Consider the following 72,089-nt stretch of genomic DNA (forward strand, 5'->3'; position numbering starts at 1 on the left):
CATAAATGCACATCTACTACAGTGTAATCCGTAATTTATTAATCTATAGCCCAAACAATGATAGGTTGAATTACTAAATCAAATTGGCTTTCAATTTATATTGAAAACGATTGTTTCGTACGTGGTTATGGACCTTATGGCCCAATTGTTACCACAAAAAAATATTAATGCTCCTTCCACTAGATCATTATTCATTATATTTCATTTGATGGAAGTCTCGTCACTTTTACTTAGAGAATGGTTTTCTAATTTGTATAAATTGTATCCTCCTTAGTAGAGCTAACAATCTCTCACCGAAATCGGCACGACACGAAAAAACACGAATTTGACATGACACGAAATCAACCCGAACACGACCCATTTAGATAAAGTGATTTGACTGTACAATTATCTTACATTTTACATAAATTTTGATAAACTTTATGAACAACACGAAATAGACATGACACTAAACACAAACACGATATGGCATGATTTTTTGCAAGCTCTACTCCTTAGTCCTCTCAATAAACTACTTGTATATGCCACTAGTAAATTACTAATACATCAACAACATACTAGTTAGAAATTTTTTTAACTAATTGAAAAGATGACAAAATTTCGTTAAATGAATTGAAAGCCTATCGATACATGACAGTGAAGTCAATGAAAAGAGAAAGGCCAAACTAGATCGGTGCAAAAATCACATGACGTGATGATTGAATACCAATTTAGAGATTAATTTTATTATTTAAATACATCATACACCAGAAATTAATACCCCACTTTAAATCATAATGTTAATGACAATCTATAAAATTACCTCAATGAAATTGATTTTGTCATATCTCTTTCAATGATAAAGAGGTATCAATTCAGGTACATGGATCAGATTTGAATAAATAAAATCGAATCTGATGTATTTCAAAGTCAAATTATTCTAAATTATTGAGTCCATATAAGTCAAATTTTAACACCTCGATCACTATTTACATGGAGTGAAGAGTACGTTGAGGAATGTAATTATGTACTGTATACAATTGAGTAGTTATCAAGTTATGAAGAATGTCATCGCACGTATTCCCCCCACCTGCTACTGCATGCAAGTATGTTGTATGCAACAATATGCCCTTTTTATCTAAAGCCATGTGACTATGTGAGATTGTCAATTTGTGAGTTATAGTATTAGTTTAATTCCATATGAATGTTTCACCTCTTTTCTTTCTTTTAATTTTATGAGAGCAACTCACCAACGAATAATTAATCCACCTACTTTATCTCAACAAATCATCGTATAAGATACGAAGTGTATGGTTTTCTATTTTTTTTTTCCCCCAATCTATCTTTTTTATTACCCCCATTAGCCCCATACATATAATATAGTACTCGTGGGATAAAGTATCTAGCAATTAAAGATCGACTACTCATAAAATAGTACTCCGTAACAAAGATAATGAATCAGTTTTTTGTGGATGGAGGAGGTAAGCTTGGTACTACTTGTGCAGTTGTGCGTCACTAAAAACAACTAAAACATACTTCAATGTATTATAATTCTATATCAATATAGGTTAGGGTCTAGAATTGTATTTCGTGAGATAAAATTAACAAGATTCTGCATAACGTCTTATCTGTATTTTTTTAACGTATAAATTAAAAAATAAAAAGTTAATGATATGGTATGAGAGAAAATTGAATAGTATATATGGTATACAAATATCGAACTTAGAGCTGACAATCAATCTTTAACACGACACGATATAACACGACCAAAATCGGCACGACACGAACATGAAGTCGATACCACACGAAATCAACCTGAACACGACCCGTTTAGATAAAATAGTCAAATTATGCAATTATCTTGTATTTTATATAGTTTTTGATAGATTTTATGAACAACACGAAATTGACACGAGACTAAATACGAACACAACACGATACAACTTTTTGTCAGCTCTAATCGAACTAGATCAAATAAAATAAAATGGAGGAGATATTTAATGATTGGATATGATGATTTGATTGAAGGCTGCTGAATTAAATTGTACGGAATACTCTACTAGCTAATTGCACCCGTTAATTTAGAAAATGATACAGTATATCCTTTATTAAATACAGTTCGAAATTATATAAAGAGAAATTTAATTAATACAATAATAAAATTGAGTAAAGTGTTTTTAAATAGCTAGAAAGGAATAATTAAGTATTTAAGTGATCAATTACTGCGCAGCAGCTAGTTGCCGAGTAGGCGAGTACACAGCAAAAGCAGACAGATAAAGAAGAAGGAAAATGTTTTCTGTTGTTCCCTGCCAATGACTTTTAAGGCCTTGCCAATTCTCTTAAGCTAGCAAATAACCAATAATGAGAAAATGTTCAAAGTAAATCAATAGAGGAAAAATAAAGAATAAGTTACAACCCTCTATAAATTTATAATCTAAATAAATATGGAATAAATATGTAATTCAGTTTATTTAAATGGGAAGAACTGTATGCTAAAATTCGACAATATAACAAATTAAAGAAATGCAAAACCTTTTACAAAATATATACGCAATATTCCCACTAAATAAAAGTTACTCGCTAAAAATGCACAAATTTTTATAGGTAACTGGCCACACCGTGTAACTAGCCATTACGGAGGTTATTTCGTTAGTATTATAGTGGTAACTCGGTCAGTGTTACAGGGGTCACTTCATCAGTGTTGTTATAAGAGTCTTAGCCAATATTATAGGAGTTATTCGGTGAATGTTATAGGGATTACTTTGTTTTTTTACAAGCGGTCACATAGTGTGGCAAGTCGCACACATTTTGTGTTATTTCTATACAAAAAAAAAAAAAAAAAGACTTCGCGTACCCAATTAAGCGATCGGCCATTTTTGTTTGTTACCATAAGATTATTAATGCTAAAGGATTAATGGTTAGTTGATACTTGGAAGAGTTTGTGTACTGGTTGGTTCTATATAATTGACAAAAGGAATAATGTATAAAACAAAATTAATTAATTAAACCTTAATTAAATGCAAAACTTTTGTGTAGAACAGACTCATCGTGAGTCCGGACTTGAGAACAATGTTGTTGCTTCTTTATCCTTGACTTTTGGGCCGTTTCGCGCACCTTGCCCATCAAATTTACCCTCGGAACTTTCATTATCTCTCTCTTGTTTCTATTTTGGGAGAAATTCATCACAAATTTCATTGATCTGGTCCGAAAAGGAGGAGGAAATTGTTAGGGTTTTAGAATTGAGAAGATGACGGGAGAAGGAGATTGATGAAGAGATGGAGTACGAGAGTGATCTAGAAGAAGCGAAGATGTCGTGTCGTTGAAGGCGAGCGATGATGAGGAAGAAGAAGATGATTAGGAACAAGAGGATGAGGAGAGAGAAAGACAGGGTGAGAGGCGGAGGCGAGAGGCGGCGTGAATTGGAAAAAATATTATTGGGCAAGTTGCTCGATTATTAATATTATTGGAAAAAATATTAAGGTCAAATATTACATTATTATTGTTTGGTATTAGATTATTATTCTTTGATATTAGATTATTAATGTAAGGTATTAGATTATTACTAGATGAAGCCCGTGCGATGCACGATTTTTTTTATTTTTTAAAACAAATGATTCTGATTATTTTATTCGTTGTACGTAGTATATTATTTAATATTTTTATTTTAAAATAAAATTGTAAATATCTTCTCATTCGTTATATATTTAGATAAAATTCCTAATCTCAAAAGATAATATTTTATTTTAATTAATTTAAACTTTAAAATCTCATTCGCCAATTTTTCTTTTATGGCATATGAATTATTTAATTCTAAAAGAAATTATAAATCTTTTATTTAATTGGCTATAACTAAAATTTATTATCCTACATGACGCGTTAAGAAAATTTAATCCAACGTGACTCTCTAAAAACTGGTGAAAAAACTCCCCTTTGTATATATATACTAGTATGTGCCCCAGGCGTTGCCCCGGGTACCCATTTTAGAGAATAACTTATTTGTGGGCATGTTTTGTATTTATAATTATTATTAGTATTAGTATTTACATTTTTTTTTTATAAATGTTAGATACAAAAAGAGAATAAGAACACTACCTATTATTTTTTTTTCACGTTTGTTATTATATTCCTGTTAAAAAAAATAAAAAAAATTATTGAAACGCTTTTTAAGTTGATCTAAATTCACTTCAAGATTGATCTGAATTGATTTGAATTCACTTCAAATCTTGATTTGAATTCACTTTAAGATTCCCTTTTATTATTTTAAGACCTTGCTAACATTGATCTGAATTCACTTCAAGATTTCCTTTTATTGTAAAGTTTTTGTTGTGTCTTGGTTTTAGTAGTTTTTGACTTCTTTAATTTCATTATCAAAATCACGAACATACACAAAATATTACAACCGAATATGAAGAATACCCGATTCAAAAGCTTTAATGGTAAATCAATGGTAGACTAAAAACAGAATTAATGATACATGACCATATTTATAATTATAATTACGTGGTTATTCGTATAGGTTTAAAATTCTATTATTAATTGGATATTCATATTAATTATAATATGTGGTGTATTGCTATAAGTAAAATTCTATTGTCAATAAAAAGATAATTTTTTTGCAAAAGAAATTTATATTATTTTATGTATACTTTTTAATCCTAAACAAATCTATCCAATCTAATCTAACGTGACATTTAATCTAATCACAATAATATCTATTTGTGACCTACGTGGCTCGGCACTTGGCGAAAAATAATGCCCCGGGCGTTGCCCAAGATACCCATTTAAATAGTGTACTTATTTGTGGGCATGTTTTGTAATTATAATAACAACAACAAACACAATACACTACTATAAAACACCTTATTTACGACGGAAAAATTCCGTCGGTACACCCTATAATTCCGTCGAAAAAGGTTGTTTCCGACGGAATTCCGTCGGAACGTGTTGTCGGAGATCACTTCGTCGGAAAAAACGGCCATTTTCGTCGGAAATTCCGTCGGAAAAGTGTTTTCCGACGGAATTCCGACGGAATTTCTGTTACAAACAATTATAGTGCTAGTACAAATTCTAACCTTAGAATTTGAGAAAACAGAAAATATAAAGTAAATTAATACAAATTACACCAACAACCAAACACCACCAAGTTTAGAAAACACAAAAATACAGAGAATCAATCTAAACTATAAGTATGAAAGACAATACTTGCCTCACTCCAAGCCAAAAGTACAACCAAGAACACGAGAATACCATGGACCACGTGAGTCTTCGATTCTTGATACTCGTCTAAGGCGTGAGAACACTTTCCTAAAGCGTTAATTTCCCCCACAACGGTGCTTGGGTTGAACTAGAAACACGCTTTGAGATACAATAGACGAACACTACACACTAAGCACTTAGATGTGTAGAAAGATGATCAAATTCTCAAACAAAAGACTTAAAAAGATGGAGAATTAAAGAAGAGATTGCAAGTTTCTTCAATAAAGGTGTAGAGAGGGAAGAATTTCAGAGAGGAAGGTATTTTTATGTATATAGAAAACAAAGGCCCCCCCAACAATATAAAGGGAATAATCGCAAAAAACCGAAGACGAGCGAGGAGGCGCGGGCGCGCCACCATAGCAGCGCGGGCGCTCCTCCTCAAACTTCCAAAATTCCAACTTTTCCAGAAACCTGACGCGATTTTGTCGCGGTTTAGGCGCGGGTCGCGCCAAACCTTGGCGCGGGCGCGCCATCCGAAGGCGCGGGCGCGCCTCCAAAACTTGACAGATTTTCCAGAAACTCTGCGCGCTTTTGGGGCGATCCGCGCTTGTCTTTCACGAGCGCGCTAACAAGTGGAGCGATCTCTCCACTACAACACTCTAAATAATCCAACAATTTCTTCGTTGGAAGAGGTTCTTCCGGTACCCGAAAGTCCGTCGGAAATTTCTGACGGAATTTAAATCCGCCGGAAATTTCCGACGGAAATTCCGTCAGAAAATTTAATATTAAAAAAAAAAAAGCGAAACCCACCACCCCCACCCCTGACTTACCCCTCTACCCACCACCATCAGCCCCCCTACCACCAGCCCACACCACCCACTTTCCCCACCCAGATCCACCCCGCCCCAAGCCCACACCACCCACCACCCATTTTCCCACACCCAGAAACCTAACCCCACCCAGACACCCCATGAAGACAACCTACCTCACCCACTCTACACCACCCACCCCACAGACCAGGACCACCACCCATCCCCCCCCCCACTGACCCACGCAGACCACCCACCCTCACCTTAACCAACGCCACTCCCACCAGCCCCCACCACCGTTCACCCAAAAAATAAAAAAAATAAAAAAACACGAAAACACTCACTAAATTTGTAAAAAAATCGAAACAAATTACGAAATTAAGCCAAAAAAATCAAAAAATTCAACACAAACAAATCACAACCAGTAGATTTACTTATTTAATTAGAATTTTATTAAAAAAATTAAAAAAAAAAACCGACAATTATACATTAAAAATTAAAGAAAATACAATTATCTAATCAAATTTATAATCAAAATTACAATTACATAAACAACTAAGTTAATCTACAATCTAACTTAATCTTAAACTAGATCTACATTGAATTTCGCCCAAAAAAACGAGATCAAAATTACAATTACCGCCGTAGTTGTTGATGAATGCGCCGTTGTTGTTGTTGTTGATGATGAATGTGCCGAGATCGAAACCCTTATTTTATTAATTTCACCCAAACAAACGAGATCAAACACATTGAATTTTTGTGATTTTCGAACTAACATGAGAGGAGGGAGATCGAATTAAAGACAAGGTTGTTCGTTGATGGAAAGAGAAGGGGAAAGAGAAGAGGAAAGAGAGGAGAGAGAAAGAGAAATGAGGGAGGAGGAGGCACACGGAGAAATGAGGGAGGAGAGAGAAAGAGAGGCGCATTAGAAGAGAAAGAGGGAGGTATTTTTTTAGGGTTTTTTTTTTTAAAATAATTACTTTATTTTCGACGGAATATTCCGTCGGTATCTTCCGACGGGTTTTAATTCCGTCGGAAATAGTAATATTCCGACGGATTATAATTCCACCTGAAAAGTAATTTTCCAACGGAATATTCCGTCGGAAACCCCTTATATTTCAACGGATTTTAATTCCGTCGGAAAGTTCCGACGGAATAAAAATCCATCGGAACTTCTGACGTTTCCGACGGAATTAAGTGTCCGTTGGAAACAGTCCGTCGGAAATCGGCCTATTTCTAGTAGTGATAATACCTATTTGTCGCCTACGTGGCACCACACTTGGCAAAAAACTAATCTATCCAATCTAATCTAATGTGGCATCTAATCTAATCACAATAATACCTATTTGTCGCCTACGTGGCACCACACTTGGCAAAAAACTGGAATGTCAAGTGTCGTTGTCTCGTGGCCTGGTTGCGAGACCGACTTTATTTATTAGTGACTAGTTTTGTGCCTGGGCAATGCCAGATAGTTGATAAAATTTTAAGACAACATTTTTACTTGAATGTTAAATACGGTCAAATAATTTGTTCTGATAATGTAAGATATTTAGACAAACGATATTATATGGCTTTTATATATATAATAGTATACTTTTTGTAATTTTGTTTGTAAATAGATAATTTAGTTATTATTAACTTGAAATTATTTTTATTAAACTTAAATTATTTTCACTGAACTGAAAGTATTTTTACCAAACTAAAATTATTTTTACTGATTAAAACTTATTTTTACTGATTCTCTAATATTTTTTAAATAAATTAAATAACAATGCATTTTGTAGGCGGCTAGCCACACCATCTGGCCGGACAAAGTAACCCCTATAAAATTGACCAAGTAACCCATGTAATACTAACCGAGTAACCTCTAACACTGACTAAGTAACCCCTATCTATAACACTGATTGAATAACCACTATAACACCAACCAAGTAACCCCTATAGCACTAACAAAGTAACTCTTGTAATAGTTAGTGACGCAGTTTGACCATCTATGTAAAAAAGTTTGTGATTAAATATATTATAAATGAATCTTATTTTAAGGAACTTTTTAAAACAAATTTGATGATGGAAATAGAATTGAGTTATAGGATATTTATTAAAAGTTATGATTAATTTTGTATATATAAAATATTAGAATTCTATCGATAATAAAACTCTATACAATAATTTTATCTTAAAATAAAACTATCCAAAAATCGCTTACTTAGCATTACATGTGTTACAATAATATCTATTAATCTCTTACGTGGCGCGACACTTGGCGAAAAACTGGAATATCAAGTGTCGCTGTCTCGTGGCCTGGCTGCGAGACCGGCTTTATTTATTAGTGATATGATATGATATTAGATTGTTTGGTATTAGATTATTATTGTCAGATATTATAATATCATTGTCAGATATTAGAATATTATTGTCAGACATATTGGACTCACGGTGAGTCCGATCTCACGCAAAACCTTCTCTAATTAAATTAGGGGCACATAGTTGGTGATTTGGGCTTAACGTCATGATTAATGGAAAAGAAGAAATTTACGAATTTTAATTTGGGCCAGTTGGTGATTTCGTTTAATGGGTCATAAATCTTTGAAGATCTTGATTCCATAATTATAATTTTTACAATTTACATTGTAGGTTTGTAGCCTATGATTACATATTTACATACATTAATCGTTAGAGTACGTACTCGAAATTTAAGTGCCATAACTAAGACCACCATTTTTGTTCGTGGTCTATATAGTATATACAGTCTGATACCTCTTTAATACTCAGATTTGTCTTCTGACTAAAATATATGAAGTAAAATGATTCTTATAACTTATTGGGTAGAAAAATAAATAATTTTTCAACCAAAAAAGGGGATTGAAATGATGATAAAATTTGACATCTAAATGAAAATGTATGAAATATTAGATAAATAATTTCTTATTTGGATACGTACCAATAAAATTATGAAGAACAAATCGGTAAAATTTTTTAATACTTTTTGATAAATATTCCCTATCTGGCTATCTCTTGTAAATAAGTCAATCAATAAAGACAATAATAAAACTATTTAGGCCAAGGCAATAGTTTTTCATCTTTTAAAAAAATCACCTCATACTATAGTTTAGCCGTATAAAAGTTAGTTAAAAATTGTTGAATGATGTAATTGATCAATGTCATAACCGAATACTATAATATGATATATTCAATTAATATTACATTATATGAATAGTTTTAACCAAAAAAACATTATATGATAGTGTAAAAAGTTAGTTTATGTCAAATATAATGGAATAGTAGTGTTATACTTTTATGTAGGTACAATATATTTTGTTGGGGAAATTTGTTTTGCTCATCTTTTCCAAACATACGCAACTATAAACATGCACATCAGTCGTTTGAGAATTAAGACGTTTACGTTGATAAGAAACCTGTAGTGTAAGTCGTTCGAGCGAGGTAAAGTGACCTCTCAAATAGCATGTGAGTATGTGACTGTTAAGTCACTCTTTCCATGTAAATTGCCCATATGCCCCAAGGCCCGCAACCCTTACACCTTCACTCCCCTTCATTCTTGCTCCCCTTAAAGACAAAGGTCCACCCCAATCTTTTCTAAATCACTCCTTTTAGATGTTTTGGCAATTTGGGAATTGGGACCCTCGGGATAATTTACGATTTCTTAATTTTATCATACGAAATATCATACTAATACTCTCTATTCATATAAAAATTATTTTTTAATACTCATTTTCCGCATGAATTTCTATATTTCACTTACAATATGAAAATTTCACTACATTTTTATTGGACCTTCATTTGGATTTTCAACATAAGTTCTAATGACCCCTATCTAGTCAAGGTACTCAATTTCATTAACATCACTTGTTCTAAATAGGTATCATTTTTTTATTATTATTATTATTTTTTTTTTTTTTTTTTTGCATCATTCAAATAAATAGACACTTGATCTCTTGTTTGATTGATGGACATATGATGTTATGATGGATCTTAATAATCATACTTCACTCTTGATGTTAAGATAAAACTTCATTTGACTTAACCAAACTCATATTAACTAGAAGAAAAACGAGTCATTAATATAATTTCCCCGAGACTAATTAATAATATTCAATATTAACTTTTTATGTATATTCCCTATTTAAAAAACAAGATTAAGTTTAAAGAGAGGAAATAGGTTATTGAGGCAAGTCCATGTGTATTTACCATAATCAAGTGATAAACCCTCTATCTCTAGGCCTCTATGGCTCTATCCCATAACTGATGTGCCACTACAATAATTGTTTCGTACACTCGGGTATACCATGCACATGGTACACTCGGAAAAACATCACCCTATGAATAAAAGAACATTACCTATAAATAGAAGAACATTACATATAAATAAAAGAACATTGCCTATAAATAAAATAACATTACATATAAATAAAAGAACATTACTTATAAATAATAAAAATCGTAGTTATAATAATTTAAACGAACATAGAGTACATAAAAAAGAACGTTACATATAAAATACAGAACAGTACATACAATAAAAGAACATAACTTAAAAATAAAATAACATTACATATAAATATAAAAGAACATTATCTTTCTAAAAAACAACGTTACATATAAATAATGGAAAAATGCTACTACCCAAACCTATGGAAGAAAATGAAGAACAACAATGGTAGTATCAAAAATTCAAACAATCAAGTAATTACATGATAATAAAGCTTTATATGAACAACAAACATTATCACAAAACACAAAATATAAGTAAAAATAACAAGCAAAGAAAGAGTTCACTATTGAAGCACAACCTAGGGTTTCATATTCATGAAATAGAACAAAGATGAACAAAGAAAGAAAAGTCATACCTCAAATGAATAGAAAACCCTTGTAAAGTGAATTAATAGTGGAAATCAAGCAAGTTGAACACTCAATTGAAAGTTTTTTAGCCAAAATAAAACATACCCAAAATTCTCAAATCTTGAAAAATCCGAAAATTTGGTTGTGAAATTCAGATTTTGGAGTGTAAAATCTAGTATAAGTGTGTTTGTGAGTGATGAATTAAGCACATAAAAACTATAAAAATCAAGAAATAAAATGGAAGAAGAAGTTAGAGGGAGAGGAGAGAGGGTATCGAAGAGGGAGAAAATGAATGGGTGAAATGAACATTACATTACATATAAAATAAAGAACATTACATATAAATGAGCCTTCATAAAAAAAGAACATTAAATATAAATAAAAGAACATTAAATTTGTCCCAATACTCTTTTATTTATATGTAATGTACTTGCGGGTGTACCATGCACATGATACACCCCCTCTACCATACTATTTTCAGTACCCCTATTTGTTCTAATTTTTCTTATTGATCCACATAAATGTTTATGGTTAGTTGGTTACCTATTAGCATTACACATGCATATTAGAATACGAGCCTTTTTAAAACTTATTTTCAAGATTTGAAGGTAGATTTGGATAACTCAGCTATAATATATAATTCATCATATAGTGTTTGTATTACAATTTTTTAATTTTTTTTAAGTAAGTAGGACACTACACTTTAAGTCTTTAACCCTCACTTTTTCTATGGTCATCAATATCATGTTTTGAATGTCCTAAATATTATACTCGTACTTCATATTTATCTATTTTTTTGTTTGTTTGTTTACCATAACACACTAATTTTTTTACCTCATATAAAATATCTAAAGATACTTTCAAATTTTCATTATTCCCAATAAAACTATTTTACCCTAATTTAAAATTACCCCTCCTATTATTCAATTACATTATACAAATAGAAGTACCTGATCCTCTTATTCTCTTCCTCCTCAAAAACCCTAAAAAAAAAATTCTTGTGTTCCAGGGGCTACCACCAACCTTTTGGTTGATGGTAAGCCCCTAATTTCTTAGTTACTTACTAGTTTTTTACTTTATGCTCACAATAATTGTAGTCTCTCTATTTGAGAGTTTTTCTACCCTTATATCGGGTTATTTCTACCCGTATATCGGGTTAATTTTTCTCTCTTTTTGAGAGTTTTGGGGCTATGTTCTTTAATTTCGTACGAAAAATTGATTTGTTGATGAGGAGTTGTGTTGTGTTGCCATGGAGGTTAATTCTACATCTACAATCAATTGTATCGAATGGTGTTCGATTCCAAAGCTACAATAGATCGAAAGACCCCCTCGTGAAAAGCTGTATCAAACAGCGGTGTGAAAGAGGACATTTAGAAATGCCAGATCTAGATAACAACGATCGTAGTTTTGTCACATTAGAATATTATTCGATTCAGTTTGTATTGTATTTGCTAGTTTTGATTTATATTGTAAATGTCGTATGACTCTTCCATTTTTGAATTAATTTCCTTTTCAAAAAAAAAAAAAAAAAAATTACCCCTCCTATCAATACCCTTAATTCTTGTAAGAATATCAAAATGGACACTATTATTGACGGAAGAAGTAACTTTTATGGAGAAAATTACATAAACTAATACTCCATTGATTTTAATAATACAACTATACTAGTACAATACTACCTCTATTTTTTTTAGTTGACACGTTTTGACTTTAGCATTATTCACACACTTCCCTTTGACAGTGTTTTGTGATTTATACGTAATGAAAAATATAGTCATGTGGGGGCTTTGTTAGATTCGTCACAGTATATATTTCAAAATATCAACTTTTTATAATTTTTACTTTTCGATAATTAAAAATATTAACAATTGAATTTATACATTGTCAAACGTGACTAAAAAGAATTGTCAACTAAAAAGAAACGGAGAAAGTATTTCACACTTATATATTTTAAATTCACATGATACTTTTTTGTATTTTTTTTCCTTTTTCACTTTTCAAAAAAATTCAAAAACGACATCCACCAATTTTTATAACGGTCACAAAACCAAAGATTCAAACGGACCACCTAATCCTAACGCCCGTTATTTCCCTCTTTAACCCAAACTTGTTAACGACAATCCCCTTCTTAAGTAACGGCGTCAATTTCACGCCCCCTCTATTTTAACAAACTCTCTCTTTAATTTCACTTTCCTACTTTCTCTCTCTACAAATTAAATAAAAATAAATAAAAAAAAATTAAAATTAAAATCACCAACTCATCATCTTCTCTGTTTATCTAACACAGTCCCACGCAGTCACATTCTTCCTTCATTTTGAATTCTTCTCCTGCAATTTTCCTACCTTTTTCTGGATTTTTGCCGGCCATTTTTATCATTCGAGGTTTCTCTCTCTACATTTTATCTCTCTTCTTATTATCTATTTTTTTTAATTTTTTTTTTTTGAATTTTTTGATGTATTGATCGGAGTTGATTTAGTCGTTTTCGATCTAGCTGCAATGTCACTTTTATTAATCCATTTTGAATTTTTTGAAGAATTTGTTTTAATATTAGTTGTTTTTTTGGTTGTTTTCTGCTTATTATGATTGTTGTTTGTAGCTGTTAAACGCATCTGTAGTTTGAATTTTTGATTTTAGGGGAAAAAATTGAAAATGTGGATCGATTGTACTAGTTGGGGTTTTGTGTTAATTGATCAATTTCTGGTATTGTTGATTTCAGTGTGAAATTGTTGGTTTGATAATACAAGGAATTGTATTTGAGATTTTGTTAGAGTAAATTTTGGTGATGGAGAGGCAGGATAGCAGAAGGAGAGGTGGTGGAGGAGGAGGAGGAGAGATTAATACCGTGTCGCCGGCTCGTACACCAAAGTCCATGGATAAATCTACCAGAGATCTGAGACCGGATACGTCGAATTCGAGTAAGAATGATAGAGAGAAAGGTGTGAATGTTCAGGTTATTGTGAGATGCAGGTGAGATACATTTGAGTGAATTAGTTTCTAATTGTGGAATTTCAATTTAATTAACATACATTTTATTGGGAGAATTGATTTTTAGGGTTTTTGATGTGATTTTAGGCCTTTGAATGAGGATGAAAGAAGACTTCAGATACCTGTTGTGATTACTTGCAATGAGATCAGAAGAGAGGTTTCTGCTGCTCAATTGATAGCTAATAAGCAAATTGATAGGACATTTACTTTTGACAAGGTAATGCATTTATCCATTTTTCACAATTTCTGAACTGATTTTGGTTTCCCCTTTTGTTTTATTGTTTCTATTGCATTTGCATTTTCGGTTTTAGAAGTAAAGATGATAATACTGGTGCATTGGATTACAGGTTTTCGGTCCGACATCGAAACAAATTGACTTGTTTGATCATGCTGTGTCTCCCATTGTTTATGAAGTGTTGGAGGGGTATAATTGCACTATCTTTGCCTATGGTCAGACAGGTACTGGGAAGACATATACTATGGAGGGAGGAGCTAGAAAAAAGGTTACCAGCTTTGCCTTTTTACAGTTTTGTGCATTTGTTGATTCTGGAATGTAGTCTGTTTGTGATGATAGTTGTTTGTATAGCTGATTATGATATTTTTGGGTTTTCTAGAATGGGGAATTCCCAAGTGATGCAGGGGTTATTCCCCGATCAGTTCGCCGGATTTTTGACATATTGGAAGACCAACAAGCTGAGTACAGCATGAAAGTTTCATTTTTGGAGCTGTACAATGAGGACCTAACAGATCTTCTAGCCCCTGAAGAATGCTCAAAGTTCATTGATGATAAGTCCAAGAAGCCATTGGCACTTATGGAAGATGGTAAAGGAGGTGTGTTTGTCCGAGGCTTGGAAGAGGAGATAGTGACTACTGCGGACGAAATTTACAAAATCTTGGAAAAGTGTTCGGCCAAAAGGCGTACTGCAGAGACACTACTTAACAAACAAAGTAGTCGTTCACACTCTATATTTTCTATTACAATTCATATTAAAGAGTTTACCCCGGAGGGTGAGGAAATGATCAAATGTGGAAAGCTTAACCTTGTTGACCTTGCTGGTTCGGAGAATATATCTCGTTCTGGTGCTAGGGAGGTATAAATGGCTGTTTGTATACTGTAGCTATGTCATAATATTCTGCTATAAGTTAGAATTTAAAGATTTCTTGTTCAACCACTTAACACCATGCTGGACACAAAAGTTAACAATATAGGAATGTGTTGGACAGGGCCGAGCAAGGGAAGCTGGAGAGATCAACAAAAGCTTACTTACACTTGGTCGATGCATCAATGCTCTAGTTGAACACTCTGGTCATGTTCCATTTAGGTACGAATTCAAGTGGCCTGTTCATTTAATACCTAGGCAGTTTTTATCACTAAACGTCTTCTACTTAATAAGAGAATTTCCTGGTCATCAGAGATAGCAAATTAACAAGATTATTGAGAGACTCCTTGGGAGGAAAAACAAAGACATGTATAATTGCAACAATTGCACCATCAGTTCCTTGTCTGGAGGAGACCCTTAGCACTTTGGATTATGCATACCGTGCAAAGAATATCAAGAACAAGCCAGAGGTCAGTGATCTAATGACTTCTGTTTGCTGAGTTGTGCTTATTCTGTATCACATGTAATGAATATTGGAGGTAAATCTTAAAATAAATCATTCAAATACTTTTTCAGGTCAATCAAAAGATGATGAAGTCTGCATTGATGAAAGATCTGTACTATGAGATTGAACGGCTCAAGCAAGGTCTTATTCTTTTGCTTCTTCTTGTTGATTTTTTATATTATTACATATTCTTGCACCACCTCGTGTGTTTCAAAATGAGAATTTTTATCTGGAGGCAAATATTTTAACCTATGTGTGCTTATTCTTAAACCAGAGGTTTATTCGGCAAGAGAGAAGAACGGGATTTATATACCACGAGATCGTTATCTTCAAGATGAAGCAGAAAAGAAGGTATATCTTCCACTCTCGATTGATCTATCACTTGAGAGTTTGGCGCTAGCAATTTAACTTTTTATTAACCATTCTGTGATTCAACTTATCCAGGCATTGACAGAAAAAGTGGAGAAAATGGAGCTAGATATGGACTCCAAGGACAAGGTATATGCAATTGCTTAATTTAAGAAGTGTTGTGCTGTTAGTCTTTTGACCTTCAAATCACTTATGGACTCAACTGCATGGTGTTTACGCCTTTTTTTCTTTTTTTTTTGTTTAGCAACTAGCGGTACTTCAGGAGCTCTATAATTCTCAACAGCAGTTGTCTGCAGAGTTGAGTAATAAACTTGAAGTGACACAGGTATAATAATTGTAAAGCATACTGCTAGTGAATATAATGGATTAGCATTTCCTATCCTTGTTGCTTTAGTCTCTCTTTTGTTAACCCACTATATTGACATATGCCACCAGAAAAGGCTTGAGGAAACTGAGCATGCATTCTCTGATCTTGAAGAGAAGCATAGGCAAGCAAATGCAACAATCAAAGAGAAGGAATTTATAATAACTAATCTCCTGAAATCAGGTGAGAAAATTTGAGAATATTTCCTCAAGCATTGTGTCCCTAGAAGGTGGACTTGTGTTATTGTGTTTGATGGTAGTTTCTAACAATCAAGTTTGCATCTTTTTATTTCTTTTTTGCTAAATAAATTTCTAATACATAGGATTTATTGTTGAATATTGATGTAAAGTGTAATGCAATTATTTCAGAGAAAGCCCTAGTTGATCGGGCAATTGACCTTCGGACAGAATTGGAGAGTGCTGTGTCAGATATCTCTTGCCTATACGCGAAAATTGGTTGGTTATCTGAAACTAAGAATGGTTCAATCAACATGTTTGTTATGAGACATATTATAATGGCTTTTAATCCTTGGTTTGGGTTACAGAGCGGAAAGATAAAGTTGAGGATGGGAATAGGACCCTTGTTCAGAAATTCCAGTCTCAGTTGACACAGCAGCTTCAAGCCCTGCATAAAACTGTTGATGCTTCTGTTACCCAGCAAGAGCAGCAATTGAAAGATATGGAGGATAATATGCAATCTTTTGTATCATCCAAATCAGAGGTAATATCCAGTCGCCCATTACCTTGTCCCTGATAACTGAAAAATCATTTCCATTCAATGAATGCTTATTATTCACTTTGCTTGTAGGCTGCTGAAGAATTAAGGCAACGACTAGAAAAGCTGAAAACCATGTATGGCTCTGGCGTCAAAGCATTGGATGATTTAGCAGAAGAACTTGAAGGAAACTCAGTGTTGACATTTGGAGACTTGAACTCAGAAATATCTAAACATTCATCAGCCACAGAAGAGGTAAGATGTGTCTGGTAAATTTGGGAATTTTGTAGTAAATTCTTAAAAGTTAAGAACTTTCACTGATACAAGGCTTTATGACAGCTTTTCAACCAATTTGCTCATGAGGCTGATGCATTGTTGAATGGGCTTCAAAGAGGTCTGAATGATCAGGAAGAAAAGATAATAGCATATGCTCAAAAGCAGCGTGAGGTCAGTTTCACCTTAGTAGTAAATATTGGTTGTTCTTTGTCAGATCGTGTTCTTGGCAAATTGCCAATTGGCCTAACTGTTTGATCTGTGTAACTGTTGCAGGCACATTCCAGAACTGTGGAGACTGCTCGTTCAATTTCTAAAGTTACTCTGAACTTTTTCAACACCTTAGACGTACATGCATCTAAATTAACTTGTATAGTGGAAGAAGCACAAACTGTTAATGAACAAAAGTTGTCAGATTTGGAAAGAGAGTTTGAGGTAATTTTATTTGTGTTTTTGACAGTGCTTTGTATCTCCCACATATCTAGCTCTAATATACTTTTGTTGCATTTGCAGGAGTGTGCCGCAAAGGAAGAGAGGCAATTATTGGAGAAAGTGGCAGAACTTCTTGCTACTTCAAATGCAAGGAAAAAGGATCTGGTTTGTTTCTATTGCTTCTTCACTGTTAATTTGACTCACTTTTCGCGTACATTTAGAAAGTTACCTGAGCTCACCAATAGCTCTTGATGAATCCATCTCTCTCTAATCCTACTAACTTTTGATATTTATGATAATGTGCATGTTTGCTCTATCACTTAAGTCATGTTTCTGCTATTATCTTAAACATGTGCTACTTCTTGTTGTAGGTTCAAGCAGCAGTTACTGGTCTTAGAGATAGTGCGGCCTCCAGGACTACTCAACTTCAGCAAGAGATGTCAACTATGCGAGAAGATACGGCAACTGTCAAGGATACTTGGACAGTTCATGTTGAAAAATCTGAATCCCAGTATCTTGAGGATACTTCTGCTGTAGAAAATGGAAAGAAAGACCTTGAAGGAGTCCTGCATAGCTGGTATTTTGATACTTGGTTTATGAGTACTATGACTCAGTAATTTTTTGGTCCTTATTTTCTTCCAAGCTTATCATGTATTTTATGAAATCCCACAGTATGGACAAGGCAAAGATGGGAGCACAACAGTGGAAGGATGCGCAACAATCGTTGCTGAGCCTTGAAAAATGCAATATTTCTTCGATTGACAAAATTGTAAAGTGAGTGGCTCACTTTTTTTGATCAGCATTCCTGGTTTAAAGGGTACTTTTGACTATTCATGCACGTATTTACAATTTATTATTTTTTTTTTATTAGGGGAGGAATGGAAGCTAATCAAAGACTTCGGACAAAGCTTTCTTCTTCTGCGTCATCTACTTTAGAAGATGTAGATGTCACCAACAAGGGTCTTCTTGCTTCAGTTGACTGTGAGTTTTGAATATTATTAATTCATTGTAGATCATGTTTTGTCCTTGCTCTTTATAACTAACAGTTGAGGGGGAAACCTGCAGATTCTTTGCAACTAGATAATGAAGCACGTGACAATCTTGACTCAATCATTACACCTTGCTGTGAAGACGTAAGGCAACTGAAGAGTGGCCATCACCATAAAATTGTCGAAATTACCGACCATGCTGGAAAATGCCTTTTGACTGAATACAAGGTGAGAATCTAAAATGGTGTTCACATACTTTACAGGGTTGCATGGATTCTTACACTCTATCAACCTTCTTTTCAATGAGACCAAATTCCAAGTTGAGGAGAACATTACCAGGATAACTTAATAATAAAATTCTATCACATAGCTAATATCACCCAGAAAATGTAGGGTGGTGGTATCTTGACTAGGATTGCAAGTCATATGAGGGTTGGTTCTAATTTGATGGCCACAGTCTGGCTCTGTCTACTTTCCAACTTGAAAAAGTCAGTGTTTTCTTTAGAGGGATCTTAATTCTCAAGTCACTGCTTTCTCTGAGAAATGCTCATCTAGTCATCTGATTGTCTGAAACTCTGAACATGTCATAAGATCATTTGAACTGTATTTTACCAGGAAAAATCTATTGAATATCTCTAATTCTTCTTGTTTGAACAGGTGGATGAGCCAACTTGCTCGACACCAAGGAAGAGATCAATCAACCTACCAAGCGTGACATCAATAGAAGAACTTCGGACACCTGCTTTCGAGGATTTGTTGAAGTCATTTTGGGACCTAAAGTCTGGAAAGCAGACAAACGGTGATGTGAAACATATTTTCGGACAAGAGGGTGCTCAGTCTGTAAGAGACCCCAGGCTTCCTCTCATTGCAATTAACTAGATTGAGAGTCGGCGTTTTGATTATTAGATGCATCAATAGCAGTATGCAGAAACCATGTACAGTATACAAACCATGTAACTTCAATTTCTTTATTCGTTCATTGTTTTGTTGGATGAATCTCAACGTGTGTAATCCGGGAACATTCTGTAGAAGAGTAAAGTTTTCAAGGATCATTGTACTACTCTCTTCTTCTTATTGATGTATAAGAGTTCTTACGAGTTATCTCAGTATTTGTTCACTTTTCCTTGGGGCAATTACACACTGATTGGGGATTTCATCAGGGATAACAAGAATTTCAATTCTCAGATTATCGTTTTTTTTCTTAAAAAAAATATTCTAATGCGAATCCGAGCCATTCATCCAATTTACTGTACCATACTATCATCTGTGGTATCACTTTTGGATGGCTAGTCAATGCTAATTTTCAAGATAAACTTTTGATTGGAAAAACTCGAAAAATAAGTTTAGGGGATGCTAAGTTCAGTACAACTATAGTAGTACTTCGTAACTTTTAAAGAGATTAAATAGGTAAGGATAAATTCAGGCCAAGTGAACCAACCAACAATTAATTATTGACAACTGATCATAAAATTGTACACTAATTTAAACAAACTTATTACAAGTATAATTAAATGCAGATGTAATTACATCAAATACAATGTGAGAAGTTACCTATATATCACTAGAAAACATAGTTATACACTATAATTTCCAATTAACTAGAGAGCCGTAAACTTTGGTTGGGTACTTCAGTACTTAAAAGTCTTAAACCATGCAATCTTTAGCAATCTTTAATCCTCCATTAGAAAGCCATAAGCTTTGGTTGGGTCCTTAAGTACTTGAGTACCTTAAACTTCTTTACAATTAATTAAAAACTTTATGCATAATAACTTAATAAGTGTAATGATATGCCTATTAAACTTCATTTTTAAGTACTGTAGTTATCAAGTAATTATTTTAAACAACCAAAAATTAAGTATGTTATTCAAATTCTGTAAAATAAAAAGGGTATGTAATTCAAATTAACTTATTCAGTGTGGCAGTCTGATAAACGTTAAATACAAGTATCAATTTCAATAAAAAGGTGAGTAGGTGACTTATCTTTAATTCTTTATCAATCATACCCATGATGTTGGTTCATTAAGAGAGATGACTTTCACATTATTCATTGGAATGTCCAATTTAAAAATCCATTGATTGTTTATTTTCCCAATTGATCACTTATTGGTTGAACTTACGAAACTTGCACACTTATTGGTTGAACTTACGAAACTTGCAACCAACAGGACTACAGCTAAAATAAAGAACACGACCTGCAATAATCTAGCCTATCTAGCTAATTGGCTTTAGTGGCTTGCATAAGTAAGATCTAATTCTTTCATAATTGGTAGTGTCAAGTAATTATGGTCGAGAAAAAAAAAAACACTCCATAGTCCATACCAAGATGGCCACGTGTTCAACAAACAATATACTACATGTATAACAATGTATGAATGAATGTACGTAAAACGCGTGTGATGTACACATCATTCTGTATAATATTATAATAATACACATGCCAATAATATGTCATATAATACACAATAAATGTATTGTTACAATGATTACAATTAACAATATAATCTCAACACACCTTCATCACATTTAAAAATCATTTTAGATTTTCGTAAAAAAAAAAAAAATCATTTTAGAAGCTCACAAAAATATAAAATGATGTAGTAACTAGATTAATAAATAAAAAAAAAGGGCAAAACGCAGCGTAGCATTAAGAAAACAACACCCTCTGCAACGGTCTGGGCTTGGTATGAGTCTCCGTCTCTCTCTTAGCAATAACAACAAAAACTCTCGTCTTCCTTTCTCTTTCTTTCTTAGTTTCTTGGGTTTTCTCTCTCTTCTGAAAATAAAAACCTTTCCTCTTTCATTTTCTCTCTCCTCTTCTTCTCCTCTTTTCTTCTTCTCAATTCATTCATGCCCTTTTTCGTCATTTTCTCTCTCTAATATTAATCAGACGCCCGTAATTCCTCCACGTCTGCTTCGTCTTCTTCCTCCCTTCGATATTTATATAACCGCTTCTCCTCTTTTCTCTCTCTTTCTCTTTCTATTTCACTCTACTTTTTCTAGGGTTTTCTGGGTCGCTGCTTTTACCGCATTCTTCGATTTCATGGCTGCTTACTCTTCTCTCTCCTTGATGATTTGGTGTTTCTGCGAATCGTCAAATTAGGTATTTTTTGATCTATTTGATTTTTGAATTGTGTTTGTTATTGGTTTAATTTGTTGTTATGGCATTGTTGATTGATTTTTTTCTTTTGTTTGGGGCGTGTGATTGTTTTTTGTTTTTGTTGTTTTTTCCCGCTAGTTTGTTGTTTTGGTTTGAAGTTTTGAAAATTTTGTTGGGTGTTTCTAGGGTTTTGATTGGAATTTCGATTTGATCAATTGAGGTCGTCTTGTTTTGGGGTTGAGTTGTGAGCCAGGGGATAAGAATTCGAGTGTGTTGAGCTGAGTTGGGGAGGAGGTTAGTGTGTGTTTAATGGTTATGTTAGATGGCTATTGAAAAGAACAACGTTAAGGTGGTGTCGCGGTTGGATTCGGAGTTTTCTGTGGGGAGTAGGAGTAGGGAGAGTATGTCGAGTGATGATGATGAGTTTCGTAGGAGGAATTCCGGGGATTCTGAGGATGATGATGAATTTGATGATGCTGATTCTGGGGCAGGATCGGATGATTTTGATTTGTTGGATTTAGGGGAAACCGGGTCTGAATTTTGCCAAGTTGGGGACCAGACTTGTTGCATCCCTTTTGAGGTTTATGATCTTCCTGATTTACATGGAATTTTGTCGTTGAATGTTTGGAATGATTGCTTGACTGAGGAAGAGAGGTTCGGCCTCACAAAGTACCTGCCTGACATGGATCAGGAGATGTTCATGCTGACCTTGAAGGAGCTGTTTGGAGGTGGAAATTTCCATTTTGGTAGTCCTATAACTAAGTTAAATCAGATGTTGAAGGGAGGGCTGTGTGAGCCGAGAGTTGCTCTGTATCGCCAGGGGCTGAATTTCTTTCAGATACACCAGCACACTCATTTATTGCGGAGGTATCAGGATTCAATGGTCAGTAATTTCTTACTCATGAAGGAAGCTTGGCAGAAATGCAAGGGTTATAGCATTGAGGAGAAACTGCGTGTTTGGAATATAGCGAAAAGTCAAAAGAGTTTGATGGGGGAAAGGAATGAATACATGGGGTCTGAGTCTTCCGAAAGGGAGTCGGGTGAGGCTTTGTTGAGGTCAAAGAGACGGAATGCTGGGAAGAAAGCAGGATATGATCCTCTATATGGTGCCAGTCCTGCTTTTGATTTCTCTGGGGGAAGGGGAGGATCTGGTGATGTTACCAAATATGAGCAGCAAAATCCAAAAGGATTGTTGAAGGTGGCTGGAATGAGAAACCCTTCTCCGAATGTAGTATCATCACGTGTCCATTCTCGTGTATATCGCCACCAGAACATGAACACTGGTGCTCATGGCTCAGACTTGGTTGCCTCTAGAATGGGCAAGGCAGCTATGCATGATATTATGACAACTAGTGGGGATGACGAGCAAGAGATGTATGGCATTGCTACACAGAGATATTGGAATGGTATGGATGGAAATATGATGGTTAGGGGGAGGCCTGTCAGGTCAACAAAGAACCATGAAGCTTTTGTAGATGATGAATGTGATGGTGACAATTATGCAAGTCGGCATCAATCTTCAAAGCCTGATTTAGCTGCTCATGGTAGGAACTTGAACATTAATCAGCTGTCTGATATTAAAGTCTTAACTGCTAAGCCGTCAAATGTGAGAGGTTTGCTTGATTCTTCCAGAAGGGCTAAGTATATTGATCCTGTATACAACCAACAAATGAGACCTGCTAAAGGCCGTTCTTCACAGCTTGCTTTGAAAAGGAATCTGGCTGGCTATGCAGATGCTTCGGAACCATATTGGATGAAGAATCAACAGGGAGAGGCATACTTAACTGATCCTTCGTATGATTATGAGGGTATTGATGTTGAGACCAGGAAACTGAAGGTGGGCAGAGAATTTCCTGATCATAGATTTACATCTCTGCAAGCTTCCCAACAGATAGAGGATAGAACCTTTCATCCAGAGAAGCGAGCAAAGCTTTTTTCTGAGAATTTTAGAGGGGCTGCAGTGCGAAATGGAGGGTCTAGTATGTTTCCCTTAAATGGTGATAGAGTGTTTCATGGAGGTGAAGAAACAGAGTCTGACTCATCCGATCAACATGAGGCAGACCAGGATAACAGTTCTATGATCATGTCCAAGCGAGCAAAACATGGCCGCATGGATATTTCTCAGTCTCCCTTGTCCAGGTCAATTTTGGACGAGAAGAAGGTGAAACGGACGAAGAAGGGTGTTAAAGGAAGTGTTTTGACTCGTGAAGGGATGCTACCTGACTCTAGTACAATGGCTAATTTTGAAAGGCATTTTCCAAGGCCAGAGATCGAATCTTATCCGTCAAAAATGAGGCAAAACTTTGCCACAAGAGTGGCAGAGGATTATTATTATGGTGGTGGTTTTGGAAACTCATGTTTTGAAAGTGATATGAAATCAACTTACAGACTTGGAAGGAATGGCCAAGTTCTATCTGAGGTTGCTGGAAGCTCTCCTATGTCCATGAATATTCCCTCATCTGTGGAGAGAAGGCAGAAAGGAAATGTTGGCTATGAATTTTCCTTGCAGTCCAAGAACATGAGAGGTTACAATCTTGAAGAGAATGGGGTTATATTTGATGGCAACCCAATGGGCAGAGGTTCCAGGGACTTGGATTCTACTACATTAGTCGGTTGCACTTCATCCACTAAGAAGAAGAAGAAGAGAAAGGAAGTTTTTGCAGAAATTAATGGGCAAGATGGATCTGATTACTTGACGTCTCATCAGCAGCTTTCTGATTCCACCCCCTTGAAGAATTGGGCCAAAAAAAGACTGGAGACAGAGTGTGGTTCCCCAGGTGCCAGTACATCAGAAGTTCCTGTTCTAGAGGCTGTGATTGCAGATCCAGAGCCAGAGATTAAACCTCAAAAGAAGCCATTTGTTCCAATAACACCTACTGTACATACTGGTTTCTCTTTCTCCATTGTTCACCTTCTTTCAGCTGTTCGCATGGCATTGATTACTCCCAGTCCTGATGGTGCTTTGGAGGGCCAGAAGCATAATGAGAACACTGGAGCAGAACCTGAAGATAAGAATGTGAAGCAAGAATGTGGAAATGGTTCCGTGGAACGGTTAGATATGAACATTCAATGTCCTGAAAACTCAAATGTTCCTTCTATAACAGTTCAGGAAATTGTGAATCGTGTAAGATCTAGTCCTGGGGATCCGTGTATTCTTGAGACTCAGGAGCCACTTCAAGATCTAGTTAGAGGAGTTTTGAAGATTTTCTCATCCAAAACCGCACCCCTGGGAGCCAAGGGTTGGAAGCCACTGATATGTTATGAGAAGTCCGCCAAATGCTGGTCTTGGACTGGACCAGTTTCACAGAGTTCAACAGACCATGAAACCTCTGAGGAGTTGACTTCCCCAGAGGCTTGGAATATTTCTCGTAAAATGCTTGTAAAGTTGGTTGATTCATATGCTAACTGGCTTAAAAGTGGTCAAGAGACTCTGCAGCAAATTGGAAGCCTTCCTCCACCACCACAGGAGTTAATGCAGCTAAATTTTGATGAAAAAGAAAGGTTCAGAGACTTGAGAGCTCAGAAGAGTCTAACTACCATTACCCGAAGCTCTGACGAAGTTAGGGATTATTTCCGCAAGGAAGAGCAACTGAGGTATTCAGTTCCTGATAGAGCATTCTCTTATACCGCTGCTGATGGTAAGAAATCTATAGTTGCTCCATTGAGAAGATGTGGTGGTAAGCCGACTTCAAAAGCTCGAGATCATTTCATGTTGAAACGTGATAGACCTCCTCATGTTACCATCCTTTGCCTTGTCAGAGATGCAGCTTCTAGATTACCGGGGAGCATTGGTACCAGAGCTGATGTTTGCACTTTGATAAGAGACTCTCAGTATATTGTGGAGGATGTCACTGATTCTCAGGTTAATCAGGTTGTTAGTGGGGCCCTGGATCGTTTACATTATGAGCGTGATCCATGTGTACAGTTTGATGGAGAGAGGAAATTGTGGGTTTACTTGCATAGAGAACGGGAAGAAGAGGATTTTGAGGATGATGGTACCTCATCTACCAAGAAATGGAAGAGGCAGAAGAAAGATGTAACTGAGCAAGATGACCAAGTTACTGTTGCTTGCCAGGGAAACATAGAAAATAATGGATTTGATTTGAGCTCTGATCTCAATGTTGTGCCAACAGGCCTAAATAGTGAAAAAACATCAGTTGTAATTCATGATGATACAGGACAAAGAACAGAAGACAACGCTAAGGCTAGTCACATGCCTGATGAAGCTGCTTCCCCGCAAATGCTGGAAAGTAGATTGCAGTGCCAAGATGTCTCAACGAAAGAAGAATTTATTGAGGAAACATAGTAGAAAATAGAGATGGGTCGGACTTGTTGGAGCATTCTCCTAAGCGGTGTTTTCTCAGGTATTAAATATGTATACTCTCTTTCTCACTCTCTCTCCTGTATGTGTGTTGGATAAAAACATGAATGTATGTTGTAATTTTAGTAATGTTGAGTACTCTTTGGACTGAATTGGAGCACCCCTTTATATGGCCTGGTTGTTATTTATGTTATGCATGGTCTCATTTTCAGTACCATGTAATTGAAAATTCCTGGACAACTTATGCGATATTTTTTTTTTTTGTTTGCTTTTTTTGCAGGATTAAGCTCTTGTATGTTGACCTTCCTGTCAAGCCTTGACGATGTATGATATATTACGAGGTGCTACATTTCTTTTTTGTGTATTACTGATATTAAAGCTAATCCAAAAAGTAGAGGAGAAAATGGATAAAAAAAGTAAAATGGTCGAAAATTGGTTGTCTTGTGAATACAGCTAGTACAGTTAGGCTTTTTTCAACGTCTACAGCTTGGTAAATAATGTATTTGAATTGAATAGTATCATCACTTCGAAATCAAAGTGTCTCCATATCAGATTCTTTATTGTTTCTGTTAATGTAGTCTGCTTTAGCATATATCCCTTATCTAATGCTTGCTTCTGCATATGTCAAGTATTTACTAGATCAAGAACAATGAGCCAAAAATTTCACCTTTATATTGCCATGCCTTCTTGATGTTGTGCTATACAGACAGTAAAAGTATCCTTAATACTTGTGTGACATCAGTCTGAACAGACAAATTCTTGCAAAAGCTGATATGGAATGCCAGGACCATGAGTTGGGGATGAACCAGCGGCTTCATTTCTGAGACTCATCTTTGACCCACTTAATCTACCTCTACCATTGATGAGCACTCTCATCAAGAACTTAAGTGGGATTGAGATGGAACTCAGATGTGGGCTCATTTCTTACAGATGCTGCTGTCTGTTTTCCGTGTGTGCTATCTGGTTGATATCAGAGGAAACTGACGAGTGTCTTTACTTGTGGTTGCTGCACGGTTGCGAGACTTGCGACCCCTTGAATGTTTAAATTTCATTAATGATTTAACTTAAAAGCTTGAATATGTGGATACGCTATGCACAGGGTTCCTGTTTTTCCTTGCATCAGAGTTCTAGTTCTATTGAATTGAGCCGAATTCTCTGATGTGTTAGTGCAAGGCAGCTGGTGCACGTATTGATGTTTTCTTTGCCTGTCGCCATGGCTGATGGCTCCGTGCTATTTATCTCAGGTACTGGAGTGGTGACATTGATATAAGATTATATCTTTATACTCTCTAAATTTTAAAGCTTAATCTTATTAAAATCACTCGAGTGGTTTTTAAATCAATATTTAGTTGATTTTACCAGTTACAATTTTTAGTTTGAATTTCAATTTCTGCTGTTTTACTGGATTATTTATTGGTAAGAGATTTTGCATGATTGATGCATTTCCATTGTCAATACACAAAAAATGTACCTTTGAATTAGCTTTGTAATCTACAGGCTACAGCTTACCTTTGACTTACTTCAAATACTTTATTTTCTTGCTGTACTTTGTTTGACATCAGTTGCCCCCTACTAAGTACTGCCTGCTTGACCAGGCTCTCATTTTTCTCCAGAAACATTCATGCTTAGTATATATTAAACTCAATATCTCAATTTTAGATGTGTTGTGTTGAGTCTCTCTCTCAAGCATCAACCCACCCGCATCACAGACCTTGAAAACCTAAGAACCCGGCATTTGCGTGATTGATTGTTGGGTTGGTTCAGATGACCAACAAGAAGAGCAGAGGAGATTCATCAAACCAGATGCTGCTTAACGATAGAGATGTATTGGATCAAATCAGGGCTCTGGCAAGGTCGCTATTATTCCCGACACTAACATTTATCAAAGGTAGTTCCTGGGAAAACACCAAGAAGAGGTTCAAAGCGAATGCTGTGGGTGGCAAGCTCTTGAAAGATAAATTTCATCTTGTGATTGGTAAAATTGTTTACTTTTTCATTTGACTTTCGGATTTTCTGCTTTCAGCATAAAAAAATTAGATTTTTTTCATCAATCACAAATTCAATCAATATTATCTACTGTACTAAACATAATAAGGATGTTGTATTTGTATAACGTTCAATAAATAACATAGTATGTTTTATAAAGTTATCTTCAATAACAGAGTATATGGCAAGAGTAACAGCCTAATGTCTGTATTAAAGCAATGCAATATCATCTCCATTTTTTTTAAGATACCATCCCCAATGGCCCCAAGTGAAGAAAAAGAGACTTCGGGAGAATTAGTATTGCAAAATCAATTTTCTTTCCCACCCACTACCACATCCTAACCTTCACGCTCACTCAAACCTCCACCACCATATCATGACTGACCATGACCACAATGCTCGCATTACCACTGCAACTAAGCTACGGGCAGATCCACATTCGCTGCAGCCACATTACATTAGTTAAGTGATATGAAATCATTGATTAGGACGATATGATTCCTTGTTTATGAGAAGTTAGTATAGTTTGAAAACTATTTCTGGACAGAGTGAGGAAGTATAAAATTATTTCACCAACACTTATCGAAAGCCTTCTTCAAAATCTTTTCTTAGAAATGAGTGATTCAGAAGAATTTGCGGGCGAATTGTATGATATGTTGGCAAGGCGAATGAAGTTGGATACTTCAAAAGGGATAACAATTGATGAAATGAGAATGTTTTGGGAAGATATGACTAGCCAAGATTTTGATATCCGTTTGCAAATCTTCATTGACATGTAAGCTGATTATTTGATGGCCATTTTTATGTTCCAGTATTTTCTCTCTGATTTGCTCCCAAGAAATGGTCAAGTCTTGATGGATTTTGTTCTTTGTAGGTGTGACAAAGATGGAGATGGGATGCTATCGATAGATGAGGTTTGCGAGGTAATGAATACAAATGATTCTTCAATGGTACGTCTTTTCTATTGTAGTGAACTTTTCATGCTAACAACTAACATGAAGTTCCCTTTTATTTGAACATTAGGCAATAGTTTTAAGTGCCTCGGCTAACCAACTTGAGAAAGTCAAGTCACAAGCACAAAATTATGCATCTTTGATCATGGGAGAGCTGGACTCAGATTGCCAAGGATATATAGAGGTCTTTTGTTGCTTTTTTCGTCTTTTCTTTTTTAGCTTCTGATACTGAAGTACCATTGGTAATATACAGTTGTGGCAACTTGAAGCATTTTTAGAGGAAATGTGGACTTCAACCAATCACCGAATCCATGGGATTGACTTGGATCGTCAACCAACATGTCCAACAATGTGAGAAGACATCATGACCATATTATAAGGAGTAACATGGTTTCAGCATTTTACTTTCCACTGCAAGAAAATGAGCCTGACTTTCATAAATCCGTTGTTTTACAGTTTTCAAAATATAAACATCAAAGGCCTATGTGGAACTCCCGAGAAGAGTTACAAAGAGTATGAAATTCTCTTACTCATTGGAATCGGCACTGGAGCAACTTTTTTCACCAGCATCCTCAAGGATCTCTTGAATAACTTGAAGGAAAGCAGCACACAGGTACCTAACTAAACACCAGAACGCTGCTCAGTCAATTCGTTAAAGATCATTCTGAGATCTTCTAGGATCTTGTTTGAGTCATTGAGTGAGGTATTTTTGAAATGAATGCAGGATATTGAGAGCAGAAAGAGGCCTGAAAAGGCGTACTTTTATTGGGTTACAAGTGAACAGGGCTCCTTTGATTTGTTCAAGGATGTCGTGGATGATATTGCACAATATGATTCAGATGTGGGTATTGCTAGACCAAGTAATTCATTTCATTTTTAGCAGTTAACTTGTCATGTGCTTCAGTATTTGGTCTATTTTTTGTTCTAGTATTGATCACTTAACCAATGTCCCTTTATTTACTTTGGAACTTCAATTAACAGAATGTGATAGAAATCTGTTACTACTTGACTAGTGTGTATGAAGAAGGTGATGCTCGATCTGTACTTATACAAATGGTACAATCATTGCAGTATGCTAGGAACAGAGTTGATGTGATTTCTGAAAGCCAGGTAAAATAAACTTTCCACCAGTTGGTTAGATCAATTACCTTAATACATGATCTCTTTTATCAGCTGTCACTTTGGTAAAGTCTAACATAGAATTTGAACAGATAAAAACATATTTTGCAAAACCTGAATGGTACAAGGTAGGTGAGAAACTAGCTGCCACACACAAATCACAAAAAATAGGTATTTTTTTTTTAATTTTTTTTCCAAGTATCTGAATTCTGAAAGTGACCAGTAATTTAGTTATGTTTAATTTTGTTGTTCTTGACATAACGCCTTGACTAATTAATGTTCAAATATGTATTATCATTATATTGTAGGTGTATTTTGTTGTGGAAATCAAAGTGAGATAAAATTATTGAGGAGGTTTTGCAAATATGTTGGCCTTAATATTACCTTCCACTTCCACAAGGAGAACCTTTAGAGTTCAGATACAGCAAAAAAAAACAGCAGGGGAAATAACAAATGAATGCGAACCTGTCTGATTGATTGCTCAAGATTCATTCCCTTCAATCTTCTCTGGATGCTCAAGAGTTTATAACAATTTGCCCAGCTAGTTCAATAAAAGGAGATAAGAGCTGTCTGTTACACTCGTATTGCATGTGAATATGTAAATTTTTTTTTGGGACTTATTTGTTATTTACTGATATGATTTGTGTGGAATACGAACCTCTTTTATTTTCTCAGGAAAATACCTAATATCAAAATTCTGGTTTACGCGTCTAATTTTAATCTATGTAGTAACCTTCATTCGTGTACGCATCTAAAATTAATCTTCATCAAAGGGGCTGCTTCGATGCTTTGGAAACTTTGACTACCAGAAAATTGATCAATGATCCCTTTTTAAGGCTATATTGATCAGTTTATGACGTATATCATGAACACCGTTTAGCAAAAAATAATAATATAGGTTGATTAGTTCCATTAATGTAGTTTTGTTCATTAGAGAGTGAGAAGATGAAATTAGACAAACTTACAGAATATAGATGCAGTTTCATGATGTGCTATACTGCTATGCTAATAAAATTGCTAAGTGTTTTGGCCTTGATCCCTAACAAAACCCTTCAAGTTCCGCCACTGGATTTTAGGGTGACGATTACAATATCTTTGAGCCAGGGGAAAAGTTCAAACACTAACAAGGCGATATTATAAGCATGCAGATATTGTCTTTTACAAAAAAAAAAAATATTCTATAAAAAGCCAGCAGGGTTGATAATAACTACAATTGACAGATTAAGTGGTTTGCCTCAATAAGATCTAGAACGTGTGATCTACACTGTACTACTGCTTACCATTTCTACTTTTTACTTCGTATAAAGCCCTAATCACTTCGATTTTATGTAAGTGCTAACTGTACTTTGGTTGCCAATCTTGCATTCAGTTGCACTGTATGCCCTGTATTTAGGTTACTAACTCGTTGAGCCCGCATTCATTCGAGCCATTTCTCTAAGAAAGCTTCATACTATCATTAGTTAATCATCACAATGTTTTGACTGAGTCATTTCTTGAGTGTTTATCCAAAAAGCCCTTTAATCTTTATTTTCCACCGGAAAATTTCTATAATTCTATCAGAAGTTTTTACTAACAGTAGGAGGAGGGGTAATGGAGCATGATGATTATGTTGAAATCACCATGGATTTAGTAGGAGATTCGCTAGTAATGAAGATTGATGAAAAAAATTCCAGAGTCAAAAGTCCAAAGCTTGATCTATCAGAAGGTAGTTTTGCAAGAAACGTAGCTGAACTTCGTCAAAATATTCCAACGTCAAGCCTAAAGCCAAGTCTAAGATTTCTTGATGGCGTTCCCTGGATATCTGTCGAAAAGAGGTTTAGAGAGAGTGCTGTTGATGGTGTGCTCGCGAAAGATAAATTTGGTGTCGTCATTGGTACAATTCCTACATTCTACAAATTATTTTGTGTGTTTTACCATTTTATTTGTGTACTATACATCGTTCCTAAGAAAAACGGCATCCTTTGTCTTCGAAACACAAGTATAATCAATAAATAGTTTATAAATTCGATCATGTGATGCACAACCTGTAACACAATTAAGCAAATGACTTTCTATTGTGACCTTGTCGATTCTAAATAACAATACAATACTTGTGTGATTACTGGTTGAAGTTGAAAATCCTATCACCAATGTTTGGGATAAGGTTGTACGTAAGTTCTATACATGACTTCGTAGATTTGTTGCTAAGATATTAATGATTATTTGGAAATGAAGGAATGGAAGATTCAGAAGAATTTGCGATGGAGATATACAATGTATATGCAAGAAGATTAAGATTAAATACTTCAAATGGGATCGAAATGGTTGTAATGTATGATGTTTGGGCACTGATGAACGCGCAAGACTTTATAAACCAGTTGCAGCTCTTCTTTGATTGTAAGTTGGCAAATTATTCTCTCACTCTATTCTTTCTCTTATTTGCTTACTAAGCTAGAAAAGGTTCAATCTAGCTTGATGGTTTGTTTTTGTTTTATTTCGTTTTGTAGTTGTGACAAGAATGATGATGGGGAATTATCAGAAGAAGAAATTCGTGAGGTGAAGAAAACAAATGATTTTCTTAAAAAATTTAGATCATATATAGTAAGCTTTCTTGCTCACCACTGACTTGATGTTCCCTTTGTTTGATCCTACCTCAGGCTATCGAGTTTAGTGCCTCGACTAACAAACTTGATAACCTCAAGACACAAGCGGCAGACTATGCAACATTGATCGTGAACGAGCTTGATCCTGATGACTTTGGATTTATAGAGGCATGTCTTTCAATCTTATACATCATATTATCTCTGCCCTCTCAGTGACAAATTAAACTTTTCATTCCTTTTCGGTCTTTTATTAGTCTAGCTTCGCTTTGTTCTTATACTCAAGTATCATTGATATTATACAGATTTGGCAATTAGAAACATTATGCTCAAGGCATATGATGAGGACTTCAACAAACAACAAAAACCGTGTGGAGATGCTTAGAGGTTTAAAAAGAACATTTTCTGAAAAATTCTGGAAACCAGTATCTAGTACAAAAAATTATTTTCAGGTATGCTTAATATATGATAAATCATATATTTATGTACTTGTATTCAAGAGCTTAAATATCTCCTTCGCAATTCCACCTTCTCAATTCACTCATTCAGAAGTTACGCGTACCATTTGCTAGTGATTGTGTATGCTTTTGATTGTACTTGGCTTTGACACCATGTAAAATGTACATATTTAACGCCAGTATACGAATATAAGAAAAGATACCTAACAAAAAATTAAAATTTACATGTACTCCCTCCATCCTTTTATTAAGAGCCTGTATTCCTTTTTGGGGAGTCTAAAATTAAGAACCTATTTATTTTTTAAGATTGTACTATACTACTATTTGATAATATTCTCCACTTTTTGATGAGTTGTAATCACTTTTTTGTACTAATGATATTTTTTACATCAATTTTCAACACTTTCGCTCTCCCTCTCTTCAATTATTCGGTTATTCTCAACCACTTTTCTTTTTTTTTTTCCTCTTTTCTATCTATGTCTCTCTAACCCCACATGCATTTATGTACTTCTACCAACTTTCTTAATTCCCGTGAAAAAACCCAAATAGGTTCTTAATTAAGGGACCGGGGGAGTAATAAAATTGTAAATCATCTATACTTTTCCATACATGACTGTCTTTTGATGATCAATGTAGAAATGGATGCATCTCATGGTCCCAGTTTGCTTCTATGCTTATGACCAAGGACTAGCATTCATGGATCAAAGTCATCCAGTTTTCATCGTAAAGGTCTTCTTCGATCTTTTTATAATGGATGTACTTATTTTTCTGTTGAAAGTTGGGAAACAATTAGATTTTACCTCCACACTTTTCAGGCTGTCCTACATTAAGGAAATGTTCTGGTATTATACATGAAGAAACCACCTACATTTAAGTACAAGATTGGAATGTATGTTCTCTTCAAGTGTCCTCAGATCTCGATCTCTGAATGGTAATCAGTCTAACTGCTCAGCAAATTCACATGATGCACATTTTCATTCAGCAGTTGATTTAATCACTCAAAATGGAATCCTTATAATTTGCAACAGGCATCCCTTTTCTATTGTCTCTGCTCCTGATGATGACAACATACATGTTCTTATCAATACATCATTGGGAGAGTGGAACGCGAAACTTCTGGAACATTTTGTGACATTAACAGCATCAGTAAGCCAATATGAATGAAATTCTAATGACTATTTGTCAAATCATGCTTTTCTTTTCCATAAATCTGTAGTATATTACTCCGTAGTATATATAATAGAAAGTTAAAAGTCTGCATTCTGCAACTCTATTGTCCCAGTGGGTGATCTTCGGAAATTAGACCGTCTGACCTATGAATTTGGTTTCTTAAAAGTTATATCCTCAATGACATTGCTATATATGAAGTGTAGGCTTATGAGTCTTCAGTGAGTCATGAGATCGGAAATGAGGGAGCAGCGAGTGATTCTGATCTTGAACCAAAATTGTGAGAGCATTCTCTAAGATTACACTGTAGTATAAGCTGTTTTTGCATTTCACTTTCCACAGGTGAGTGCTGATAAGATGTACCTGTTCTATATTGTTGTAGGCGTAGCATTCCGCACATAATTATGAAAGGCCCGTATGGTGTTCCAGCACAGGATTACAAAAAGTACGATATTGTTTTGCTCATTGGCTTCGGCCTTGGAGCAACTCTTAATTTCAGCATCCTTCAGGATCTCTTAAATAACTTACAGGAAAGCAGGACACAGGTACTGAGCCTGCAGGAAAACACTGCTCGACATCGATTCTTTGAGCATGATTATGTCTTGTGATCTTCTAAGATATTGTGTTATGTGGGTGTTTCTGAAACAAATGCAGGGTATAGAGAGAAAAAAGGGGCCTCATAAATCTTACTTCTATTGGGTTACAAGTCACCAAAGCTCCTTTGATGTGTTTAAGAGTGTCTTCGACGAAATTGCAGAATACGACTCAGATGTAAGTTTAATTAGACCATAAAGTAACCCCAATTCATTCTATTATACAAGTATTGATTGATTATTTAACCAATTTTCCCTGCATTTTCTCTGGATATTGATTAACAGAATGTGATCGAAATGAATAACTACTTGACTAGTGTGTATGAAGAAGGTGATGCTCGATCTGCACTTATTCAGATAGTGCAGTCATTGCAGCATGCTAAGAATGGACTAGATGTGATCTCTGGAACTCGGGTAGTTCAACTTTAACTTGTTCAATTCACTTAATTCGATTACCTTAATATCGAGTTCTATATTATCTGCTTCTGCTTTAGTTTGGTAAGTCTAACATGAAATGTGCACAGATTAAAACCCATTTTGGAACACCTAACTGGACAAATGTCTTTGCGCGACTAGCTTCCAAACACAAATCACAAAAAATAGGTAAAACTTTTCTTTCTAAGTAACTAATCATGTTTATTATCTAGAATTTAAGAGAAACAATCTAGGTAGTTGTTTTGTTGTTCTTGGTTAATTTATTCTATAAATTGATTATATTGTTAATAATGTAGGTGTTTATTATAGTGGAAGCAAAGAGCAAATGAAACTGATAAGGAAGCTTTGCGAAGATTTCAGCCAAAACACAACCCACTTCCAATTTCACTTCCAAAAGGAGAACTGATGTGGATCATATCTTATGAATTTTTTTTCTTCTTGTGTGTAGGAAGACTAACATGGTTTTTACTCTTACTTTTGAAGTAGGGGCTTTTTACATGTTTAGTCTTAGTTTATAGTTTATATGTTAATATTAGGGGTAATATGGGCTTCCATCTTGTATTATAGAGCGAATGTGGGATATAGATTCAAAGTATACCGGTATGTAATATACTTCGGTTGGTTTCTTAATTGTCATTGTAATTGTTAAATTTGTTCGTCACAATGTGTAATTTCTATGTACGTAATAATGTTTTATAATTTTTACTAATATATAATTAACAATATTAATGGTCAAAGTTAAGTATTGATAAATGTTTTAATTAAACTAATGAAGTAGTGAGAGTGAGGTATAGCTTAAGTGGTTAGAGCTTCCCTCTCGGTTCCAGGAGATCTTGGGATCGATTCTCATCACTCACCCTTGTGGCTCTCTAACCAACAAAAAAAAATGAAGTAGTAATAATATATTTCTACACAATGTTAATGCAATATATGAACAAATGATTCAATACAAAGTGGGAAGGTTCCGAAATAGCCACGGACGTATTTGAACCAAACTCAATATTGAGACTTTATAATCCATTTGGAAGATGTGTTATGGTTTTAAACTAACTTTTATAACCCAAGGGAGCTCCCCACACATTCACTTCATTTTTGCAAAATTATCTTAAAATTAATCCGAAGCGTGGTTTATAGCTTTCAAATTTGGACAATTTTTTACTTTTATGGGTCCAGAAAATAAAGAGGTTCGATCCTTCGGGTGCTTTCCTCTAATCCCACAAAACCTTTAGAGACCATTTCGGTGATTGGAAACTTTCATTTTGCCTTTAAATTGTCAATTTAAACAGCTATGTATATGCATCCCTTCATTAAATCAAAGTAGTGACCTTGGGATGCCTCTCCTATCATCAATTGAGCTTTAGAATTCCATACTGACAACATTAGCATATGGATGCTTTTTGGCACCTTATAATAGAATCTCGGGATTGGTGATTGAAATGGTGTCTTTCAATTCTCGACTACCAATGAAATAAAGTTTTTAAACATGACTCAATATTGGTCTTTATAAATTTATTGGAAAACCTGTTATGAATTCTAGCCGACTTTTATGACCCTAGGGCAGGACTCCCCACACATTCTTAGCAAACAGATTGTGTACTATATTATGGGCAAGTACAATAGCATCAAAAATAAATAGAAGGGAAAAAAAATGAAAAGAAAAGAAGCTTAGAATCATTAGTGTCAAACGTCATTACCTCATGCTCATAATTCAATAACAAGAAGCTAAAAAAAAAGACTTTCCACAGATCACATCATCACAAACCAAGAGGACAATATACAATCTAAAAATTAATATAAAATTACAGAAAACATTAAAAAATTAAGAAGAAGTAGATGAAAACAAGAAAAATTTAGTGGAGAACCTCAATTAGAGAACGTGCCTACAACTCACCATTATTATCATTACCAACCATTAATTTGTTGGATTTAAGTTGATTGTTAGACCACAGTCTAATTAATTCTGAAACTTCTGCTTTCTTTCCGTTATTATTTTCTGTGATTTTTTGTTGGTTTCTTCCATCATCACTCCTTTTGAATTCCCACAATTTCATGGAATAACATTTTAATTTACTAAGAGAAATTTGACATTTGCTCTTGTCGGTTAATTTTTTATACATAGATCATATGTGTATGAAATTAATTAATTAATTAATAATCATGCCAAATTTCGTCTAATTATCATCTAATAATTGTCTTGGACTAACTTATTCATTCATTTTTTTAACTTTGATGGTTGTTGCTCTTGGTGAACTGTTTTTATTTGACTAGCTTGGTTTAAAATGCTCATTATCGATCACTTTGTACAATTAATTAAATAAATGAGTTTTAATTAGTTATCAAATTGGCTTTGTCCATCGTTGATGCAACAATCCTCATACTACAATCCAAAAAGACATATTTTGGATGGACCATAAACAATATTAGTTAAAGGTAAAATTATAAAAGTTAAAAAGTTTTTGTGTGATTTATACGTAAAGATAGTTTACTGTTTTAAGCTTCTTACGAACTAAGAATATTTGAACTTAGAAGATGTACTCCCTCTATTACCAAACCATTATTGTTTCACTTGTCGTATTTAATCATTCTTGAATAATTGTATCACTTTCTTAGTTAACGACATCTCATCAATTTTTTACTCCTCATATTATCATTTCTTTTTCCTCATATACCGTACCTACTTTTTTTATTTCTACATTATAATATTATTATAAAACGAAGGGAGAATAGCGTAAAAGTTCAACGATCACGACTAGAATAAAACCTACCATGTTTCATGGGATCTAAATTCAAAACCACAATGTGATGCGTCACTAGCCTCTTGCATGAACAAGAAGTAACAAGAGAGAGTGGACTTGAGATGAACAAACAAAAATGTTGCACCCCTTTATATTATAAATCTATAAATTAGATAATCAAACTAACTGTTTTAACTGTACCACTTGTATGTCGTCGGCTCTCTTGCCTCTCTCATTGACCTCCCTCCATTTCATTCTCTCTCCAAAATTGTTCATACAATTAATCAAATATAAATAAATTTATTCATTGAAAAGAAAACCCAAAAATCAGAAACCCAAAACCCTTTTAAAAGATCTCTGTCCCCTTTAAATTTCCCTCCTCCTGAATTTATATTTTCATTGGGGAATTTCATCAAACAGGAGGAGGGCATTGCTGGGTTCATTCGATTTTCAGATGACCACCAATAATCACAAAGAAGGTGATTCCACAAAATGGATTCTTGATAGCGTTGAAATTGATCAAATTACAGATACACCCAGAAATGAAAGCAGCAGCAGTAGTAGCAGTAATTTTAATAACAATAACAATAACAATGCTTTGAAAAGTCCAAGAGGAGTGAATTTTAGTAGGATTGGTAGCAATGCCAGGAAAAGATTTGGGATACTTGGAAATGGGAATGCCAATAATGCAGCTCAACCTAAGATGGGTAGAATGCGATCAACTGCTGCTAGAGGGTTGCAGAGTTTAAGGTTTCTCGACGGCGCCACCGGAAAAGATGGTGACGCTTGGAAGCCTGTTGAGAAGAGATTTAAAACAAATGCTGTTAATGGAAGAGTTCCCAGGGATAAATTCAGTGCTGTCATTGGTAAATGTTGCTGATTTTTTGAATTTTTATGTTTTTTGGGTGTTTGACTTTGTGTTTTTGTGTGTGTTTGTTTATGAAATGCTGTGATTATGATTGAGTTGAATTGAACTTGGTTTTGTTAGTTTGGATTGTGAATGATTTGTTTTGAGTTGATTTTGTTTGATTTTTGTTCTTTGGGGGGGAAAAAAGGAATGGGAAATTCAAAAGAATTTGCAGGGGAATTGTATGATACATTAGCTAGGAGAAGGAATTTGGATGCATCAAATGGAATTACAATTGATGAAATGAGAATGTTTTGGGAAGATATGACTAGTCAAGATATTGATGCTCGTTTGCAGATCTTCTTTGACATGTAAGCTGATCATTGATGTGTTTGATCATCTCTGTTTTTCTCTGTTTTTCCCTGTTTTTGCTTCCTAGAATAAATGTCAAATCTTGATGGATTTTGCTCTTTGTAGGTGTGACAAGAATGGGGATGGGAAATTATCCGAAGACGAGGTTCGCGAGGTAATTAAGTTTGATGGTTCTCTAAAGGTTTTTGAAGATGAAGTTAGATGTGCTATGTATTTGCTTAGAATTGACTTGAAGAAGTTCCTTTTTTTTTAATTAGGTTTTAGTGTTGAGTGCCTCAGCTAATCAGCTAAATAAACTCAAGTCACAAGCAGGAAATTACGCGTCTTTGATCATGGAAGAATTAGATCCGGATCACCAAGGATATATAGAGGTTAGTAATTCTTCCATATCATATATCAGAAGAATTATTTGCAGCCCATTTATGTCACCTCATTGCTTTATGTTTTTTAGCTTCTTATGCTGAGCTATTGTTAATATACAGTTATGGCAACTTGAAACTTTGCTAAGAGGAATGGTGACTTCTACCGATGAAGGAACTAAGTTTAAGAGGAGCCAAACCCTAACAAAAACCATGATCCCCAAAATGTTCAGGAATCCAATATCGAAAACTGTGAATAGCACAAAAGAATTTATCTTGGATAATGGGAAGAGAATTTGGGCAGTTGGGCTATGGCTAACCATAAATGCATGCCTATTCTATTATAAGTTCAATTATTATGAGAAGCATGCCGCCTTTCCAGTCATGGGTTATTGTGTCTGTGTTGCAAAGGGTGCTGCTGAGACTCTCAAATTCAATATGGCTCTCATCTTGCTTCCTGTTTGTAGAAGAACACTTACCCGGTTAAGGTCAACATTTCTTAGTAGAATATTTCCTTTTGATGATAATATAAATTTTCACAAGATGGTAGCTGCTGGGATTACAATTGGGACTTTTTTGCATGTTTTGATGCACTTGAGTTGTGATTTTCCAAGGCTCATTTTGTGTCCTAAAAATAAATTTATGATGTGGCTCGGTCCAAACTTTAACTTCAAGCAGCCAAATTTTCTTGATCTGGTAAGTAGTATACCAGGGATGACTGGTATCATCATGATCCTTCTTATGGCTTTTGCCTTCACACTAGCAACACACTCTTTTAGAAGGAATGTTATCAAGTTGCCGTGGCCATTCCTTCATTTGGCTGGGTTCAATGCCTTCTGGTATGCACATCACCTGCTGTTTGTTGTCTATATTCTCTTGATTGTTCACGGGTATTTCCTGTTTCTCACCAAGGAGTGGTTCAATAAAACGGTATGCATTTATAATTATTTTTCGTATCTATCATCAGATGCATAATCCTTTCATCAATATTTTATACACTATGATCATTTTTTTTCTTCTGAAAATCATTGCAGACATGGATGTATCTTCTGTTCCCAGTTTTGCTCTATGCTAGTGAGAGAACATTGACATCCATCCATGACCACAATCATCATGTTAACATCCTAAAGGTCTTGAAACAACTGTCTTTTATATATCAGCTGAAACTAGGGATACTTTGGTTTATTCTTACCATTACAGTTTGCAGGCTGTCGTATATGAAGGAAATGTCCTGGCATTATATATGAGCAAACCACCTAATTTTAAGTACAAGAGTGGGATGTACTTGTTCGTCAAGTGTCCAGATATCTCAAGCTTTGAATGGTGACTAAACAACCTGCTACTTTGCATCAATATTATGGAAAGATTCTTAAAAAGGTGGTTTTAACTCTATTTATTGTTTCTTCCTGTTTATAACAGGCATCCCTTCTCTATTACTTCTGCACCTGGTGATGCCTATCTGAGTGTACATATTAGAGCCTTGGGAGACTGGACTAATGCACTTCGGGATAGATTTGCCAAGGTAACATCCATTTCTTGCACCTGTATCCATTGGTTTGGTAGAATCGAGTTCAAGTATTTATTTTCAATAAAATTTTCTTATTGCTGGTTGGGTGGATGTGTGAGTTTCATCCGGTATCTTACATTCAATGCCATTGCAATGAAATGCAGACCTGTGAACCTCCAGCAAGCCGCCCTGCAAAAGGGAGGCTCATGAGAATGGAAACTAAACAAATGAATGATTTCGATATACAACCACCAAGGTGAGAGAGCATAACCTTCAGAATCATAAATTGATATATTTCTGCATGAAACTTTCCATTGCATCTGCAAATGGTCAATAAACTTGGATAGTAAAGCATCTCAGGGTCATAGAAGAGATCATCTCATTCTGAAATCAATCCAAGGTCAAAGAAGAAAAAACAAATTCTGACTTTAATGTTCCTGTTCTATTGCAGTTTTCCACATATAATCATCAAAGGTCCATATGGAGCTCCAGCACAGAATTACAAAAAGTATGACATTCTTTTGCTCATTGGACTCGGTATTGGAGCAACTCCCTTCATCAGCATCCTCAAGGATCTCTTAAATAACTTAAAAGAAAGCAGTTCAGAGGTACCAAACCTGATTAAGCTGCACAGTATCGATTCTTTGCACATTATTGTGAGATCTTCTAAAATCTGTTTGATTTGGTATTTTACAACAAATGCAGGATATAGAAAGCAAAAAGGGGCCTCAAAGAGCATATTTCTATTGGTCTACAAGAGAACAGGCCTCCTTTGATTGGTTCAAGGGGGTCATGGATGATATTGCAGAATATGATACTGATGTGGGTATTATTAGACCATGAAACCAAATTCATTACCTGTTCACATTTATATGTTATATATGACTATTGACTAATTAACCACATTTCTTGCATTTACTGTGAATTATGATTTACAGAATGTGATAGAAATGCATAACTACTTGACTAGTGTGTATGAGGAAGGCGATGCTCGATCAGCACTTATTCAAATGGTGCAGTCATTGCAGCATGCTAAGAATGGAGTCGATGTGGTGTCTGAAAGCCGGGTATATATAACTTCTGTCATCAATACAGATTGATTTTCTTATTATTGATTACTCTGCAAGCTGCCGCGTCTAACATGAAATATGCACAGATAAGAACACATTTTGCAAGACCTAACTGGAGGAAGGTGTTTACACAACTAGCTGCCTCACACGAATCACAGAGAATAGGTAAAAAAAAGAGTTCAGCATCTAAAAAAATAGAATTTCTTTCTAAGACCTGTAAAATATTATAGGCAGTTTATAAATTTTGTTTATAAGATTTCAGAAGGTTATTGTATGATGTATAGTAAGTTGTATAATGAACACATATAGTAAGTACTATTTTATTGTGCTGGACTACTAATGCTGAAATTTGTTGCATGATTATACTGCAGGAGTTTTCTATTGTGGAAGCCCGAATCTGACAAAGCTGCTGAGGCAACTGTGCCAAGAATTCAGCCTTAGCAGTACCACCCGCTTCCATTTCCACAAAGAGAACTTTTAGGTGTAGCATAGATTTTGCTGGTGGTAAATCCACAGTCTTGTAGATTATGTTGTATCTTATGTTAGAATGAGTTGTGGCCTGTTTTCTTTCCCATTCTTTGCTTATACACATACTTGTATTTACTAACAAGAGTAACAAAACCCAAACTTTAATTTGTTTTGTTCGGGATAGCAGGTAGATCTTGATTCGAACAATATGAGCTATGCTGGATTGTTACAATATTTAAGGTCTCATCGGTCAAGGGTTTATCCGTTCTGCATAAAAAAAAAAATGATAAATAAATAGATTAAATAAAAAACCCTTATCTTCGTTAAAACAATTTGGAGGATTAATACAATAGGGACTCGATATTTCTTCTAGGCACGTAGCTTAATGTTGCCTAATAATTTATTATTACCTCTCCACGAAATAATAAAGTAAACATGATAAACCTATTGAGATACAAAAAATAGACCAGCTGATTTCGGTTGTTTAATTAAATCAGTCTACGAGATGTTTGTGAACATGTGTTTGTCTAACAAAGCAAACAAATGACTTTCTGATTATCATCATCAGCATCCATTCACATTAGGAAACCATAATTATGGACAGGCTCATAAGGGTATATAATGTAGACTCACGCGAGTTTATTCTCAATCCCAGGATCACTTAGAATCGAGAGGAAATCTTTAACCACTTGAACTATCCCTCACTCTCGTAATTAGTAATTCTCTAACTTAAACTATATTGATTAAATATCCAACTCCAAATGACATAAACATGTGAAATATTGTAATTACGAGAGTGAGGGATAACTCAACAATCTATAATTGTTACGAGAGTGAGGGATAGCTCAACAACATAAACATTTATTACTCACATAATAAAGAGAAATAGGCATGTAAGTAAGGGACGAAAGGAGTACTGTAATACTGATAGTATTTCCTAAAAGAAAAGACATTTCTCTTTTAAATCATTTCTCTGTGTCAACTCATTCACCCGTAGACATGTAAATATCTATATATTGGGCAACCAAAGGTATGGGCATCTCGGTTAGTTGTTCAGCATCCATTGCATTCGCTACTTCATTGCGCAGAACAACCTGTCCATCTTCTCCATAATTTGCCTTTAGATCAGCAAGAATTTGAGCAGTCTCCAAAGAATTAAACTTTAATTCACGTGCAAGAACGCACAATGAATAATACAGTGATCAAATTTCACCAACTTCTTTATGTATGTAGTTTCAGCCACTAGTGTATCTACTTGTCGAGGTTGCGAAACAAAATTATTAAATATGCAATTTATTACATTACATAAGTGAGTTCAAATCTACATAAAACAAATTATTTTAAAATTATTTATAAATTAACAAATTACATGAATGTACATATACATAATATTACATAACACATATAATAATTTGCATTGAAAATTACTCATTATTTTTATATTTTCCTGTCATATTAAGTAATTAAATGTTAAATAAATCATTATTTCTTCATCTTTCAAATATTTGTAACAAACCCTTTTTTAAAAACAATGTGGGAGTCAAGAAATCCCATTATTATCTACCATAACTATATCAACAACAACATTAAATGTAATTTTAATTTAAACTGAAGAAATTCAACTAATTCTGACCTATAAAACATTTTAAAAGAGGGAGAAAAAGAAGAAGGAGCGATGGTTTTGATGAAAATTTTAATTTACACTTGGGTGCTGCATCCAATATTTTTTTTCCCTCATTTATATATATTTTTTTCTCAAACACTTCATAACAATGGTTTAATTGAATCCATTTTCAACTTAAAAAATACTTTTACCTTACATGCTATTAATATAATGTTAAGAATTGATTAAATAACGAAGCGATTAGTTTTCCTAAAAAAAAACGTAGTTACAGCTCTGCATGGTAGGGCGCACTATTGTGTTTTAACGTCAGAGCACCCCGTTAAAGTAAATTTGACGGGGGAAGTTAGCACCTTTAGTTCCGTTTTCCTAAATTCTACTTACTTTCTGTTTTCATCCGTTTTTTAGCTAAAATCTACTCGCTTTTGTTTTATTTCTTTTTATGGCAACCTTTTATTCATTTTACTTTGTGAGGCCCAAATAGCTTAAACAAATATCTTATTCTCTATCTCTCACATCTTTAAAAGCAAAAGTAATCATATTCATGGTCTCCATTTCTATTAATCTTTAGCTTTTGTTGCTTGAGTAGAACATAATAAAATGCATGGAATACTAATCTAGACAGATAGTTATAAGTGATAAGCTATTAACAATATCCAAATTTTTAATTAGAAAGTAGATATGATTTTAATGAAGATATTGATTTTATTTTTTAAATGAATTTAAAATAGTGTGGAATATTAAGCTTATAGTAGTAGAAAAAAGGTATGTGTTAAAATGACAACTAGATCATAATTTGTGTTGGACGAAATAAGAAAGTGTTCTACTTTTAACAACTACTAATAACTCATATATGACAAAGTAAGTATATTGTTGAATTTCATAATTCATAAGATAAAATGTAACCCTCCTTCAGGAATGAAGAGAGTAGTTTTAATTAACCTTCTTAATTGATGATGAGTTATTAATCTTACGCTACAACTTTTCTTTTTTTTTTTTTTAATAAGACATTAACATTATTAATTAGTTATAAATGTATGATTTAAATCTTTTCATCATATTCTAGCTAAGATTTCATTTACAAGTAGGTTTAATTTGTCTAAATAATTTCTTGGATTTTGTGTATGAATAATATACTAAAATAATACATTATCACATTTTACAAAAATAAAATAATCCGTTGCATGCATTTGTTATCGTTGAATGGGTAACCTATGTTATTGCTGTTTTGTCCCATGCATAATTTCCAGCGTTATTTCGTTGTCAAGTCTCTTCCAAAAGCCTGTTGTTTTTGAGCTAAATTTCCCCTTGTCTTCTGACTAACTTATCGATCTTTCTATTATTTGTCAGCTATATATAAAGTTCATAGAAGAGGAACATATAAAAAAATGAAAAAAGAAACAGAAATATATATATATATATATATATAAAAAAAAAAAAAAAAAAAAAAAAAAAAAAAAAAAAAAAAAAAAAAAAAAAAAATATATATATATATATATATATACGGGGAGGTTCCGCTAAAAACAGAGCTTATGGTGAAAACTAAAAACAAGCAATCTTAGCCATTCATTACTAGAACAAAAGATCAGACGGTTATATAGCCCTAAGATCATTCCAACCTTACATATAATCAATTCAACCGTTTTAAAGGTTTTTTTTTTTTTTTTTTTTTTTTTTTTTTGGACAAACGCAACGTTTTAAAGGTCACTACATGCTAAAATAAAGTAACTTTATCTAAATTGACGATATTTACATAGAGTCACTATATATAAAAATAACGTAACTATATACAAAAATAGGGTAGCTATTTCAATTTTTACAATATTTACATTAAGGTCACTATATACAAAAATAGGGTAACTATTTCAATTTTGACCATATTTACATAGAGGTCACTATATACAAAAATAGGGTAACTATAACAATTTTTACAACATTTACATTAAGGTCACTATATACAAAAATAAAGTAACTATATCGTCTGAGTTTTTGACACCATTTACATAAATGTCACTATATACAAAAATAAAGGTCACTATATATAAAAATAAGGTGACTGAAACAAAATTTACAACATTTCCATAATTCTAAGGTCATTATATCGAAAATAAGGTAACTATATATTAACTTCGGGTAATTATATCAATTTGACACCATTTACCTAGAGGTCGATAAATATAAAAATAAGTATTAAAAAAGTCTATGTAGGATTCGAACCTACATCCCGTGATTACACGGTGCTCGACCAATTGAGCTAATAGGCTTTCAACATGCCAAAACAGCCAATAAAAGCATACCAACATCACAGACCAACATCATACAGACCAACATCATACAGACTGAAGCAAAACAAGCTTGACAAGATCAACGTTTCAAGAACAGAAGCAGAGGCAAATAAAAGCATACCAGGATATCATGATACGAGCAAGCCACCTGTATATGAGGAATCCCAACTAAATGTAGATATTGAACAGGCAGGCACCAAAAATCATACAATCAGAGATAAATCTTCACAAAGGCTGAAGAAGGTTACTATACTAACTCCAGCTGACAAGGTAAGATTAGGCATGATAGAGCTTGCAATAACGCAAACTAGCATACTCGAATTTTAGAAATAAATTTCTAAGGACACACTTCTACCATTTAACAGATATAAGCCTATGAGGCTATGATTCACAAAACAATACATATCTAGCTCCGTATCAGAGTGCACTTAGATTCTGGTACCATTACTTCAAAAGAAAGTCTATAGTAGGATAACAATACAATTGATCACTTGGTATTAACATTCAACTCTCTTACTCTTTGAGTGGAATAATAACAATAACTCAAATGTCTAGACTGTCATGGATGATCTGCACTACTGTTCGAATAAAATCTTAAATGAAAATGTACAAATCTACTGCAGAATTAAACAAAATATCGTTCACAATCACAATCACAAGCAGAACTTATTTAATCACATTCTTTCTTATACACAACATATAACAACCCATTAATAGGCAAAATCACATATCTACACATCACACCACACAGGAGTGAAATCAACACGCTCACAATCACAAGCAGAACTTTCACCCAATCACACACCTATACACAAACGAGCAGCTTACAGTCCATTCACAAACGAGCAGCTTACTGTCCAATTATAGGTTGTATATATAAACAATTTCTACGGCAACACAAAAGCAAGGAAATCACATTTCTGACAATCAGACTAAATACATCAATAAAATGCAGCAACATTAGAAAAATATCATCAAAATAATCAAATAAAACACAAAGTTCAGAAAATTTGATGATGAAATTGAAAATCGAACACAAAGTGATAAACTAAGCCGAAAAAATCGAGCACAAACTGATAAACTTAAAATGAAAAAATCGAACACAATTGAGAAAAAATAAAACCGAAAAAATCGAAATCAAATTCAAAAAATTAAGCCGAAAAATCAAACACAAATTGAAAATAGAGAAATTGATCAATATACAATGAAATGATCGATTAACGTAGAAAAATTTGATGACGAAATTGATGTGCTCAGAATGCCAAACGAAGAAATTAAGTTGAATTATAACATAATTAAACTTATATGAAACTCGATTAAGAATGAACTACCTCAAATAAAGTTAAATTACTCCTACGAAACTTACAAAATTTGCCAAAAATTACAAAATTAATAAAAAACAGAAGCAAAGTACTCAAAAAAATTACACAAATCGGAAACGAAAAACTCAAGAAATTACTCAAAAAACAACGATATGAAGAAATTATGAAAAACGCAAAATAATAACTCAAAAAACAATTAAAAAATCAGAAAATAACAAAAAACAGAAACGAAAAACTCAAAAATTACACAAATAAGAAACGAAAAACTCAAAAAAAAAAAAAAAACTCAAAAAACATTGATTAAAAAAGCTAAAATAAAGCAAAATTATAAACGATTTCCTTACTTGATAGATCGTAGACAATAATAGGAATCAATTTGATGAAGAATCGAATCAATCACAACTATGCTTTGGAGAAGTAGTATGAAGTTTGAGGAAGAATGTAGAAATCAGGAAAGAGAAAAGAGAGGAGAGAGAATGTTATGCATGAAAATGCAGGAGAGAGAAACCAAAAGGCTGGAAAAAACCCCTACCGTAGGATAAGATGAGTTTGAATCTACGGTCAAGATTTTGTGTTTTCAGTTTTTAACTTAAGGTTGGTTTTCACATGATCCAACTCCTATATATATATATATATATATATATATATATATATATATATATATATATATATATATATATAAACCCTAATAAAACTGGTCACATATTATTACATACTTATATTATATCTACTCATTAGTCACAAGTCAACTCTTATCACTGAAAACTCTAAAATAGGAAATGAAACATTCAATCAAAAGTACTAATACTATAGACTTTTGAGACCGTAGCCAAGTTTCTCTCTAACCCTTGTTAATTTGACAAATGCATGCATGCATGCACATGTCATGTGAGTACATACATACAAATATAGGAAAGAGACTGTAGTAAAATTTTTAAAAAGTCACCACTAGCGTAATATGAAATTAGTTGTCACATCAACAGTTTAAAATATATTATTCAGCGCGATCATTAATTTTGGACTAATACATCGGAGTATGTTCGTAAGTCTTAATAATTTTAAGAAAATCATACAAAAGAAAGATTGTCATTGAGAGAGGACTTGTCTTTGATAGGAAAGAGCTCCAAGGTTTTGAGGGGTCTTCTAGAGGAATGCTCATCATCATCATGGTCATGATTACCATGATTATTATAATCTCCTGATTTCGTCATCATCCAATCATCATGATCTTGATTTGTTATCATTGGCTTCATTATCTGCTTTGTATTTTCCCTTCCATACTTTGCATTATCCGAATTCTCCGTATTCCAAGTTGTGTATGTATTTTCCATCCGTGGGACTACTACATCTTCTACTCGTGTCTACATTTACATAACCAAAAAAAAAAAAAAAAAAAAAAAATTAAAAGAAGAGAGCATATCTAAGGGCTAAACATATACAAGTAAATTATTATTTCAAATCTTTTGAAAATTTGACCAATCTTAACTATTTCACCATTTGTTTAATTTGTTTGAACATTGATATTTTTACTTGTTAATTAGTCAAAAATATTAAATTAATATTTTGAAAGTATATTTTTAGACAAATCTAATGAAATATCTCATAACTTAGCTTTCTTATACATTGATGAGAATTCATGGTCAAAGTTGATGAACTTTGACTTTAAAAAAAAATCCAACAAATAATTAGGGACGTGAAGAACTCTGTAATATATATGTAGTAGGGTTTCTTCCTTTGATTTTTTTTGTTTTTAAAACTTCAAATAGTTTGATGTATGTATAAAGGAAAAATATTGTTCTTGCAGCTCAACTTACTAGATCTGCCCCCTAAAAGGTGAATTCTTGTCATCAATCATGCCTAACTTAACCACCCTAAGAGAATCTAATGTATTGATCTAGTAAAGAATTTTGTTAGTTCATATAAACATTTGGGGTGTGCGGAAATCAGTGGCCCAACATATATGCCTATTATAAAATCGGAGAGAATATTCCGTCCTCATCTTCCTATTAGGTTCTTAGTACTTTCAATAATGATTCTAATGTCGTTTTAAGAAATGTATAACTATTACTTAGTACTCCAATCCTTAATTTCAATTAACCAACTAATTGAGGTACAACGTAATTAACTACACGCGATAACAACTTTGGTAATAGATCCGGTGAAACAAATTTTTGAGGACACGTACCAAATATATATATGGAACCTTTCACACATCAATCAATCAATAATAATAATAATAATAATAATAACTATATACTAAAAGACACACCAGCCATGACACGTGTCATCTCCTGGTGTGTCCTTAGTAGGTTTTTTTTTTATTTTTTTTTTAATAGTATAAAATCTTATACAAAAATAATTTTTTTTCATATATGTTAATAATAAAGATAATTACTTTAAATAAAAAAGATTTGATATACATTTCCACCCAAACATTTATGACTATAATAGAAAATATTACATAATTTATGACATATTTTAAATTACTTCATGAAAGTATTCATATTTTTTCCTAATAAAAATAGTTGTTTATTTATTGATTAGAATTCACATCAAAGTCGTGTGTATATTTATTAACTTTTTTTAGATCTTTTTTAATTTTTGTAAAATAACCAATAATATTGAAAGGTTGATATAATTTTAAAAAATTACCGTGCATGACACGAGACCTAAACTAATATTAGCTAAAATTTGAGTGTAAGAGAGATCATATACTAACATGATGATACTTAAATTAATACAGGAACACTGACTTTTTTGTTAAGTACGTGTACATTTAAATTAGTACTCGTTTTTTTTTTTTTTTTTTTTTTTTGGGCTACTAGAATCATGCCTATTATTAGTTTAAATGCAAGTGTACATAAAACCACAATTATTATCAAGTAGCAAATTAAATTAGTTGATCATAGACATGAGCAATGCATAAAAAATATACCTGATGATGATGAGCACCAAAGCAAGGTGAGTTGACCGGAGGGAGCTGATGATGGAATAACCCAAGGGAAGACGATGTCGGACCGCAACAAGGTAGTGGTGGTGGTGGTGGAGGTGGTAGAGGTGGTTGATCAAATTGAAGATGATGGAGTAAATTACTATGATGATGTTGAAAATGTTGATGATGATCAAAAGAAGGAAAAACATGATGATGAGAAAACATAAAGTGGTGTTGCTGTTGTTGAAGTTGTTTATCAAGAAGTTTTTTCCTAAGTTTTTGTCTATCTCTTGCCTTATGATTTTGAAACCAATAGAAAACATTTTTACCTTCAATTTTACCATAAAGAGAAAGATGGGCAGTAATTTGTTGTATTTGAGATGCATTTGGAGTTCTTACACCACCTCTATACATTTCCTCTAATATCATCACTTGTTCTGGTGTTGGACACCATCTTGTTGAGGCTGCTGGTGACATTTTATTTTATTTATTTATTTATTTATTTTTTTTTTTTTTTGTGGCTTTGAAAAATATTGATGTCTTTAAATTTGCCCTATTGGTGAGGTGTTGGCCTGGGAAGGGATAGACAAGATGAGGGCTATAAATAGATGAGAAAAAGGGGTAGCACAATAGGGAGCAAAAGGGAAAAAGTATGAAATAAATGGTATAGTTATTAATATTAAAGTGACAAAAGGATGCAATAAAAGTTTTTGGAAATAAATGTGTGGAGGGGGGGATTGAAAAGGGGATGGTTTGAATTTTTTTTTAATTTTTTTTTAATGTCATTTTGGGAGTTGTGTTCACTTGTAAATATAATGAAAATTGTGGGATTTATTATAATGTTGTAGTTATAGATGATTAAGTTTAGACGTATCAAGACTTTAATTCATGATAGCAAGTTATTTATTTACTCGTATTTTATTTCTTAAAATAATAATTCATCAATTAGGGTACATTATTGAAAGTAACTACATAATTTTTGTATAGTATAACCTTTCTTTAAAATTATTAAAAATGTATGTCAAGTTAGTTTACAACAAATTTATATATTATAATTATAGAGTATGCCCAATCTTTACAATCAATAATTAATAAGGCAATTGTATTAATGATTAAAGGAATACTTTGAAAAGGATGAAAAATTCTCTCTAGGCCACTACTAAATGCTCTTTCTTAATTGGTGAAATTTTATTTATTAACAGTCCAAAAACATTCTAATTAACTAGAAGGAAAATACTCCTTTGGGAAAAAGGGTACTACGTAGTTGATCAAATTGGTTACATGATTACATTACAGTATATATATTACTTGGTGTACACAATATTATATTATATGTCATAAAGATAATGTGCAGGGACTTATTCCTTAGCTCACCTAATTTAATAAAAGTAAAAATGTGATTATTATTTTTATATTAAAGACTACGCAACATAACTTATAACTAATGGAGGCCTGAATTGAAAATCATGATTAATGATTTCATGTATGTATTATATCTAATCATGAATAATGCACAAGTAATTAATTGGCATTTGGAGAATAATTAGGACATTAGTTTTAGTACTATTACACAAACTAAGATTTCTTAATAAAGGAAAGATATAAAGTACTAAGATGTTGATTAGGGTTTTAAAAAAAGAATAAAGGGGAGGACATTATATATGAATAGTACAAGGAAAAAGATGCAGAGTGTGAAGTTGATGTTTCCCATCAAGGATGCATACAGTATTATGTCTTCAGGAAGAGAAGGGACAGAATGAGGAATTGCAATGTGATCAATATGTGTGGTTGAGATATTAATGATTTCGTCATTATTACCTTGTTATTAATTATATCTTTTTTTTTTTTTAACATTCTTCATTTTTTTTTATTGCATTATAGGAATTTTGGAGGCAAAATTTGATAGTGGAAAAAAGTAAGATAGAGAAACGTAAAAATACAAAATTGTTCATGTAATGTAAAGATAAAATAAAAAGTAAGTATGAAAAAGTAACGGTATATTGGGTATTTGCAGTGTGAACACAGATACTTTTTGTTCTAAAATGAAAATGATGCAATATTTTGTGAAACTCCTCTAAAAGGCAAGTGATGTTATATTAAAAGAACGGAGGAAGTATATAAAATAAATTAATTTTTTTATTACTCCAACTAGTTTCTAGTTTTGTTTTATGGATGGGATGCTTGGGTTGTCATAAAGCAAAATAGAATGATTGTTGTTAAGAGTACCCAGAGAGAGCCAGAACCCCATGCTGATTCACATCTCTTTCTTACACACCCACCAATTCATCATCATATTGTTATTTTTGAGATTTTAATTTTGGATTTTCTTCATTCTAGTACACTGTGTAGTAGAAAATATCAACTAAGCTAGAATGTATCCAAATAAAATCACCCATAATTATAAATGGGGTTCGCTTTAGTTACTAGAAAATTGTAATGAAGGGTTTAAGCTGAATCCATGAAATTATCTAGTAATTAATTGAATGGTCCAGTAATTTGAGATAGAAGATCATCACGTAAACCTGATTATCCGATCCAATGTTATTCATTCCAACAATGTGAAATGGTAATCAACACCTCTTAATTTCTCGGAGATATGCATGATTATTTGTTTGAGAGTTCTAGAGTAAACTAATGGACAAAACCATATATGAGTACTTAAAGAGTTCGTTATTTGTTGTTTGAATTATTCTTCAAAAAAATGTCTTTATTTTCTCAATTTCTCTTTGAGATATATACTTAAGTTGCATGTTTATCCATTATCATCTTTCTCTTTCATAGTACTCCATCAAAATAAAATAGACTACTACCAATGTCATGTGAGTCATGTCCATGGTTGAACCATCAATTCAAACCATCTTTCGTGAGTGGGGTCTATTATTACATGAGTTCTCCAATCTTCCTTGTTACATGAAAAAGGCCTTATGATAAGAGTTCTCCATTTTGACCAGATAACAATAAGGTTTTATCATATGATAACTTGAAACTTTTTTTATTTTCCTTGTCCATTTAAATAGGTTGACACTACATTGTGCATATGACTTCTCACTAGGTTATCTACTTAAACAAAGTCCTTTAAGTCAAATTTTTGTCCTTGCTTGCTTGGATCCAGGCCACATACAAGGGAAATTATGCACATAATTTCAATAATTATAATTGTATGTATTATTATTAGTGTTTTGTTTTGACAATATTCCTTTTACATCCAGTTTATTTGTATTAGTATACTGTACCATACATTATTACCACATTATCGAGATCTCACTACACGTTATTGCTACTCCCTTGTCTCTAAAAGTTCATTTTGATTAAAAGCACAATCGCACAACTATTAATTTTTCAATCAAGAAATTAAATAGATTTATTTTGCGTCTCTTAGAGATTTTGTCATACATTATTGTTCTCACAATCGTTCAAATAACCTCATCATTGTACCATCCAATCACTACAAGAAACCGCGGAAATAGAGTGAACGCTCAAAACAATAAGAGAAGGAATGCATCTAAGCTTTGATTCAAACCAAGCAAGTAACCAACAAAAAAAAATTATGGCGCACATGTGAGGGAAAGGGGGGTAATATCAGTCTATGTCTTTTAACTCAACCCCTTGCAACAAGTAAAAAAAGAAAATATTGTACTAATGTATAGAAATACATATATATGGTGCAATTATTAATGCATTTATATAACAAGTAAGTTTAAAAAACTGACCTGAAAATCTAAAAACTTAATTCCATCGATCAACTATATTTAGAATTCCAAACTAACAAACATTTTGTTGGGTGTCAATTGACGACTGCCAACAATAACTTTTACATATTCTATCACAGTTGGTTAGAAAACGACTTTTCCTAGGCCAAATAAAATTCTAATTCATTCATAAATGAAGTAAAACTTTATATTATATTTTGGGTTTCCGTTATCATATAAACTTTACCCTTTGTTCATCATATAATTATGAACATGCCTGCAATTTTTAATCTGTCTAGTCATTTTTCATTTGTGTAATTTGTTGCCCCCTAATTTTTTTAAATATAATTTTATTAAAATACTCCGTATTAAATATTTAGTTAATGAAATTGCAGGGGTTGCGTACGTCATAACTGATGAAAAATAGAGAAGGTGATGAATGGAGGTGATTGGACTGTTCAGCTAAATTTTGTCTTTCTTTCTCACTGACCCACTTTCTGTAGGAAGCATTCAATTGTGTTTTATGCATCTTTTCTATTCTTTGGCCACTTCTTTGTCCGTTTTTATTAATAACGGAGAAACATCATACTGAATCGATATCTCTTATAATGGTTGTGTTTGGTTATCAGCTTATTGAGCCAAAAAGAGCTTATTCAGCACATTTGGAGGATTTGACCAAACCAATCATCTAATTGAGGTGTTTGGTAACAGCGGGTCACATTAACTTATTCACATGAATCAGCTTAATTTGGAAACGCTCCTAACTCCAGCGTTTTCAGAATAGCTTATTTGATTCTTTTGCATAGTTACACAAATGCCCAAAAATTCACTGCAATAAATCAATTAATAAAATTCAATTATCAGAAGCCTATTAATAAAAAAGGGTAAAATTAACAAGAAACCATTATTTACGGTAAGGCAAAAGAAAAAAAAAAACTCTTATCTTTCATCAAGTTAACTTTAAAAATAGGTATGCATGTTTTAATTCTTGCTCCAGAATTCAAAATAATTTTGAAGTTGAAGGATAACTAAATTTTACCTTCATAGTTGGGAGTAGTCAGATCTGAAAATAGATATCAATTTTGATTTCCTTTCAATTGTTTTTGATAAAGAGATAGGATGATGGAGCATTAGCATTGATTGTTTTTTTTTCCACAATAAATAAAGGAGATAAAGATGGTGGTGAAAATGGTTTGGGAAGATGAAGAAGGGGTTATTCATTCCGTATGAGAAAAGCAATGGGCCGGTATTGTGGTTTTTTTTGTTTTGTTTCCCCTCAACTATTGATAAACTTTTTTTTTCCCCCTCAACTATTGATAAACTTAAGATCGAGTTGGTAAATTGGTAAATTTTTAAAATGTTTATTCTAAATCTTAAATTTAAAAAGGAATACTAAATAAATAAAAACACTATCAACATTAATTTGTAAATCTTAAGAAACTAATTATAGTAGTGAATTACAGTAATACACTAATATAGGAATAAAGAGATTCAATTGGTAAATTAAATACTTTTAGTGGGATTAATAATTTCTTCAATTTTATATACATATATGTCAATAGCTTTATTGGTCATTTTACATAAGTAAATACCTATCAACTAATATTAGTTTACCAAACACTTTTATATAATCAGCTAATACAATCAGTTAGTCAAATCAGTTAATACAATCAGTTAGTCAAAATCAGCTAATACAATTAGCTTCAGCTTTCAGTTTTCAACTTTTCACCAAACATGACCAATATATCAGTAGGTATATTATTAGATATCTATGTTAGATTTTGTGAAAACTCCTCAGATTGGAGTGTATTCCATTGATTCCAATATATAGGGTTGCAAGTATGAGTCCTAATCACGTTGAGAAATCTCAAAAGATAATTACAAAATATATACAAACTATATCCTTCTATAACAGAATATCTAGAATATTAATCCTATATTCTATCACACTCCCGCAGTCATAGTAGGAGGAGGACGCACGCTGAGACTAGATCTGAAATCCAAAAATAGTTGTCGAGGTAGGCCTTTCGTGAAAATGTCTGCAAACTGATAGCGGAAAGGAACGTGCAAGACCCGTACATGCCCTCAACACCACCTTTTTTCAAATGAAATGAATGTCCATTTCTACGTGCTTGGTGCGTTGGTGTTGTACGGGATTATGAGATAAATAAATTGCACTGACATTATCACAATAAACAAGTGTGACTTGCCAGAGAAGACAATGTAGCTCTAAAAGAAGATTACGGAGCCAATAGGTCTCGGAAACAACATTTGCGACGCCTCTGTATTCTGCCTCTGCACTTGATTTGGAATGAGTATGCTGACGCTTAGACGACCAAGAAATAAGATTGTCACCCAAAAAACAACAGAATTGGAAGTAGAGCGTCGAGTGTCAAAACTCTCAAACAGTATTCTCACGTAGTCTGTCTGAGGATGTAACCAACACAATATCGTCAACATATAGCAGCAAATATGCCATATCATTCCCATGCCGAAAAATAAATAAAGAATTGTCCATTTTAGCAATGACAAACCCCATCTGCAGAAGATAGTTAGCAAATCGCTAGTACCAAGCTCGCATAGCTTGTTTTAGGCCATACAGAGCCTTGTGAAGTCTGCAAACATAGCCTGAATCTCTTGTCAACAAACCCAGGGGGTTGATGCATATAAACACACTCATTCAAATCACCATGTAAAAATGCATTTTTTACATCAAGTTGGTGAATAGACCACTTACGAGCCATAGCCAAACTCAATATCGTTTGAATAGTGGCTGGCTTAACAACCGGACTAAACGTTTCATCACAGTTAACACCTTTAACCTGAGACCTGCCATCACAAACTAAATGAGCTTTACGTCGTTCAAGATCAGATCACCATTAACATTCAATTTATGATGAAACAACCACATGCAATTAACAATGTTCATCCCTATAGGCCTAGGAACCAATTCCCATGTCCCCGTTTCAATTAAAGCACTATATTCGTCACGTATTCCATCATTCCAATTTGGGTAGGAAAGGGCTTGTTTGTGATTTTTGGGAAGCGGGGAGCGAATAGACATGGTTAAACCAAATTTTGGGTTCGGTTTAAGGATGTCGTGCTTTGACCGTGTTTGCATGGATAGGGATAAAGGAGGTGGTCTTGTAGGTGTAATGGGTGTGATGCCTCTCTGAGGTGGGGGTGTGTATGCGGCTTGTGTAGGTGAGGGGCTTAGGGTAGGAGATGAGTATGGTGAAGAAAGGGAGGGCATGTGCGAGCCAGACGCACCAGGCGAGGGAGGACCAGCAGCAGTAGGAGAGTGGGGGGGCTGGGCGTGCGTTGCTGCTGGCCTGACAAGCTTGTCCGTAGGCTGCCTGTGGTGTGCAGCTGTGTGCCGCGGCCTGCCTGTGAGGCGTTGTGCTGGGTTACGTGGCCTGGCAGGCTAGTCCGCAGGCTACTTGCAGTGTGTAGTTGTGTGCCGCGGCCTGCCTGCAGTGTAGGCTGCCCTGCACAATTAATAGCAAAAAAATGTTGAAAATTAGGGGAGGGGTCATTGACACTAAGAAAATCATAATCGGTGGCACAGAATTGACCAATGTTTCGATATGGAAAAGTGTTTTCATCTAAAGTGACATGTCTAGAGATGAAAATTTTATTAGTCGTAATATCTAAACATCGATATCCCCTATGATTGGCCGGATAGCCCAAGAAAATGCAAGGTGTAGATCTAGAAGTAAGTTTGTGAGGCATGGTAGCCGATAGGTTCGGGAAACATAGACACCCAAACACCCTAAGATGGCTATAGGATGGACAACCCCAAAGGAATCTTGAGCCGGAGTGATTTGTTTGAGAGTTTTGGTAGGAAGTATAATTTTTTGCTCTGATACCATGTTAAAGGATCATCTCAATCAAAAGGTTGAGCTGATAGTTGAGGCCTAGGAATATGTTATATACTCTATCACTCCCCTTCACATGAAAGCCCATTGGGTTTGAAGTGTGGATGTAGCATGGGCCCCACTATACCCTGCGTTTAATATTCCACTTGAAAGGAGGGGTGGATGAGATTCAAACCCGTGACTTTTGTGTCACGCTAGCTCTGATACCATGTTAGATTTTGTGAAAACTCCTCAGATTGGAGTGTATTCCAATGATTCCAATATATATGGTTACAAGTATGATAACTAATCACGTTAGGAAATCTCAAAAGATAATTACAGAATGTATACAAACTATATCCTTCTATAACATAATATCTAGAATATTAATCCTATATTCTATGAAGCTAATGGTTGAAGCCCAGGAATATGTTATATGCTCTATCAATGTATATATATATATATATATATATATATATATATATATATATATATATATATATATATATATATATATATATATATATATATACAACATCAGAGGAGAAGTAATTAAATAACGACGTATGAGAAACATTTTTGAGTTAAACATTATACAACTATTGTATCTTCAAAAGTTCAAATTCAAATTAAAGATTTAGTTTCATTAGTGATGTTGCATACTTACATTGGTTTAGCTTGATCGATCATCCATACTAATAGATAAGTGAAATGAATACTAGGTTAAGATAATACACTCTTTGTGCGTGAGAGTTTATGAATGACACAACTATTATTAGTATAAATTTTAACATAAATTTAAACTATATCATTGGTATAATAAACTATTTCAGATAAAATAAGTTGTAGAGCAAGATATAGTTGATATAGTATAATTGTGAACTTTTTTGCATTTTTGGTGATGACAAATCTATTAAATAGGTTTCTTAAAAAGAACATGTTTTAGCTAGATGAATTAATAGTCATTTATATATCAAATAAAAAGTATATTTTAACTTATTATAACATCAATCATCTTAGAATAAAAGTCAAAAGTCAAACAAAAAAAAGGCGGACCTAATGCATTTACCAAGCAAGGCTAAAGTACATACTTACATTCACTCAAATTAAAGTATAAATATTATTAAATTCATCACACTCATCACGTACTACATACTACGAATCTATAATATTACAAGGATTACATAAAATCACCTAAACAATGTGATAGAGAATTGTAGAAGGATATCTTTAAAAATCGAGGGGGCCTCCTAGCTAGTAAATGAAATCAAATCATGAACCAAGAAAAAACAATATTCCAAACATTTTAAAAGTTACTAGAGAGGTGAAAACATTGGTGAAAGTAATGAAATAATAGTGTTTGAAACACATGCATGTCAAATTGTCAATTCATGTTGGGTTCGTACTTTGGTCGTCGTTTGTTGATGATTATGCTTCTACTCACTACAATGTCAAACTAGGTTAAACAATCCAAGAGCTTACTTTTCTACTGCAAGATAGCTAGACGTTGATTGTCAAATCATTAGAACCCTCTCGATCAATTTTTTTCCTTTTATTTAAATTTTTAGATTAGAATAGGTTTTGATAGGGACCAATGCACGTGATTTTATTAAATAATAAAAAGCATTTAACACTTGTTTGGGTTCAATTTAGTCCAATTGGACCTAGTCATTAAATGATCCAATTAAAAGCCCAAGGTCAAGGTTCATCTCCCCAATTGTGCTAAAGTCAAAATCAGTCCAAGGCAAGTCAATTGGGTTAAGGCCCAACTTCTCCATATATGCAAAGGTATAAAAGCCATCAATATTACATTTGTACATTCATTCAAACAAAGCCTCAAGCAATTAATTCTCTTGCATAGTGTTCTCTTTCTACACACTGTACTGACTTTAGCATCGGAGGGGCCTTCCTCGGCAACACCCCGAGGCTAGTTTACGTGTGTTTACTGTGCAGGAAACCTTCGGCCCAACATTACTTGGACCGAATCCAGTCTTCTTCACTTCATCGGACCTTCGACAAGGTCCCATTGTTTTCACCCGAAACAATTTGGCGCCGTCTGTGGGGAAGACTTTCAAAAATCTTTAAGCCAAGTTTCTAACCAAAATCATCTTGCAATTATCTTAGTAGCAATGGCTAAGAACCGCAAGAGCAAAAGCCTCCGTCAAGGAGCAGGCGAAAAGCCTAAAACCCCTACACCATCACCCTCACCGGACCGGAACTCTCCCAAGGGTGCCAGCTCGGAGGGAGGATCATACAGGGGGGATTCCCTTTCTCCCGTAATTCATAACTCTCATCATAGGCCGAGTCACTCTCGTTCTAGCAGGGGTCAGTCCGATCATAGGACACATTCAGTGCCCCAAAGCCAACCATCGACCGTCCGCTCTCATTCCCATACTCAGCCGAGGACCCCTTTGACGGGGCCTTGCTCGGAGGAGGTGGCAAGAGCGCTGGTCGTGCTCATGGAGGAATTGAGGGCACAAAATATGCCGCCACCTCGCGATCGAACTCCTCCGCATACCCGTCATCAGCGGAGGAAGCTAGACCATGATGGTGGGAAACTTCCTTCCTTCCGGGAACTGGAAGAGTGGGAAGAGGATACCTGGAAAACTGAAAGAGAGAGGAAAAAGAACCCTCAATTCTTCAGAGGATCCTCGACCTCCCGACAGGAAACGCATAAGAGCAGCAGCTCAGCTTCTCGGCCAGAATCTGCTCGCCAAGAACAACCTGAGACCGTTCGCCGAAGTGTTCTCGACCGACTCGGCGGCAAGGAACCGAGCGTGCACAGTCGCCTCACGTTCCCTGCAGCCGAGGCCCAGACTTCCCAGCCAGGGACGAAAACCACTCCTACCTCTCTAAGAGGGCGGAGCGCGGTCCCTTCGGCCAGGAACAAGGGCAAAGCCGTTATGCTACCCGCCAGTTCCCCATTCGAGCAATGGATACTGGCAGAGCACGTGCCCACGGTTAAAATACCGTCGCACATCACATATGATGGGACTTCGGATCCGAAGGACCACGTTGCCTCGTATGAGGCTCATATGCATCTTTGCCCCAGATCCGAAGCGAATTGGTGCAAATATTTCCCAACCACTCTCAAGGGGGTCGCGCAAGCATGGATCTCCAAGGGAGTAAAGCAAGGCTCTATAACAGGGTGGGATGATCTGTCCTCCAAATTTAGGAGCAAGTTTTCCACGGCAAACCGCCGAGAGAAGACTACTGCAGAACTCATGGGTCTGCAACAGGGGGAGACCGAAAGCCTCCGAGACTATCTGACCCGTTTCAGCAACGAGTCATCCAGCGTCTCTCAGCTGGATCAGGGGCTAGCCGTTTTTGCAATGCAGAACGGCCTTCAGCCCGGGAAGTTCCTAGACTTCATGGTCATGCATACCCCGCAGACCTTGGAGGAAGCTCTGAGCGCCTCGGATAAATTCATCCGAGCCGAAGAGTGGAACAAAGCAAAAACCCAACCTCAATCTGGGGGAGGGAAGCAAAAACAAATACCCTTCTCTGAAGGCCAAGGCCAGAGGACAAAGGGAAAGGCCAAGGCCTCGGAACAATCTTCGGCCAGCGACCCAAAGAAGGAAAAATCTGCCTCATACACAGGCAGATACGAGTCCTACACACCGCTCTCTCTTCCACGCGCCAAAATTTACAGCGTGACGAAGGAGGAGCAGAGTTACCGAAAGCCGAGACCACTCCCGGAGTGGTATCAGCGAAAAAATAAAAATCAGTGGTGCGAGTTCCACGAATCTCCGGGACATAACACTGAGGAGTGTATCCAACTGAAGGACCAGATAGAGGACATGGTCCGGAAGGGATACTTGAAAAAATACATCGCGGATCACCGCGAGAAAAAGGAGTCCGAGAAGTTAGCAAAGGACTCTCGGCAAGACCTCGACTTCCCCCGGAAGAACAGTAAAAAGCCAGAGGGAAATTTCTCTCCGATCAATGTTATCTCGGGAGGAATATGCTCTCGGAGGGAGCACAAGCGACACCTTAGGGCTCTGACCCACCAGGTGAACAACGCTAACATTCAGCCTCCCCAGTCGCCGGTGCCGAACATGACGTTCACAGCCGCCGACTGCCGGGGGGTAACGTTCCCTCACGAGGATCCGTTGGTGATCATCGCCACGGTGGCCAACCACGACGTCAGTAAGGTCCTTGTTGACGGTGGCAGCGGAGCAAACATTCTGTTCCGAAAGGCCTACAATCAAATCAAGCTGAAGCCCAAGCACCTTACGCCGGTACCCTACACGGTATCCGGGTTCAACGGGGCTTCAACTTATCCAGAAGGGAAGGTGACACTTCCTGTCACCATCGGCTGCGATGAGGCAGCCAGGAATGTCATGATTGAATTTTTGGTCATTGAGGCTCCTTCAGTGTACAACGTGATTCTGGGGAGACCTATAATTCATGAGATCCAAGGGGTCGTCTCAACTTATCATCAGCTGATGATTTACGTCTCAGACGCTGGCTTCCCCAAAAGGATACAGGGCAACCAAAAGGACGCCCGAAGATGCAACTACCTCAAGCCATCCAGTAGTCGCCCAGATGACGACAAGGATGAGAAAGAGAAAGAAAAAGAAAAAGAAAGAGAGCCAAGCACAAAAAAGCCGAAAGGCCTAAGTGCTTCGGCCCAAGGATCTGTACCTAGAGAAAAAGGGCCCGAAAGGGAAAAGGCTAGCTCTTCAGCTGAACCGAAAGACTCAGAGAGCCAGCCGAAGAGCAAAATGACTGGGACACCTGCTGACATAGGTAGCAGGCAAGATTCTGAAGAGTCCAGTCCATCAGCAATGGACATGGACCAACAGACTGAAACAGTTGAGTTGGTCGAAGGAGACGTTGAGAAATGTGTAACAATCGGGATGGACCTTGATCCGAACACCCGTTGTGAACTTATTCAGCTCCTTCGGGACAACAGAGATGTGTTTGCTTTCTCGGCAGCTGATATGCCCAGGATAAGTCCAGACCTCATCTCCCATAAGCTTAATGTTGACCCAACGTGTCGACCAATTAAGCAAAAGAAGCGGAATTACTCCGCTAATAAGAACCGAGACATCGCAGCCGAGGTCAAAAAGTTTCTGGAGGTAGGCTTCATCGAGCCTTATCAGTATCCAGAATGGCTTGCAAATGTGGTGATGGTTCAGAAGGCCAATGGTACCTGGAGGATGTGCGTTGACTTCACGGACCTAAATAAGGCTTGTCCGAAGGATTTCTATCCCTTGCCGAGGATCGATCATCTAGTTGATTCGACAAGTGGCCATGCCTTGCTTAGTTTCATGGACGCATTCTCGGGGTATCATCAGATCTTCATGCACCCCGACGATCGAGCAAAGACGGCATTCGTCACGAACGCCGGGGTGTACAATTATCAAATGATGCCCTTCGGATTGAAAAATGCGGGGGCAACCTACCAAAGGCTGGTGGATCAAGTTTTCGCCGATCAAAAGGGCCGAAACATGGAAGTCTACATCGACGATTCGATCGTTAAAAGCAAAAAATCTGAGGACCATGTTAAAGACCTGGTTGAAACCTTCGCCACCTTAAGAAAGCATCAAATGAAGCTGAATCCGAAGAAGTGTGTCTTCGGCGTGAAATCAGGGAAATTCCTTGGGTTCATAGTCAACAAGAGGGGGATTGATGCCAATCCCTCCAAAGTCAAAGCAGCGCTCGACCTTCCTGAGCCGAAAACAAAGCGGGATGTTCAGCGGCTCACCGGAAGAATGGCAGCCCTCTCGAGGTTCATTTCCAAAGCTTCGGATAAGGGGTTACCTTTCTTCAAAGCCCTGAAACTCCCGAAAACAAAAGAGCTCGTTTGGGAGAGAGAGCAAAAAGAAGCCTTTAAGCAGCTTCGGGAGCATCTGGCTCAACTCCCAACGCTGGCTAGCCCAGCAGAAGGAGAAACTTTGTATCTGTATGTGGCCGTTAGCCCAGCCACCATCAGTGCAGTACTGCTGAAGGAAGAAAGCAAAAGTCAGCAACCGATCTATTTTGTCAGTCATACTCTGACGGATGCCGAGACTCGCTACCCTCTACTCGAGAAAGTCGCTTTTGCGGTAGTAGTAGCTGCTCGGAAGCTGAGGCCCTATTTTGATTGCCATCAGATAGTGGTCTTAACTGATCAGCCGCTGGAAAAAGTTCTCGGCAAAGTTGAAAAATCTGGTAGGCTAGCCAAGTGGGCTTTTGAGCTCACCGAATTCAGCATCAGCTACCATCCGAGGGCTGCCATTAAGGCTCAAGCTCTAGCGGACTTCCTGGCCGAATGCTCATACCAGGAAGCGCTAGACAATGAAAAGAAAGTCTGGACCGCGTTTACGGATGGATCTTCCACCGAAAATGGTTCGGGGGCAGGAGTAGTGATAACCTCTCCCGAAGGCAAATCCTTCGAGTATGCACTAAAATTTTCTTTTAAGACTTCGAACAACGAAGTCGAATATGAGGCAGCAATCGCTGGCCTAGAATTGTGCATCTCCCTGGAAGCCGATCATGTCTGCCTGAAAACAGACTCTTAGCTAGTTGCATATCAGATCAGCGGCAGCTACGAGGCCAAAGAGCCCTCCATGATAGCCTATCTTGCCAAGATCAAATCAGTCATTGCAAAGCTGAAAACTTTTGAGGTTCAGCTGATCCCAAGGGGTCAGAATGCCCAAGCCGATGCACTCTCCAAACTTGCCAGTTCAACTCTCACTGAGCTGATTAGATCTGTATATGTGGAAGTGCGTCGAGAAAAAAGTGTCGACGAAGCACCTGAAGTGTGCTGCGCTGACCCAGAACCTAGCTGGATGGACCCCATCCTAACTTTCAAACTTCGGGGAGAGACTCCCGAAGATAGAGCTTTGGCCTCCAAGATGAAGAGAACCAGTTCAAGGTTCATTGTCTTTAGAGGGGAGCTTCTGAAAAAGTCGTTCTCAACCCCATTGCTGAAATGCATGGGACCAACAGATGCAGATTATATCCTACGGGAGATTCACCTCGGCATCTGTGGGAACCACATCGGGGGAAGGACCTTAGCCCACAAGGCATTGAGGGCTGGATATTACTGGCCCACCATGATCGCAGATGCTAAGGAGCTAGTCCGGAAATGCGAAAAATGTCAAAAATACGCACCAGTTATCCACCAGCCAGCAAGGGATCTTCAGCCGATCCTTAATCCACTCCCGTTTGCCCAATGGGGACTGGATATACTAGGACCATTTCCAGAGGCTGTGTACCAGAAAAAATGGCTGATAGTTGGTGTTGACTATTTCAGTAAGTGGATCGAGGCCGAAGCAGCCTCGAACATTACAGAGAAAACTGTCAGAAAATTTATCTGGCAGAATATCATCACTCGTTTCGGCGTCCCGAGAGTATTTTTCTTCGATCATGGGAGGCAATTTGATAATCTACCACTGAAGCGGTATACAGACCAGTTCGGTATCAAACTGGCATATTCAGCGGTATGCCACCCGCAAAGTAACGGACAAGCTGAAGCTGCAAATAAACAGATCCTAAATGCCCTCAAAAAGAGGGTGGAAGTCCAAGTGGCTGGAGGAGCTCCCTGGAACCCTTTGGTCCCTTCGGACAACTGAAAAAGAGGCAACGGGCTATTCACCTTTTGAACTGGTGTATGGTGCCGAAGCCGTTCTTCCAGTGGAAATAGGCTCTGAGAGCTTACGAGTGCACCACTTCTCGGCTGAGAATGAGCGACTGATGAAGGAATCTCTCGATTTCCTCGACGAAGTAAGAGACTCGACCCGAGACAGAATGGCTGCTTATAAGCAGAGAATCAACAAATTTTACAACCGAAGGGTCCATGCAAGGCCTCACAAAATTGGAGACCTTGTCCTTCGAAATGCTGCTGCAGTTCAGAAAAGCCGAATTCATGGAAAACTCTCAGCTGCATGGGAAGGGCCCTACGAAATCTGTGATGAGCTTCAGCCAGGGACATACCGACTTCGGCAGTTGGGGGGAACTGAGCTGAAAAATCACTGGAACGCTGATGTACTGAAAAAATATCATGTGTAAACCCTTCGGGGCAGAACAATCTTTGTAAGTACATTTTGAATTAATGAAAGGCCTTGGAGCCACCATTTATATAAATATTTGCAACTTTTTATTCTTTCAAAGTTTTCTTGGTTCTATCTACTCTTTAAGGGTTTTTTATTCAGCCTCGTCTGAAACCTTCGCCCTCGGGTAACTGGGTTTCAGATTGCTGACAAAACTCGTCTTTTTAAAGAACACTGGTCTTTTAACAGAAGTCAAACTTCAGTAAGATTTGTTCTCCAAAGGCATGAGTCCATGGACAATTCTGGAATATTGCCTTAACTAAGCCTTGTATTCCAGAAAGCCATTATCCGAAACATTGCCTTCAGCTGGCCCTGTGTTTCGGATATCCATTTTTTTAAAGATAGCCAGAAAATTAAGGATAACACCAACTATTGGAAATTTTTTATTCTGCCTCGTCTGAAACCTTCGCCTTCGGGTAACTGGGTTTCAGATTGCTGACAAAACTTGTCTTTTTAAAAAAAAAAACTCTGGTCTTTTAGCTGAAGTCAAACTTCAGTAAGATTTGTTCTCCAAAGGCAAGAGTCCATGGACAAGTCTGGGATATCCCAGAAAGCCATTATCCGAAGCATTGCCTTCAGTTGGCCCCGTGTTTCGGAAACCCATTTTTAAGAAGTAGAGAAATTGTTTATTCAGCTGAAGTCATACTTCAATTTCTGGGGGGACAAGAGGCACTATCAGTGCAAGTTTATGTTCAGCAGAATTAAAGAAACAGTAAAGCATTCAAAGACAAAGCAGTTGAAGAAAGGGACGTCAAATTAATAATTCATGCTCAGAAATTGAGCTACAAGTTCAAATAAATTAAAAAACTGTATCGGCAGCCGCCCACAAGCGGAAAATAACAGCTGCCGAAATACGTACAGAAGCAAAAATAAACTGTTTGTACGACAAGGCAAGCTGAAGCAAAAAGCAAACAAGGCAAAAATTCAGAAAGCGGCAAGTCTAAAGTTGAGCACATGATGAACCGCAAGATTCTGAAGACGACTGCCCGAGTTCCTATGCTTCAGCCCGAGGATCAGACTGATTAGCGTTGTGGGGCCCCATGGTGGCCTCAGCCCCAGCAGCAGAAGAAGCAGGCTTCGCACTCTTCCGAGCCTCCCTTTCCCTCTGTTCAGCCTCCAACTCCATTCTCTCAGCTTCTTCTTCGGCTTCCTCAGCCTTAAGGATTTCAGCTTCGATTGGAGTTGCATATTTCATATGAGGGTCTTCGGGATCCTGGACCCATTCAGCACATTTGGACCAGTCCAACTTCGGCTCAGCATGTAGGCAGACTCTTCGGCACACTCTGAACCCGCTTCTGAAACCCATTTCATACTCTTCTTGGGTATAGACACGGACTTTGAGTAGAGCCTAAGCATCAGCCAACTTCTTCTTTGTCTCCTCCAAGTCTTCCTTGGATTTCTTCAACTCATCGGCGAGCTTGGAGGAGGAACCTTTTAGCTCATTCAGCTCCTGCTGAACTTGGGAAACCTCTGTCTGAGCCTGGGTCAGTTCTTCCTTTTTTGCCATCAGCTGATCCTCAACTTCTTGGAGCTCTCCCTGAGCTTCAACAGCCTCTGAGAGTTGGGCATTCCGGGCTTGGAGCATCTCTTCAGCGGCCATTCTACTGGCTTCAAGAGCTTCCAGCTTTTGCTGCACTTCAGCTTGTGGAGCAGCTCCTTCCTGGATTCGGCTCTCAATGGTAGCCTTGAATTTGGAGATGTCCACTCCCATGTGCTCTTGAAGGAATTTTTCCCCTTCCATCAGTGGGGGAAAAACTTCCTTCTCCATAGCATCGCAGAAGGTTTTAAGGGCTTCAGCAGCTCTTTTCTCATATTCTTCACCCTTCTGCTGCTTCTCTTCAGCTGCTGCTTGCTTCAGCTTAGCAAGCTTTAACTCCTCCTCAGCTACCTTTTTGTCGTGCTCGGCAGCATCTACCCTATCTTGTAGGGTATCTATCAGCTCTACAGTGAGAGTCTGATTGTGCACGAACTGAAACAGGAGCACAAGTCAACATAAAATAAATAATAATAATAACTGAAACTGAATTGAAGAGCTGAATTGAAAAAGAGATAAAGGCAAGGAGAATCACCTGCATCATCATCAGTTGGTTAGACCTGGCTGGGTCTGGAACTGTTCTACTGGATTCGCCCATCCCAGCAGTGGCCTTCAGCGACCAGATTCTTGCCCTATCTACTTCGGACATCCTAGCAAAATCGCCGAAGTAGGCTGCAGCACCTTCTCGGTTCTGACCCCATATGAGGTCCCAGATGTGATCTGGGATTGGAATTCGAGGGGCCGAGAAACCCATTTCCCCAGACTGCAGCGTCTGGAAGGAAGGGAAGGATGACGATGGAGCTTCTTTAACCTTGGATGGCTCGGCATCCCCCTTCTTCTCAGAAGAGTCAATTATTATGACTTCTTCTTCTTCAGGTGTGAGGACGAAAGCCTCAACCTCTCTTGCAATGTCTGCTGTGAAACCCTCAGCACTGGGCATCACAGCATCCTCATCTCTGTGCTCAGCAACACTCTCTTGAACTTCCTCTTGGACCCCTCCCTTAGGTTCGGGAGTTTTCTGATCCACCTCCATCTCGGGAGGTGGCGGAGGGGTCTTTGGAGGTGATTGAGGTGGTGGCCGGGGAACCCTCGGCGATCCATTGCCTTCCTCGGGTTCCCTTATTTTGACGCCGATGGTCATCGGCCTCCGCTGAAAGTCATGCGGGCCGATGATGGCCATTCTTCGTCGCCTTTTCTGAAGCGGCTGCTCGTCCATGTATGAGTCTGAAGACTCTTCTTGTATCTGGTCTTCGGGACGAACAAGGGCTTTCCCTTCTCTATGTCTATTACTCTCTTCGGACTGTAAAAGACAGGGGGAGGAAGAATGTGAGTAAAAAAAAAAAAAAAACAGAAACAGACAAAACTAAGTCTAAAAGCTCACCGAGATCTTCAGCAAAGCCTCGTCTTCTTCAGCTGCCCTAGCTGCAGCTTCTTCTTCAGCAGCCCTGGAGGACCCTTCTCCTCCTTCACAAGCTTCGATAACCCGTGCAACCTCTTCGGCCGTACGGGCAGCTTCAGCTTCTTCGTCTAGCAGCTGAAACCAGGGATCTCAATTCTTCCACCAAGGCTTCTGCCTCTGATACAAAGCAACAGCCTCAATTTGGAAATGGGAAGAGTCTAGATGAACTTCCCTATGCCTCAGTTCAGTGATAGAGGGGGCCCGATCAGTTACAACTCGTTCTCGGTTGACGCCAAGACGAGTGTAGTTAATGCCGACGTTGGTCTCGTCCCGCTCTGAAAAAGAAGAGGGAAAAGGTCAGTTCAGTTAGGTTGGCACAGCATAAAAGAGCGAAGTGAAAACGGAGGAAAAGAGATAAATAAAAGGCCTCGGCCCCAGCCGAAGAAGCTTACCATCCTTAAACTTTCGGCTGAGGCCAACAGTTGCTAACATGTTCTCTTGGAAGACATAATGCGTATCGGGGAGCCAAGTCTCCGGGATATGTTGCATTCGACAACTGCCCCCCCGGTTCGGCAGCTTGCCGAAGATGTTCTGTTGATTAAGGTTCGGATCTGGACCGTTATCTTCGAGGGGACCTAAACTTCCCATGTCGGGATCAGGCTCAGCAAGATACCTGGTAGCGCTGAAGACGCAAGGGTGGCCCGGGTCCGTGGGTGCCCTAACCCAAATCCATTGACCTCTCCAGTCCTTGTCTGAAGAGTCGTTCGGCCACATGGTTAGGTACTGGGGCCGAGACTCGATCCGGTACCACCCAGAACCGTGACTTCCGTGCCCACTTTGAATATTTGGCACTAGCCGATGGAGCTTTTTGAAGCAGTGCAGGTTTGGCACATACCTGAAGAACTTGCAGACCCATAAGTATGTCATCACCCTTCGATGCTAATGGGAGTTAGCTGACATAGGGAAATATTATAATGGATCAGCAAGTCTCGGACAAATACGTCCAAAGGGAACCTCAGCCCATACTGAAGTTGTCTTGTGTACACCCCCACATACCCCGGGGGTGGACGATGGATTCTATCGGATGCCACGGGCATTCGGCACCAATACCCATCAGCTTCAAGAATGCCGTAGTGCAACTCAATCTGTTCGGCAAACCGATACTGTTCGGCATTCTCCACCCACCATGAGTAGGGGCGGTTCTTTATCATGGCCGAAGCTACTTTGGCATCCTCCCACTCTGAAAACCCAGGAAGGATGTCCCAAAGGATAGCGGGAACTTCGTCGTCCCGACCAGAAGCGCTCAGCCCCTCCGTTCTCTGAGGAGGAGCCGAAGAAATGGGAGTCGCCCTAATCCCTTCAGCAGGGTCAGGCTCTACTCTCTGTCCATTCCAGGTCCCAATCCTGTTCCTGGGATCGGGAATTGGCCTTGCTCTTCTTGGAGCACGGGCTCTACCTCTAACTCCTCTCACCATTGATGAATTTCGAAGAAAAAAGTCGAAAAAAAGGGGAAGGAGTTCAAATTCGAAGAAAAATAAATTAAAATCAAAGGAATTTACCTTAATCTGAAGCGAAAGTTGCCGATTTACGAATTGGTAGTGACGAGTCTCAGTTTCTAAGCTTAATGCTCGGGGAATTTGCGAAGTTTTGATGCGGGTTCTTGGGCTCTCTCGAGAATTCTGGGTTTGTGTTGGTGAATAAGTGAGGGGAGACGACGCGCCTCTAATTATATCTCCAGAAATGGGAATACTGGGAGTCCGCGTTTCAATTTCTCTTAAATACCCCACTAAGTAACCGTTAAACACACGACCTTGCGATTAAACCGCCCATTATCCGTCCAACTTCCACAATTACTCGCCTTAACTGTTGTTATCTCATTAATTATGGTTTAATTACGGTTTAAATTCAAATTTTTTGGATTAATTAAATCATTCACTTCCCTCCTTTTCTGATTAAATCAAACCCGACCCGTCATCCTTCCAAATCGGGTCTGGGGGGCAAGTTGTTTGGGTCCAATTTAGTCCAATTGGACCTAGTCATTAAATGATCCAATTAAAAGCCCAAGGTCAAGGTTCATCTCCCCAATTGTGCTAAAGTCAAAATCAGTCCAAGGCAAGTCAATTGGGCTAAGGCCCAACTTCTCCATATATGCAAAGGTATAAAAGCCATCAATATTACATTTGTACATTCATTCAAACAAAGCCTCAAGCAATTAATTCTCTTGCATAGTGTTCTCTTTCTACACACTGTACTGACTTTAGCATCGGAGGGGCCTTCCTCGGCAACACCCCCGAGGCTAGTTTACGTGTGTTTACTGTGTAGGAAACCTTCGGCCCAACATTACTTGGACCGAATCCAATCTTCACTTTATCGGACCTTCGACAAGGTCCCATTGTTTTCACCCGAAACAACACTTATAATTAACTCTTATATATCAAAACAAGTAAATCAATAAAAACCAAAAGCTTCCCACCTTTATCATCATGCACGCACATTCAACCGTCTTTTGAAAATAATTCTCCGTATGTACAAATAAATTAAAATAAAATAAAATGGAGAGGATCTTGTTCCTACCCATGATGATCATCAAGATTGACTTCTATATATGACTTTATATATCCAACCATTTTATTTTCACGGCCATAATTTTTTTTTAACATAGATTCATGGTCATATATTACCTCCGCCGTTAAATATTAGTTACAACTTTGAAATATTTTATATCTTACAAATAATATTCCAAAATTTAACTAATATTTACTGGAGGTA

At 36.1% G+C, this 72,089-nt stretch overlaps 5 protein-coding genes across 7 annotated transcripts; 4 read left to right on the top strand and 1 right to left on the bottom strand.

Annotated features, from left to right (window-relative positions):
• The first annotated feature begins 12,784 nt into the window (after positions 1-12,784).
• LOC110688500 (kinesin-like protein KIN-5D) lies at positions 12,785-19,692 on the top strand. 2 transcript variants are annotated; one of them, XM_021865261.1, is made up of 23 exons: positions 12,785-13,223; positions 13,611-13,809; positions 13,915-14,044; positions 14,175-14,330; positions 14,442-14,918; positions 15,052-15,149; positions 15,241-15,397; positions 15,504-15,573; positions 15,707-15,783; positions 15,877-15,930; positions 16,046-16,126; positions 16,237-16,348; positions 16,534-16,620; positions 16,710-16,885; positions 16,973-17,134; positions 17,219-17,326; positions 17,429-17,587; positions 17,666-17,749; positions 17,956-18,161; positions 18,257-18,358; positions 18,456-18,565; positions 18,650-18,801; positions 19,231-19,452. In XM_021865261.1, exons 2-23 carry the CDS (start codon positions 13,625-13,627, stop codon positions 19,450-19,452), a joined length of 3,165 nt encoding a protein of 1,054 aa, XP_021720953.1. In that variant the 5' UTR covers positions 12,785-13,223; positions 13,611-13,624. The 2 variants fall into 2 exon arrangements, with proteins under 2 accessions (XP_021720953.1, XP_021720952.1); XM_021865260.1 differs by having other exon boundaries at positions 12,797-13,223; positions 13,559-13,809; positions 19,231-19,692.
• Positions 19,693-20,990: 1,298 nt separating this feature from the next.
• Positions 20,991-26,558, top strand: LOC110688501. Its single transcript, XM_021865263.1, has 3 exons — positions 20,991-21,673; positions 21,857-26,034; positions 26,272-26,558. The coding sequence occupies exon 2, from the start codon at positions 21,993-21,995 to the stop codon at positions 25,974-25,976; it is 3,984 nt and encodes a 1,327-aa protein (XP_021720955.1). The 5' UTR covers positions 20,991-21,673; positions 21,857-21,992; the 3' UTR covers positions 25,977-26,034; positions 26,272-26,558.
• A 367-nt stretch (positions 26,559-26,925) lies between these two features.
• LOC110688502 (putative respiratory burst oxidase homolog protein J) lies at positions 26,926-30,787 on the top strand. 2 transcript variants are annotated; one of them, XM_021865264.1, is made up of 11 exons: positions 26,926-27,235; positions 27,756-27,966; positions 28,590-28,752; positions 28,852-28,900; positions 29,001-29,114; positions 29,184-29,281; positions 29,387-29,543; positions 29,655-29,771; positions 29,912-30,040; positions 30,142-30,220; positions 30,358-30,784. In XM_021865264.1, the coding sequence occupies exons 1-11, from the start codon at positions 27,212-27,214 to the stop codon at positions 30,459-30,461; spliced, it is 1,245 nt and encodes a 414-aa protein (XP_021720956.1). In that variant the 5' UTR covers positions 26,926-27,211; the 3' UTR covers positions 30,462-30,784. The 2 variants fall into 2 exon arrangements, with proteins under 2 accessions (XP_021720956.1, XP_021720957.1); XM_021865265.1 differs by lacking the exon at positions 30,142-30,220 and having other exon boundaries at positions 30,358-30,787.
• A 7,322-nt stretch (positions 30,788-38,109) lies between these two features.
• Positions 38,110-42,822, top strand: LOC110688503 (putative respiratory burst oxidase homolog protein H). The gene is made up of 14 exons (XM_021865266.1): positions 38,110-38,882; positions 39,072-39,234; positions 39,341-39,389; positions 39,493-39,606; positions 39,718-40,524; positions 40,629-40,724; positions 40,802-40,917; positions 41,014-41,116; positions 41,266-41,357; positions 41,553-41,709; positions 41,807-41,923; positions 42,040-42,168; positions 42,258-42,336; positions 42,543-42,822. The coding sequence occupies exons 1-14, from the start codon at positions 38,471-38,473 to the stop codon at positions 42,650-42,652; spliced, it is 2,544 nt and encodes an 847-aa protein (XP_021720958.1). The 5' UTR covers positions 38,110-38,470; the 3' UTR covers positions 42,653-42,822.
• A 5,910-nt stretch (positions 42,823-48,732) lies between these two features.
• Positions 48,733-51,884, bottom strand: LOC110688504 (WUSCHEL-related homeobox 3-like). The gene is made up of 2 exons (XM_021865267.1): positions 50,803-51,884; positions 48,733-49,228 (listed from the first exon to the last, which is right to left on the bottom strand). Exons 1-2 carry the CDS (start codon positions 51,274-51,276, stop codon positions 48,935-48,937), a joined length of 768 nt encoding a protein of 255 aa, XP_021720959.1. The 5' UTR covers positions 51,277-51,884; the 3' UTR covers positions 48,733-48,934.
• Positions 51,885-72,089: the final 20,205 nt, after the last annotated feature.

Source organism: Chenopodium quinoa, unplaced genomic scaffold, assembly GCF_001683475.1.
Source record: "Chenopodium quinoa cultivar QQ74 unplaced genomic scaffold, ASM168347v1, whole genome shotgun sequence".
Taxonomy (NCBI): Eukaryota; Viridiplantae; Streptophyta; class Magnoliopsida; order Caryophyllales; family Amaranthaceae; genus Chenopodium; species Chenopodium quinoa.

Coding starts and splice junctions, on each gene's coding strand:
- LOC110688501 (XM_021865263.1), top strand. CDS start 21,993: ATGGCTATTGAAAAGAACAACGTTAAGGTGGTGTCGCGGTTGGATTCG.
- LOC110688503 (XM_021865266.1), top strand. CDS start 38,471: ATGACCACCAATAATCACAAAGAAGGTGATTCCACAAAATGGATTCTT. Junction 40,725..40,801: donor ATCATGTTAACATCCTAAAG/GTCTTGAAACAA, acceptor TACAGTTTGCAG/GCTGTCGTATATGAAGGAAA. Junction 41,358..41,552: donor TTCGATATACAACCACCAAG/GTGAGAGAGCAT, acceptor GTTCTATTGCAG/TTTTCCACATATAATCATCA.
- LOC110688504 (XM_021865267.1), bottom strand. CDS start 51,276: ATGTCACCAGCAGCCTCAACAAGATGGTGTCCAACACCAGAACAAGTG. Junction 49,229..50,802: donor TTGGTGCTCATCATCATCAG/GTATATTTTTTA, acceptor ATGTAAATGTAG/ACACGAGTAGAAGATGTAGT.
- LOC110688500 (XM_021865261.1), top strand. CDS start 13,625: ATGGAGAGGCAGGATAGCAGAAGGAGAGGTGGTGGAGGAGGAGGAGGA. Junction 18,162..18,256: donor GAAGGAGTCCTGCATAGCTG/GTATTTTGATAC, acceptor GAAATCCCACAG/TATGGACAAGGCAAAGATGG. Junction 18,566..18,649: donor TCTTCTTGCTTCAGTTGACT/GTGAGTTTTGAA, acceptor GGAAACCTGCAG/ATTCTTTGCAACTAGATAAT.
- LOC110688502 (XM_021865264.1), top strand. CDS start 27,212: ATGGCTCCGTGCTATTTATCTCAG. Junction 27,967..28,589: donor TAAATTTCATCTTGTGATTG/GTAAAATTGTTT, acceptor ATCTTTTCTTAG/AAATGAGTGATTCAGAAGAA. Junction 30,221..30,357: donor ACACAAATCACAAAAAATAG/GTATTTTTTTTT, acceptor ATTATATTGTAG/GTGTATTTTGTTGTGGAAAT.